The sequence below is a fragment of the Microtus oregoni genome, unplaced genomic scaffold, assembly GCF_018167655.1.
Source record: "Microtus oregoni isolate MIOR12 unplaced genomic scaffold, Mior012 000172F_ref0000184, whole genome shotgun sequence".
In the NCBI taxonomy this organism is placed as follows: Eukaryota; Metazoa; Chordata; class Mammalia; order Rodentia; family Cricetidae; genus Microtus; species Microtus oregoni.
This window is the reverse complement of record NW_024544828.1, coordinates 475988-548076: the sequence shown is the minus strand read 5'-3', so window position 1 is coordinate 548076 and position 72089 is coordinate 475988. Positions and strand designations below refer to the sequence as shown.

Here is a 72089-nt window from a genome sequence, read left to right as displayed (position 1 = left end):
GGAATTTAGTACTTTCTGAATGAATAAACCTAGAGAAATACGGACTCAAAACCCATGACTTATCCAAAGCGAGCTGAGACTGAGCATTCAGAGAACTGCCCTCTTGCTGAGCAGAACTATATACTCTTATGCCCATGGTCTCTGGCACTGTACATGAGACCACTGGGTTTCCCAGTCAAGCTAACAGTGGATATTTTTTTCGAGAGCATCATTAGATGCAGATACTGAAATAAGTGCCAGGGATAACTACAGAAATAAGGGGAAACCTGATAATATAAGAATCTGAGCTGCTCTGAGCAGATCACTGGATTAAGACTTAGAACATAGTTAAGGTCACTCCCACACACAGCTCACCAGTCATGTTCCCTATGACAAACTGTGCTTCTTCAGAACCTGAGCTCTCTCCTAAGACTCTCTGCTCAGTGAACCCAGACTAAGCTCATGATGAGTTTCCCCAACAGTGAACAGAAGGTTGAGTTTGTCTCTGCAGGTGCCTCCAGGGCAGTGCTGAGGTTGCCCCTGCATCCCCTTCTAGCCAAAGTAGTGTTATGCCTATCACTGGCAGACAATAGGGTCTTACTCTCTGATTCTCATAGCCAAAGAAGAGCAGCAGTGATACCCTGGATTATTTGGGGGACCACTGGGACCTTCCTGAACCAACAATTGATAGGGAGTTATCCCACACCCAGCTTCTGGGAGGAGCGTTTGTCCATTTGTAGTTAGAGAAGAGACATTTTCTTTAATGGTGTAGATGCTCAGAAGTTGCCCATGATCAAGTAACCCTAACAAAACTCATTGGTTTACCAAGTTACACTTGGCAGGATTAATTCTTTGGTCTATTGCTGGGTTCTTCTCTCTAGGGTGAAAGATGTTCTCTTCCTCAAGAAAAGCTCACACAAGTGCTTGGTAAGCCTAGTCAACACCACCAACCAAGAGATGATGAAATAAACTTAGACCACAAGCTTAGGGGTGGTTTGTTATATAGCCATAAACATCTGGAACACCGTGTCTTTTCAAATTGCATTTATTGTAAGGCCGCTTACACACACATGTGCCAGATACTGTCCTTCCTTAGCAAACGCTCACAAAAAGATGTTTAAAATATTTTAAAACTTGGAAGCTAGGGTTTGTTATTTCCTACTGAAATTGGAAAGATTTCAACTGTATATGAAATAATAAATCTGAGATTTTTACTATAAGGTTAGTTGATATGTCCATGACAATGGATCTATGGCTCTTAAATAGATCCATTTTAAATATTAAATTTTAGAATATTATCTTCCCAGATTGTTTTATAATAAACTTTCCCATAAATCACAGCACATGTTTAATGTGTGGGTACAAGTGTGTGCACATACATGTACATGTGGATATACATGTGTGTTGAGGCCAAAAGTTGATGTCGAGTATCTTCTTCAATTGCTTTCCTAATTATTTGGGGTAGGGGTGTATGTATGTAACACGTGTGTAATGTATGCATGCGTGTGTGTTCACACATGTGCATGTGTGCGTACAGAAGTCAGAGGAGGTCAGCAGGTATTCTGTTCAATAGCTCTATGTCTTATTCTCTTGAAACAGGGTCTCTCACTGTACCTGGAGCTGGGCTGGCAGCCAAAACGCCACAGTGTCTCTACCCTCCACTGCTCTGGGATTACAGGCATACACGCAGCCACACCCAGCCTTTCACATAGGTGTTAAGGATCTGAAATCTGGTCCCCATGTTTGCTAATGCTCTCACCCTCTGAGCCATCTTCCTAGCTTCCCTTTCACTTTGTGAGACAATCTCTCACTGAATCTGGAGCTAATCCGTTTTACTGGACGAGCTGGCCAGCAAGCCCCAGAAATCCTCCTATCTGCCTCACCAGTGCTGGGGTTCTAGGCACGTACCTCCACACTTGTTTTTTTATGTGGGGGTTGGGACTCAAACGCAGATCCCCCTGCTTCTAAGGCAAACACTTTACTGAGTCAACCACAGAAACATCTTGACAGCTATAATTCTGAATCAACACTCTGAAAATCACAGAAAACCGTAGGTCAGGCCACTTATTTATGATAAGTGACCACAACAAGCAAAAGGCATTCTGTCCAACCACAGCTCTAGTACTCAAAAGATGCCTTTTTTTCTTCCCCTTTGGATTTCAGATGCTGGTTATCCAGTCCAGTTGTGCCCCCGCACCAAGTCCAAAGAGAAGGGACCCAACCATACATTCATGGAAATCCACAGAACACATATATAACAAGTCTTGAGTTGCAGAAAAATTCGCTGATCTCATTGTTCTGCGATTTATTTTCTTTGTACGTCTTGGCTCCTTCAGGAGTCACTGACTTCCTTCTTGACTTTTTTCCCATATCAGAGGCTTATGTCACACTCTTAGAGAGAAGTCTAAAGTATCAAGTATATATTATATTCCAGCCACCACTCTAAAGGGATTAGACATATCATTACATCACATGTATGACAACTTTGTGATACAGGTGTTCATTATCCCTACCTTACAGTTGAAATAGTCATAGCCCCAAGTGCTGATATGGTCTCTTAAGGACCCACAGATGCTAAGACCAAATTAAAACCTATGTACACCTATTAGACAGCATACATGGAGTTACTGGGAGTCTCTGAGTTTACACACACCCCAAAATGATGTCACAGTAGTTGAAACACTGGGCAAAAGTCATAGATGAGTCAACAGAATAATATGAATAATATGCCCTAGGAAGTCATACTAAAAGGACATACACACACTTGAGGCTTGGATATTACCCAAAGTGCTAACATCTTCCAATGTCTTTTTCATATTGCTGGTCATTTGCTTAACTCTGTCATCTGAATAGCCCTAACGGCTTCTGTGTGTTATGGCATTCCGTACTGCCGCTCTAGTGTGTGAACGCTGGAACTAGCCATCCAAGGGGATGTGTGCAAAGGAGGAGTGATAGAGACCAAGGAGACACACATAAAAGTCAGCGGGTCCTCAGAGTGAGTATGGAGGTACAGATACGTACATACCTTTTTGTATGTGTTGGTGAGCATGTCAGGTGGGGTGAAGACTACTTCTCGTCTATGAACTATGCCTAAGCAGTCCTAAATTCTGCAAAACTCCTCTGCTTTAACCACTCTTCTCTGCCTTCTCCTGTGGGTTCAGCACTCTGGGAAAACTCAAGTGTAGAGGAGGTTTCATGGTGCTGTGTTCTGGGGTGTAGTAAAGCCTTGCTCTTATTCTTGTCCCTGGTCACACTTTCTACACCTACTGTCCATATGAAGTGTGTTCGTTTATGGTTAATGGTTCTTCTTTGGAAATGCAACTAAGAAATATCTTAGTTTATTCCCCTCACAAGCAGCATGGCCTTGTCAACACACACACACACACACACACACACACACACATACACACACAATGCTGATTGGCTGAAATGAGGGGATTTGACAGATAATCAGGAGTTTGAATGCAATTGTCCCCATAATCTCATAGGAAGTGGCACTATTGGGAGATGTGGCTTTATTGGAGAAAGTGCGTCACTGTGGAGGTGGGTTTTGTGGTCTCATATATGCTTAAGCCACACCCAGTGACTCAGACCACTTCCTGTTTCCTGCCAGTCAAGATGTTAGAACTCTTAGTTCCTTCTCCAGCACCATGTCTGCCTGCATGCCACTATGCTTCCCAGCATGACAATAATGGACTAAATCTCTGAACTGTAAGGGAGGCACCCCAATTAAATGTTGTCCTTTATAAGAGTGTCCGTGATCATGGTGTCCCTTCACAACAATAGAGACCCTAACAAAGACTTTAGGTTAACCTGGAAACAGCCCTGCTGATGAACTCAGAGGGTGAAGGCTCTCAGAAGCACTTGCCAGTGAAGGGCATTGTCTCTGGAGCTAGCTCAAGTGTCCATCTCCTCCCTCCACTGCCGCATGCTGCAGAATCTTGAGCAAATTCCTGCTTTCCTCGACTCAAACTGGACTTGCTAATAGTTCTCACCTGAGGTTTTGTGAGCCCAAAATGAAATCATGGGTTCAAAAAGCTTATCCAATGCCTGGTGCACAGCAAGACCTCAGTAAACACTAACTGCTTTTATTTATTTTGGAGTTTACATGGCTTAAAATATCCATTATTATGGAATATAAATTCCAAACACAGCTTGGGACTATGTACTTTAAAAACAGAAAGTATTATCCTGAATATCCCATTTAGCAGATGGGAAATCTGAGGCCCAGAGGAGTTAGGTTGGGTCCCTAAGGTTCCCAAGCTACTAAGCCTTGGTATCTGTGACTGTCTAGACACAATGTGGTTCAAGTCTTGAGCTCCCAAGTCAAGCCTTCATAGAAGCTTCACCCCAAACACAGAATTAGAGCTACTTCTTAAATATCTACTGACACTTCCCTCAGGCCTTTGGGGACCCCAATCCCTCTTGATCCCTAAACCTTTAGAATGGCCTTCAGCACACCAAAGGTTCCACTGTGAAAGGATATGGCATATGACTCACCCCATGGAGAGGACGCTGTCTCCTGCATAAGCTTCCACCCACAGCACCACACTAATGTGAAGGTACATCTATGCTCTTGGGGTGTTCGTGCCCTGGTATCTGAGTGGTAGGATACTACCCAGAACTGAGCACCGTTCAATCTTTCCCAACATCCCATTTCATGACGCTTGACAATGAACACAGTGGGCACATTTATACCACAGAAGTTGGTACATGCCAAAAAATCTAGCTCAATTTACAGTTCTTCTGGTGTTCTGGAGCTATGAATGGTATGGCAGGGCAGGCCGTATGGCAGGGAGGGAAAGGCACTTGCTGCCAACCCCGATGACGTCAGTTTCATCCTTGGAACCCACGTGGTAGAAAAAGAGAATCGACTCCCACAAGTTGTCTCTGACTACTACCTGCAGATGAAGATGCCTGTGAGACACACACACACACACACACACACACACACACACACACGTAGTAAAATCTTTTTAAAGAAAATGAATAGGATGACAATTGTGTAAATTATGCATAAGACTCTGGCACTTCCACAGCTGCTCTCAGGGACAAACACAATGAAACTGAGACAGTTTATTTTATTTCTCATGTAACAGAAAGTCACTCACCTCATTGGCAAATGGGTGATTTTTTTAACATCTTTATTGTTCTACTTCCATCTTAATTGTTCACAAAAGTATCCACCAACATTCATGTCAAAACTATGTTCCCACGGCAACCTGAGTGAGCCTAGACACAAGACACACACAAACTAGCATATGCATTGTTTTAGAATTAATTGCCAATTTGAAAATTATGACTGGAAGTTTCATTTTTTGGAGTACAGGCAAGGTTTTATAGGAAAAGAATGGAACAGCTCCCCCAGCAGGGAGATGTCCAAATGGATCGCCTATCATTTTGTCATTTGTGAACAATGTGCTGTATGTTCTTTATAAAAGGAAAATTTATACAGCCAAAACTAAGACTGCACGCATCCACAGACATCCTTCGGAAGTCTCTCCATCTGTTTCAAGAAGCTTCCCCAGCCGCCAGGTTTTTGGGCTAAGTGAGGTCACGGTGAGCTAGGGAAGTGCCTGGAAGCTCCAGGCCAGAGGAAAGGAAGGCTGGTGTTTACAATGAGGGCTGGCTCCAGAACAGCTTTTGTCTGTTCAGGGCCTTTATTTATTTTCAAATCAGCCTAAAGCCTTTGACCCCAGTTTGAAGTTAAAGGACAGGAAGAAAGGTCTTTTCTTTTTCTTTTTTTAAAAATTGTATTAAATTTTTTTTTCAGGAGCTCTATTTTGATCACGTTCTTTCCCTTCCCCCACCTCCCTACCCTTCCAATTTTATATTCTTTCCACATATACATATTGATTTTTTAAAAAATGAAAGGTCTTTTTCTTTCATGGGAATTGGCCACATCATCGCTGGAGAATTCAGGATACTCGGGACATCCCAGGACCCTGGATGGTTCTGTTGAAACTGAAAAGCAAATGATTCACACACGCACTTTCTTCTCCTGGAAGCTGCACATCCTTCAAGTCTACAGGATGCTTGCCATCCCACAAGTGCCTCTCTGTTTACGGTCATGCTGGCATCCTATAAGGGACGTCTTTATTTACTTCATTGTTTTATCCATGTGTAAATAAAACATACGCAATTCATTTATTTGTTCTTTTATGCAATAAGTAAACCCTGAGCACCCCCACCCCCACCCCCACCCCACGGGTCAGTACATATTCTAGCACTATGATTATAGTAGTGACATGGATTGACAATCTCTGATGCCATGGAACATAACTAAATGGAAAATATGAACATACTATGTTCACATTTAGCTAGATAAAAATCTCTGTCCATATCATCTCTGCACACTACAAACTGAAATCATTACCATCTTGACTCAAAAATGCTGTTATAAAATGGCTGTTAATGCAGCAGTAATGGGCTACACGTGTTAAAAATATATTAACTCACTTGGTTTTCACAGCAATCTCATCAACGCTGTTAACACCTCCACTTACCAATGATAAGCTTCATGACTGATGTGCAATGGAGCTGCTCAATGGCACCACTAGCCAGGGTAGACAGATGAACAAGATAGTTTAAGCTTGCAATTAAATGAGAGTCTAGTCTGCATGTTGGGTAATACCTACAATATGGTCCAGGTTTTGGTTAGTATTCTCCCTCTATCATTTTTCTACCTGTGGTGCTGTGGACAAGATCCCATCTTTTGTTTCTTTATATGTACCAGGTGGCCGACTATACTATGCAATTAATTCCTGGGAAGATGTTAAGAAGACTCAGTGTTACAGTAAGTACAAAAGATAGTACAGTGCCTGGGACATACAGGTTCAAATATAAGTTGTCCTGGAGATAATGATAGACTCCATCAGAGGGTCCTGGCCTGCCCAGAAGCCCACAGACTCCTGGAGGTCAGTATCTGCCATTGTCTTTCTTGCTCACTAGAATATGAGCCTAACACACAAGATATGGTGAATATTTGTTGGTTAGCTACTTGGTTGGCTGGCTGGCTGGCTGGCTGGCTGGCTGGCTGGCTGACTAGTTAGCTAGTTGACTAGCTGGTTAGTTGATTGGTTGGTTGATTGGTTGGCTGGCTGGCTGGCTGACTGGGTAGCTGACTGGCTGGCTTGCTAAGCAGCCTGAATATGGTCAACTAGAATCATATTTTATTCTAGGGCCTCCTGAAAAATTTGTTTCCCCCGGCTGTGTTCTCGGGTCATCAAATTTTTGACCCAGTGACAGAATCCCTGATCTGCTTTCCACCCAATGTTGCAAGCTGCTGAAAACTTTGAATCTGTCTTCCATCTGTGGTGATATCCACCACGCTGTCTCTTCCAGCTCCCTGTCAAAAGCATACAAGCATGGAACAGCTTAGTTCTATGATCCTAGCAGTAGAAGGACATGGGTTCAAATCTCATCTCAACCACTTTATTACTATGGGCTTACAAGCGCTAGTTCCATTCTCTAAGTCTCAGGGTAACTAAAAACAATAGTATCTTCATCAAAAATGTGGGGTTCCAGGAAGGGACCCTAACTAGGGTTCTGTATGACACAGAACATCCACTCCATGTCAACTGTCATTGTGCACACACTTTAGTCTCAAAATGCTGTCCATCAAAAGACATTCAAGAACAAAACCAGCCCTTTCTCACAAGAGACCCTGTGACCAAATGACAGGTCAATACATGTCAAACTAAAAAGTAATCTAATTAGCGTATTATGTATTTTTTTATTTCTATATGTGTGCCTGTGTGAGAGATACCGAGAGAAACACACACACACACACACACACACACACACACACACACAGAGAGAGAGAGAGAGAGAGAGAGAGAGAGAGAGAGAGAGAGAGAGAGAGAGATTTGGAGTGTTCTTGGAGACCAGTTCCCCTGGAGCTGAAGTTACAGGTGGTTGTGATTTGGAGATTTAAATACATTATACAGTCTTTGGGTACCCTGTATAGGAAGAGTTGGAAAAGACACTGCTGCCCCCTGCTGGACGTCTTGATTTCCACAGAAAATGGCCAGCAACTGTCTTCTATGGAAGCTCCACTGGAAGAGGATCTACTTGATGCTCTGGCCACGAGTCAGAGGCAACCTTAGGAACAGAATGTGCAGTTTCACCTTTAGAACTATTTTTAAATCACAGTGCCCTCCTCTGGCGCCTTCAGACAGCCTGAGAAACCAAATAGAGTGGCTGCAGCACGGAGTCTTAGTCATGTGTGTCATTCTTGGCCCTATCTCTGGCAATCTCAGTTGGACAGAGTCTCCAATCCAAAATCCCCACTCCCCTCTGCCTCCCTGGGGTGAAGACATGCCTCTGAGGTACACAAAACAATGCCAAGTTCTCAGAGCCTGGGTGCCCAGCAGCTTCCATCTGCTCACCCACTGAGTTCAAAAGATGGGCGAGGGCTGTAGGTACCATGGGATACACGCTGAGAAAGACGACAACTCACAAGGCAAGACTTCCGTGGCATAGGTACAGAAGCATATGCCGTGGCATAGGTACATAACACACCTATACACTGCGGGTGGGAAAGAACCAGATACGCCAGGAACCTCTTTAATCCTGCTTCCCTGTGACAGTCCCTGGAACGGAGGGCTCATACCAAGTCACCCACACATGATGCTGTACCCCAAGCTCCAGGCAGAGAATGAACTCTTTAGAGGTGTAACACAGCTTACTCTGGTCCCCCTGTAAAGCTGTCTTCAGTCTCAAGTATCCGCACACGACGGACCAGTGTCCCCAGCCACAGCTAGAGGGTCACGGCACTTCTTAACGTCAAAGTTTATAACAGAAAGAAAGAGGTGCATAATCCAACTGCAAAGTGGCTGGAAAAGCCCAGAAAGAGAACAAATTCAAAGCTTAACTTTAAAATAAATGAACCGATGGGTGGAGTCAATAGATTCCCTTTAAAAATAGTCCCATTTGTTTGTGTTCTAGATGGGGTTTCTTTGTTCCTTAGGTAATGAGCTGTCCCAAAGATAGATCTGCTTCAGCCATTTCCTTGTCGATGAAATGAAGAAGGCAAACAAATCTTTATCAGCTCATCTAAAGTTTACCCTCTGTGCCAGGTACTACATGTACTGGGGACTTTTACATGTACTGTCTGACACAGTTTGATGGCTCTTAGTTTAGAAACGTGGTTGCTGAAGGTCACACAGCCTGGAAGAAGCCGATTTGATGAGGTTGGTTAATACCACTCTAAACTCTACCCCCTCACTCCACCCTTGCTTCCCCGTAAACCAGTCTCACGCTGCTTCGGAAATCTGCTTTCTAAAGTACAGAACCTCCATGTCACTCTCAACGACCTCTACCCTTTCCGCAGCTTGCTCCTGTCCTCAGGGTGAAACCCAAACATCTTCAGAGCAACTCCCCACACCCTCTGAGGGACTTCTGCTTTTGTCTTTCCTCCCATTTCCCTCACTCTGCTCCAGTCTCCTAATGGACTCCTCTAGTGATGCTGCAGATTCTGATGCTGTAGATCCCGATTCTTCCACAATACGTCCCATGCCCCTTTCCTCTGTCTCGGAGCCTGGTCCCTGCTTCCCAGCTTCCCTGCTTCCCTGCTTCCCTGCCCTGAGAAACACGGGCTTAGATGGCACTGACTCTAGCCATGAGGATGGGAGTCCTTTTTGCTACTTCTTTTTCTCAGATAGTTCAGAAAGAACCTGATCCAAGCTAGGTTGTCTTCTACGCTTTTTCATTTGTCAATTTCTCTATCTTTTGCCCAGTGAAAGATCGGGCTTTGGCAAGAAACTTTTAGTAAGCCACAGGACTGGGTTTGAATTCAGTGCACTTTTTTGTTCATTTTATTTATTTGTTATTATTTGGGGAATTCGGTTGAAAAGCAATACAACTCTGGGTGTGCACGTGTGTGTGTGTGTGTGTGTGTGTGTGTGTGTGTGTGTGTGTGTGTGAACAACAGTCATCCTTTATAGAATTAATTTGTGAGAACAAAGGAAATGAAGGGGGGAGGAAGGAAGGGCCTACTAAAGACCCCAAACTAAGTAGGTATCAATAACTTGACAAACGGCTCTTCAAGTGATAAGCATGGGCTTAAGCGTATGTGTGGACACAATGACCCACTGTAAAGGGGATTCTGAGTGGCATCTAAGTCCTTGCTTCAGAAACCTTGGAGTATTGCTGTGTGTGTCACTACCTGTGTGGCTGGGAGAATGACATTTTGTCTCAGTTTATTCACCTGTAAAAGGAAGGATAAAGTCAGGGTAAACAGAGATCTGCTTTCCTCCCACAGACGACAAGATGACATCTCCAGACCTTCTCATGCAGGACAATGACAGCAGCCTGTGGGAAAGGAGCTGTCAGGGGAACTGATCTCAGAGGTCAGAACTTCAGAATCTCCCTGCAATTAACATCAAGTTGAGGTTTCTCATTCTCCCGTGTTCTGTTCCATTCTCCCTTCACCTTTTCACATTCCCTCCCCAAATAAACTGCTGAGAAATGAGTTACATTATATTCTCTTAGCAAAGCACCTATACATAATAGGTATATCCATGGACACACATACAAATATCTGTTTCATGATTCTTAGACATAAGAAAAGCTCAAGAATGGTAGTTGATTTCAGAATAATAGTACTATTGGACAGGGAAAAGGGGCTCTTCAGGAACAATTCGGCCTTTCTTGTAAGAGACGAGGGACCTGGAGTCAAGCAGCCCACAGAAGTTTCAGGAGGTGGTCTAGGCTAACAAGGAACTTAAGCCACGGCATATGCAGATCAAACCTGCTTCCTTCTTTTTTTTATTTTATTATTATGAAGGTTCTATGATGATATGCAAGATATTCGTCAGTATTGCTCTAGGATAGGGTCATTTCAGGTTCCCTATCCTCAGCTGCCCAAGGAACTAACTGGGGACCTCAGCTTGGGCACCTGGGAGCCCCTCTAGGGTCAAGTCTCTTGCCCACCCTAAAGTGGCTCCCTTAACTAAGAATTGTGGTTCCATAAACCTGCTTCCTTCTAATGCCTGTGAATAATAGGAAAAAAGAAAAGAAACAGAAACACAATTCTAGAAGAAACTACCCCTATTGCTTAAGATTTCACACACACATATTTAACAATTGTTCTAACGAGTAACTTGTACATAATATATAGTGATTGTAATTGCCTGGTACAATGTTTTGCTTGTTTAAAAAAATGGCCGGTGTCTTAGGGTTTTTGTTGCTGTGAAGGAACACCATGACCATGGTATGCAGGCAGACATGGTGGCTGCAATAGCTGAGAGTCCTACATCTTGCAGGCAACAGGAAGTCAACTGAGACACAGGGAAGTATCCTGAGCATAGGAAACCTCAAAGCCCTCCCCACAGTGACACACTTCCTCCAACAAGGCCAAAACCACTCCAACAAAATGGCGCCTCCTAATAGTGCCACTCTTATGAGATCATGGGAGTCAATTACATTCAAACCACCACAGCCTGATTCCTGTCTTGAGAAATATAGTTATCATTATATGTGACCTGGTTACAAGCAAATTTACTAGATTTACAGATAAATCAGAATGCACAGGGTTAAAAAAAAAAAAAACTTTAGCCAAAATTTAGGAGATTTAAAATCAGTATCCTGTCCTTCATGTACACATGCATCACACTAGAAACCATTGAGAAATAGCTCACGGGACAAAAAGCTTGATGTGGAGAATAGGACATGGCTGCTGGGGAGATGAATCTTAATAAGGCTTAAAATGTAACATCAAATCATATTAATCACAACAACACCCCTTTATAGTCTTCAGATCCCAGTCACCATCAAAGGCCTCAGCAGCTCTGAAACGGCTCCAGCTCTGACCAGAGGCTAACAACCCATCAGTGGGAAAGGGGAGAGATTGTAACTTGAGTCAGATGGGGAATGACTGCGGCACAGCTTCTAGGCCAAGATAGCCTTCTTCAAATATAAGATGTGTAACTGCTCCGGAACGCGTGTGCCCTGACCATCCCTCAGGAATGTTTTTGCAAGGACTCTGCATGGGGAGATTAGACCAGCTAGCCTCAACCACAGCATTCCTCCCAGCCTAGGGAGTTTTACAACTTGTAGCGGGAGCAAAACTGCATGTATTTCACACAGGAGTAGATCGAATCATTTCATTTCCTTTCTGGGGAAGAACACTCCAGAGTAGAGAACTGCTGACCGGGATTGAGTCTCTCAGGGGGGAAAAATGTGTTGATATATCTATAACCTTGGTGACCAGATGTCGTGGTTATTCAGTGCACCATCCCTTCCCACTCCTACCGCACAGACAACAGCATCTAGCCAACCCCCAAAGTCTAGAGACAAGTGGCATGTGGTCAGTCAGTCAAATCTAGGCTACTGTGTGCAGGTGGAGAGAGTGATGACCAGACCTCCTCACGTGTGTTATGCTGCCAAGAGCAGGTGTGAACCTCCTGCCTCCCGATCCCTGGAGCCGCTCTCACAAAACGCATGCTACGGGAACATGTAACTCACTGAACCAGAGTTATGAGAAGCAGGAACCAAGAGTTCAGGTCAGGGAATTAGCCTGCACACCGCCTGGAACACTCCCCACACCTCAGTACACACTTGAATGGCTGGGGGAGTTTGCGAGAGGTAGAGAACTGAGCCCCAGGGGTTTCCACTCAGAAGTCTCAGGTACACACTCAGAATTTACACTTCGGATATCAAGCAGTTGACATTGACACTGTGGTCAATAGAACATAGTTTGAGCTCACTGCCTAGTTCCGAATCACCAAAGAACTCAGCTACAATGGTGAGAAGTTCCAGAAATTATCTCAGTGATCCCTCCCCTTCTGACTTCTGTGTTTTTGCTGGCCACCCACTCCTCTTTTTGTGTAAGCTGATCTTCTCTGAGGAGCACCCCAAATGATTGCTATGCCATAGGGGGCTCTGCAGATGTTGTCTTATGATGGACACAATACACAAAGCTAATGGGTACCACCTCTCAATTTGATTATGGTCTCTTTTGCTTGGTCTCTCTCTTTGTCTTTCTGCCTTGCTCACTCTGATGATGGGAGTTATCAGGGATGGCCTGGTCTACATGGCACCAGCTGTGGCTAGCTTCTGGCCAACAGCCAGCAACCACCAAGCCAACTCCTGCCAACAACCTTGCGAACCAGTTAGAAGCAGTTTCTTCTCTAACTGAACCCAAGGTGACTCCTCCCTCAGCCAACACCTTGGCTGTGGTCTTGTAAGCCATCCTGAGCCTGAAAACCCAGCGAGGTCACACTTGGATCACTGCCCTTCAAGCACAAAGAGATGAATACTCAGTGTTGTTCCAAGCCACTTGGTGTGGTGTGTGGTTACAGATAATGCACAGAGGTGTTTTATAAAGGAACCACTCTGAAGTAATAAGGCATCTTGGTATTTGATCCATAATTCAAGCCGGTCGGTTCATCTCCCTCCTCCCCCATGATAAAGACGAAAAGCGTATATAAATGTAAATAGCCAATAATTAATGATATACAGTATTTACAATTAATGTATGGTATAATTCTCAAGCCTCAGCCGTGGGAGAGTTTCACTTGATTCTCTGGAAGGCTGTACAAGAGCCCTGCTTCCAGGTAGAATGGAGAATATGGGTCCCAGTTAGACCTCTGTGCCTTTCACCTGGTCCTCCTTGGGCTATGTCCCTTGAGCTACAACTATGCTGAATTTCTGTGCCTATAGTCCCCATGAGCATGGAGTACTGACTCCTTTGGTTCCTCCACTGGAACTGAAGAGTCTTTCCCTGAGAACACTGATGAGGGCACCAGGACGAGCCTACTCAACCTTTCCCCAGCACAGTGCCGGCCTTCCTCACTGTCTGCAGAGCTGGGTTGAGAGAAGGCATCTTTGAAGCTGTCTGTGTAGGAGTCACAGTGACCTGGGCGGAGATCCAGAAGTGAAGCATGGGGCCAAGATGCTCCTCCCAGAGCCCCTCTCCTTCCGGGCGTTGCTGCTCTTCTCCATAAAATGAGGGGAAAGCTTGAACCCTCCCAGTCCAGATCTAAGAACGTGGGTCAGGAAGGCAGCATCTCGCCATGGCAAAGTGGTCAGGAAGAAGATGGATCTCTTCAGAGGGCCAGGCTCCCGCCACTGAGCCACCGCGCCCTCTCTGAGGAGCACCCCAAGGGATTGCTGTGCCACAAGGGACTCTGGCAAATGTTGTCTAGTCTGTTCTTAATGGTGTTCTGAAGCTCCTCGTCACCCAGCAGGACCGCAGCTGCTAGCGCCAGCAGGAAGTATTCAGTAGCATCATGAGCATCCTAATCCCATGGGGCAAAGAAGAGACAGATATATTAGCAGCGCTTCCAGGGCAGCGTTAAAGTCTATGCTGAGAACAGTAATACTTTTCAATTACTGCTTCCCTACATCCCAGGGCCTCATGGAAGTTCTTTCCCCTGCTGTACTCTGGCTCCAATGGCACCATCAGTTATGGTACCCCTCCTCCTTGGGCACAGAAGTGGCATCTTCCCCATGTCATCCAATCATGACACAACATTGCACTGAACACAGTATTTGAACGGTGTTTGCGTGACCCAAACCCACAAAAGGACCCAACAAGGAACACTGTCCATGTCCTTTTGGAGATGGGATGTGGCAAGGAGTGAGGCCAAGAGACACAGAGAAGTAGGAACACACCGTGTCAAGAAGGAGATGAGAAGAATCCATGAAACTGAAGGCAAAACGGGGTCCAGAAGAACCCAAAACTAAGTCTATGCTTCAGCTTCCAGTTACAACTGCTTCCAGTCGTTCAAGGTTTTTCCCTTTGCAATGCCTGGAGTCCTCAGCTGATGCAACCAGGTGGCACATTCTCTGTCCCTGAGCCACTTGCCATGGCACTAAGTGGGCCTTCATTCGCCTGTCCCTCTCTACACAGTAGGATGAGAAACAGATGCTTCCTCAGGCAAAAAGAGATGCAAAGGATGCGAAAAGAGACACCTGGTTCTCGTTATCCTGTATAATTATTTCAGGCCAGAATCACAGTTTCACCAGTAAGGTCAGCAGAGCCGCCCCGAATCTCCCTTTGAGGTCAAAGTTAGACAAGACTCACAAGCCACTGAATTAGGAGATTAAGGGTTATGCTGGGGTGACAAGGACCTTTGGAAAGGGAAAAACACTTAAGGGTACAATTTTGGTGTCAGAGTTGTGACAGGGTTGCAGGCTACCAACTCACTTCCAGAAGGGAGGAACTGGGTGCTGTAGATTGAACTCCAGGAAGTGAATCAAGACAAAGAACTTTCTTAGGGTTTAGAGATCCTTATATCCAAGGTTCCATACATGACTATCTCAAACATACTTTAATCCATGTGTGTTTCTTATACAAGGTAATTTCCTACAAAATGTGGGGCACTGACTTAGAACATTTGATAGACTTCTCCAGTGGGACTTAACAGAAGAAAACCTCATGTCCCCAGTGAGACCACCCCTTCATTCATAGCCTCTGAATGAAGACTGATCATCTCAGTCCACTGGTCCTGTCACCTCTGTTCCAAAGTCCCCTTACTATCTTTCTCAGCAAAGAGCGGCTGAATGGGTAGCTCTCAAAAGTCCACCATGGAAGACCAGTTCTTACCTTCAATTGGTAGAAAGTGAGGCGGCCCAGGCGATAATACACCTTGGCATAGTACAGGGCCTCCCTGGGACTCTGCAGCCATCCTGGGCAGAGGGACAGAGTCCTCAGGTAGCAGTCTTCAGCCATCTCATACATGTTCAGAGAGAAGTACACAGTAGCCAGGCGGTGAAAAGCCACCAGCTCCTGCTTCTGATCTCCTGGGAATTACAAGAGTAAGGGGAAGTCCTGCAGTCAGCACTGGGCATTACTCACTCATTCAGTCCAGAAGACTTTCTGAGACCACTAGATATCACAGACGAGGAGCATCAGAAAGAGCACAGAGGAGGTCCCTGCCCTCGTGGGCTCAGTGTTTCAGAATGAGGAACTCCTTAAGTGATCCCACAAATAAATAGACCCATGGAACGTGCTACCAAGAGAGCCACAGAAATGCTGAGCTGTCCTATTTCTGGAAGAAAATGTTCTCTGTGCTGCTGATGATACTGTAATTCAGTACTGGGGGTGGGGGTTGCTTCTTAAAACCCGTGATGAGCTGTGATGAGAGGACAAGCTTAATTAAGCAATTAGGAATGGCTTCCAGTGAAGAACACTGGGTAGCAGACGTCCTTTCCACATGAAGTTTCTCCAGAAAACCCAGTGACCTCCCAGCTCCTCACCAACTCTCCGTTCCGAGGACTCTATAGAGTGCCATTCTCTTTCGGTCTAAGCTTTCATAGAAGTGGCTTTGTGTGCATCTGGGGCTTGAGGTGTTTGAAGTTTGTGTGAGTTCATGCTTTTAATAAATGACCATTTTAATACAAAGTCCTTTTATTAATACAGAGAACAAAAGCTCCTCTTCCAGTCCTGTCTTTGGAATGCTTGCAAGGTAGCTATTTGATGACATCTTTAAAAAAAAAAAACCTTTTAAAAAAATCTCAAACTTCAAAGAACCAAAAGTCAAAATTATAAAACACACACACACACAAAGAACCCACAATCCCAAAGAGAGAAAATTCTCTGTTCTGGGAGATGTATAATTTTACACACACACACACACACACACACACACACACACACACACACACACCTGTGTGAGATGAGGCCAGCCTCCTTAAGCTCCATTCCAGGAAGCAATAGAGACAGAGTACTCTGACTGAGCTGCCCAAGGTCCCTCAGGCCCTTCCTGAGGTCAGGGACAAAGCTCTGATAAGCTTTCGGGCAGTTGAAGAGGAGGAGAAGGGCAAGGGTCCTCTGGCTCAACAAACAGAACCCACCGCCCTCCTGCACCGGTTGACCTTGAAAATGGCTAGAAGTCCCTTCTAGAACCACGGAGGAGGTCTCCATCCACTCCAACATCGAATCAAGGCTTCTCTGATCCACACAGCTTTTCCTGAAGTACGCACACTCAAGACTGAGTTTGTTTTCAATCGTTTTAATTCACCCTTCGCTCCCTGCCAATGGCTTCCACTATTTCCCACTAGCTTTCCCCATAAGTGAAAGCTCTTTCAACTGTGTCCTGAGTTAGGCTGATGGGAACCTGACCTTCATTTGCGTTTCTGCTCAATGGGGAAAATGTGCTTTTGCCTAACTATCAATCAATTAAAATTTGGTGCAAAAGGTCTTTATGCGATAAAGATGTTACATGTGCTTAGACTAAAGTACCATTTACCTCATGGGGGAATGTTACCAAGTGTGATATAATAGTTAGCATTGGCAATTGACCTCAGAATTGACTTGCGCCCCTCACCCCATGCTGCCATATGTTTATAGACAACCATTGCTCTTCGTAACAGAATTGGATAGAGACTCATTTTGAAACCTCTGTTGATGAGGAACAAAATTTGTGGAAATTAAATCTTGCTCAATTACAGTTCTGATTGCTGAACCTGGGATTAGAGCCTACAGAGCCTGAGTCCGGAGCTGGTGCCTGCTGCCTCACTAGCAATGCCTGCATAGTGCTTGTTCCTCCCGCACAGGCACCTATGGGATAGGATCACCTACCTGTGAGGACACTCAGCCGGGCAGCCAGGGTGGCAAATTCCAAGGCTTTCTCATAGCCCTCGAGGCTGATCTGTAGCTCGGTCAGTTTGTTGAAGATCCGTAGCTCGGTTCTCACTGCCTTCATTCTCCTTGCTAAAGGAACGGCCCCAGCCTGAGAACCGAGACACAGCAATCTTAATCCACAGACACACCACACTCTACAGGCCTGGCTTCTCCTGGAGGAATTGGGGTGACCACTGGGCTCCCATTGCTGCCTTTTCTCAGCTATTCTGCTCTTGGTGTATTACCTAGGTATAACTGGAGGCCATCGGACCTTCTATAATAGGGGACAACTGAAAGCCGAAAGGAAGTCAGCTTCCTAATGATGAGGATAGGAGATAAAAAAAAAATTGGCTAGGCAGGGCCCCCAAAAGTGAACAGTTCCATTCTTGCCCTTAGCCAGAAGCAGGGCATGTCATCCTTGTCTCCCAGCCAGGAGGCAACTCTGGCTTGTCACTTCCTGAATGAGTATCTACCTGGGGGCCATCTTAGGGGTGAAGACTTGCAGGCACTAATCACTTCTGGTGAACAACTCTGCAATGGGATCTCTAGATTTTCATGGTGAAAATGGGTTATATCCACTCCCCGATTAGAGCCCAATCCTAAATGATTTCAAGGTCTCAGCTCTTAGGAGGGAATGGCCATTGAGAATGCCAAGGCTCTGCTGAGGCCCCACTAAAGAATGGAATCTACCTCTAGCCCTGGATGAAGACATGACATCCTAACCTGCTCCACAAACTAGGGTATTTCAAACAGAGTTAATCCATCTGAGCCGGTCAGTCCTCCTCACCCCCCTTAGTGAGCTAATGTACTTTCCCTCCACTGCCAAGCCTCTGCCAGGTAGTCTGTTCACTTTTCTGAGTCCTAATTCAGAAGAACATAATGTTTCTCTCTCTCTCTCTCTCTCTCTCTTAGCTATTGGGAAAACTTGGACTTACTTCTCCTGGGGCTCTGATCTTTCTCAATCTTTCACAATATCAGGCCCCTCCTCCTCCACCACCAGGCCCCTCCTCCACACCCGACTACTTCCACCCAGCATAACTTTCTCTCCTCTTTGCTTTCTCCTCCTGGTGCTGCCAGGATTTACAGCTTGCCTGCCTTGTTTTTCTGTTAAACTTTAATAAAGTTGTCTTTGAGCTTCTTTCTAGGTCCATTTTCACATTCTTTTATTAGCACAATTAATAACTCAAAAGAGGGAACTTCAGTTTCCCCAATAACATAAGGCACCCAGTATGGGACTCCCCAGAATGTCTAATAACTCTGAGGTCCCCTGGGGAGTCATTTATGGCCACTGATATATGGAATACCTAAAGGAACAGGTGTCTGAGGATCTTCAGTAAACAATGCTTTCCACTGTTTTCATAATGCTAGAAGTTTAAGCATGTCACTTCATATCTTTACGCCTTAGTTTTCTTTTTAATTTATTCATTTTTATTTTATGTGTATGAATGTGTGCCTGCATGTATGTATGTGCACCACATGCATGCAGTGCCTGAATGTGCCAGAAGAGGATATTATATTCCCTGGAATTGGAGCTGCAGGCACTTATGATCCCCCATGTCAGTGCTGGGAACCGAACACAGGTCCTCTACAAGAGTAGCAAGAACTCTTAAAAACTGAGTCATTTCTCCAGTCCAAAGACAGACAGATATATACACACACACACATATATGTATGTATGTATGTATGTATGTATGTCTTTTGAGACAGAATTTCTCAGTAGCCAGTCTAGTTCCAACTGACTCTGTAGACCAGGCTGGCCTTGAACTCACAGAGATCCGCCTGCCTCTGCCTCCCAAGTGCTGTGATATTAAAGGCATGTGTCACCACCACCTGGCCATAATCTTTTTATTACCCACAAAACCCATCTGAAAATAAGTATCTTGATGGTCAGTAATATGTTTCCTACTCTCCCACCTAGTCTCATTTTTCTATCTAATCATGTATGGTGAAAAAGCAAGCAGCTGAGCAAAGATTGCACACCCAAACAAGCAAAGTTTTAAGACCAAATATTTCCCAAACATCAGTCAGGTGACTAACAGCAATTCATGTATCTGCTAGACCTGGACATTTATTTAATTAGTATTGTTCACTCTCTTAATTTTCTTGTGTCCTCATTTGAAACAATAACTGTAAAATCATGATTTGATGAGCTGGAGTCGTGCATCCTAATTATTAAATACACTTTAATACATGCTTATTAGAAGCACAGTAGCATGTTTTTTAGTGTCTGTGGTGGTGTGAATGAGATGTCCCCCATAAGTCTCAGGTATTTGAATATTTGGTTTCCAGTTGATGGCTGTTTGAGGAGGACTAGGAGGTATGACCTTACTGGGGGTAGTATGGCCCTGAGAGTGGACTTTGCGGTTCCCAAAGAGTCACCATTTCGAGTTTGTTGTCTCTTGTAGTTTGAGATGTGAGCTCCCAGATGTCACTGCTCCTGTGCCTGCCTGTGGTCACATTTCTCTATTATGACGTTACTCATTCCTTTGGAACCACAAGACCAAAACAAACCCTCCTTTCTGTAAGTTACTTTGGTCATTTTTTTATGCAGCAATAGAAGAGGTAGTCAGAACAATGTCTACCGTTGCATCCCTTTAGATCATCTTCCATAATGCTACATTAGTAAGAGAACACGGATAATCTATGAATGCTACCACTGTAAAGTGCTGTACACACAAAAGACCTAATTGAGGTTCATACCTCAAGCCAAAGAGTAACTAAGTTGATGAGATCCTTCGCTAGGTTAAAGATGGGGTGAAGACGTGGGTGCTGGACAAGGAAGACAGAGAGGGTCCAGTGGAACTGCCCACATCTGCGCCAGGGTCTGCCTCAGCACAGGAAGGCCATGGCTTACCCGGTAATACTCCACAGCACGATGCCTATGGCGGGTCCCATTGAAGAACACATCACCTGCTTCTTCGTAAAGCTTTAGAGCAAGGGAGGGTTCCTCTGACCTCAAGGCTGTCTGGATGGCCGCCTAGTGGGACAGAAATGGCTGTCAAAGGCAGAGAAAAGGTCATAGAGTTCTGTGAGACAAGCAGGGGGAGCATCCAGATTACCTAGTCAGAATTCTAGAATACCTAGTCATCGTATGGACTTGGCCTTCACCCATGAGGCGGGCAAGAAGACTCCGATGCTCTGTCTGGAAGCTCCCCTATGTGGGAGGAGAACATTCTTCTGATGGGACTTAGGGAGATCTTAGTAGCACACAGATAAACAGTCTGTGCTTCCACAGCTAAATGTTTATTCTATTATGCTTCAGGAAAACCATTAAAAATGAGTCAAGCCAGTGATTTGAGACATTATGTAAAGTTAAGTGTTTTTAAAGGGTTGGTTTGAAGTTGAGTCCAAGAAAAATAAATAAATAATGGTTCAGAGGGTACATGGACTTAGCAATGGCACCCACTTAATGTATAAATGACTGAATTTGGAAATGTGGGGTCCACTCCGGCGAAGAAAGACAGCAAACCTTGGAACACATTCACAACTCCTCCAAGCTCGCATCCCTAGTCAGTAGCAGCAAATGCTCTGTGTTGGGTGCCCCTCCCCCAGCAGCCATGAGCTCTCCTCTCTCAACTTCCAGCCAGCTTAGAGAAAGTACAGCCGCCTCCCCAAGTGGCCAAGACAGGAGCACACCCCAACCCACCTGCAAGTACAACTCCACCACTTCGTCCTCCTGCATGAGGTAGTGCAGACGCCCAGCCCCCAGCCAGGCCTCAGCTGCCTTGTCTCTCTCCCCTAGGTCAACGAATATCCGCAGACTCTCCTTGATGCAGGTGAGGGACCTCCTGAGGGACCTGAGGACAGATGCGCGGACCTGTGAGCTTTGGAGAATCCAAGGGCTCTGAGGTCCCTCAGCCCAGGAGGACTTGGGCTTCTAGAAGAGAACAAGCTTACTGAAGACCACAGGAAAAGCAGGGCCTGGTGTGACCTTGAGACAGTGTATTACCTACCTGTGCCTCTGTTTCCCCATCTGTAAAAGGGGAACGTAATTGTCCTGCCTTTGAAGGTTAATGTTACGACTGAGAAACATAATACATCTAGAATGCTCAAACTAGTACCTATGAATTAGTAAGTTGACGAATATTTAAATAGTATGACCACGATTACTAACCCGCAACCTTTAGACTACGTTGCTGTGTGTTTTTCATGGGCACCCTAGAAGACACCAGATGTACCTATATGAAATTAATGCCTGAGTGTCCATCATGCTAATGTGCAGTGGGAAAGATGAAATCATGAAGCTTTTGATGTTTCAATAAGAGAAATCAAAATGGACAGAATTTCTCGAAGTTGGTATTTAATCCTGCTTTAATTATTTGGAAATTCCTTAATTAATTGCTACACTTGAATTATTTGGGGGCAAACATGTCACGTAGACTATGCAATTTCTCCTTGACAGCCATTAATGAAAAACTGGGATGTGGATGGCGTGGTAGTGCAGACCCAGAGTTAGAGAGCAACAGGGCACACTGGGCACCCTCTATGCCACAGATATTACCTCCAGCAACAAGGAATCACGTGGGAGCTTTTAAAACAAACACATGCACCATGGTATGTTAAAATGTCACACTGGCTGGAGCCCTGGGCAATCTCAGACAATCTTGGTTATAACCCAGGCACCAGAATTTTGTCATAGCCTGTGTGACTCTGCTGTACAGCTTGGCACAGCTCTGTACCAAGGCCAATCTGTTTAGGAGCACTGGTTCTCAACCTGTGGGTCCTGATCCCTCTATCTCCAAAACTATTTACATTACAATTCATAACAGCATCAAAATGACAGTAATGATGTAGCCAATGAAAATAATTTTATGGCTGGGGAGCACTACAACATGAGGAACTGTATCAAAGGGTCACAGCCTTAGGAAGGTTGGGAGCCGCCGCTCCAGAGGAAACAGCTCCGGAGATGGAAAATGACTTCACACGGCTGTGCAACACACCAGGAGCAGATCAAAAATCAGAGCTTCACCCACAGTTTTGAAAGTCTGAACTCCCTCCCCTGACCTTGGCCTCCACTGCATCAATATTACCTGAGAGCTTCAGAAAACCTCAGAGGCCCAGAGACACCTGGGCACAATAGTCACAATCCATAAATCCGAGTTCCTGAGACACACTCTGTTCACATGCACCAAAGTCCAGAACACACACACACACACACACATCTGTGAGCACGTACACAGGAAGTCACATCAAACACAGCTACCACCTATTGGACTTTTGATGCAGCTTGTCTCACGAAGGTTAATGTGTTTGAGGCTTGATCTTCGCCGTAGCAAAACTGAAAGGTAGTGGGGCCTAGGAGACACAATAGGACTTAATCCAAAGTAGTTGGGTCAGCCGTTACCTGGGGCCACTGCTCACAAGAGGGATTACAAGGCTTTCCTGGGACCTTGGTTAGTTCCACTGAGAGTGAGTTGTCCTGAAGAAACAGAACAGCTCTGGTTTCTTATCTCACCAAACATTCTTGCCTTTGTGAAGCCATCAGCCAAGAGGCCTTTGCCAGACCTGAAGTGAGGACGGCTCCAGGCCCTATTGCCTAGCCCAAGGTATTTTGTAATAGCAATGGAAAATGGATTAATACGCTGGCTGGCCGCAGACAACTCAACTGTCAGGCCCGTTCTCCAAGGAGGGATGCAAACACTGCCATGACTGGTGATCTCTGATCTGTTTTGGCAGGGAAGCAGCTTTGGGCCTTCTGAAAAGAATGCCCAGGCATTTGGCCAGTGTAAGAGCTAGGAAAGAGCTCTGGTTGTCCCTGCTGTCCTGCCCTTGACATAAGATGATTGGCATCCGGGATGAACATGAGATTCTCTCAAGAATTAGAGACCTTAAGCTTGGACAACGCTGAAATCTGAGAAACTGCATACAATGCTGTGTTGGCCACTGTCCTCCCTGATTGTGTAGGACACCCACAGCCTTTGTAAAGCCAGGGCAGCTCCGACCTCCTCTCTGCACACCTCAACAGGGCTAAAACACCCCAGGCCAGGCTCCGCCACTCTCCTCAATCTGACTGAAAGGAATGGTGAAGAAAGAACTCGTAAATCTTCTCTTGATCCTATTTCCTCTTGGGTTTTACTACCACTTACAGACCTCAAATGTCCTTGCAATGAAGTTTCTGTCTCCAGGTCCTCAGAGAACAAGATTTAGATTCTCAGAGGCTAAGGCAGAGTTAGCATTAGATTCCTTGCTAGGGAACAAAGCAATAAGCACCCTCTCTAAGAAACTCCCCAGGGTAGGGGTGGGAGGTGAAACTCGAGGCTCCTGAGCATAGCGACGTCCAGACTCCACTTGAGTGCGGGATTTTCACCAAGACACACATTCATCTTTTTAACAGTCTAAATTGAGAGGTGTGCCCAGCTGCCTTGGGGCTTTTATCACCTCTTACCAGCACCCCCTCCCCCGTGACGATAAATCCAACAGCTGTGCTGGGTCACACACAGGCTTGACCTGGAATGACCCAGCATCCTAGTTCCTCTTGCCACCACCTGAAGGTGCTAGATCTGGTTTGGCTTTTGAATAAAAACAGGGGAAAAAAAAAAAAAAAACCAAAACCTTGTGGGCTACTCATGTGACTCTGCCTGGCCAATGTTAATGGTTTTATTTTAACCATTTTTCCTGTCTCCAAGTTCACACTGGGTCTCGGGGCTTGTTTCTTCCTCCCTGTCAAAACAGGTAAACTGTGGCAAAGTGATACCAACACATCTGTATTTCTAGCAGGAACCTGCCTGACCTTCAACAGAACCTATCCTCCAGGGATCTAGTCTGACCCTTTCCTCTGGTAAGAGCCCTACTTCAGAGGGCTGGCCCACTGCCAGGTGGTGGGATGTGCATTTCCAATGCCCATTCTCTCAAACAGATCTTTGGATTTTCAAGGTGCTTAGCTGATATTACAAATAAACAATGCCCCCCCCCAAAAAAAGGGCATTCCCGCTGGGCGATGGCGGCACAGGACTTTAAACCCAGCACTCAGGTCGGCAGAGGCAGGCAGGTCTCTGTGAGTTCGAGGCCAGCCTGGTTTACAGAGTGAGTTCTAGGACAGCCAGAGTTACAAAGAGAAGTCCTGTTTCAAGAAAATATATATATATATGTATGTATGTATGTATGTATGTATGTATATTCCCAAGTATTCATTTCTAAAGCTTTACTTTAAACTCTCTGTTAATTATTAGTGGCTGTGGCAAAAAAAAAAAAAAAAAAAACCTATTACCTGGAATTTACTGGGCATTTAAGCATTCCCTGGACACTTTGCACACATAATCTCTTTAATCATCACAATAGCTCCAAGAGAGCAGCACAATTACTACCATACCCATCTCACAAAAGGGAAAGCAAGGGCTAGTGAAAGAGATTAAAGCACTCGTCACCAGATGTGAACATCTGGGTTCTATCCCTGGGACCCACACGGTAGGAGTAACCTGACTGTAAAAGTTGTCCTCTGATTTCCATATGGACACCATCACACACATCCTGTGGACCTCTCTCTCTCTCTCTCTCTCTCTCTCTCTCTCTCTCTCTCTCTGTGTGTGTGTGTGTGTGTGTCTGTCTGTCTGTCTGTCTGTCTCTGTCTCTCTCTGTGTCTCTGTCTCTGTCTCTCACTCTCACACACACACACACAAGCAAATAAGTAAAATAAGTAAATGTAATTAAAAATGGAAAAATAAGGCTCAGATAAGTAACTGTGGTCAGGCAATAAACCATGTTTAACCAGAATCTAATACTAAGAGTCTAACCACATATTCAAGCAACCCTTATTGGACTTCTGGCTTAGCTCTCAGTTGTGGGAAAGCTTCGATTATTTTTTGCCACTTAAAACAAGCAAACAAATAAACAATAAAACCCTGAAATTGTTAAGGATCCAAATAATTGCAAACAAAATGTCCTTATCTGCAAAGTGGGTGGCAGTGTACCACAGCCTTGGGATCAAGTGTGGGCATAGTAAATATGACTGTGTCTTCATCTAGGATTGCAGAACAGTTACAGATTAGTCATATTGGTTATAGTGGAAACCAGATGTTAGAGGTTTTTTTTTTTCTGCTGTTTCTGATGTTTGTTGTGTTGTTTTTATTTTAATTCCACAGAAGCAAGCAGAATAGAATAAAAGTAAAAGCTGGGAGAGCAGACCCGAAGCTGGTATCGTCTTCCCATGTAGAGACTCCTGGGTCTCCACAAGGGCCTGCTGCACATGAAGCTCTCCCTCTTTCTAGCTAGTGTTATGTGGAAGCACTGACCAGTTTCTCCCACTGCGTTAGTGACCGTTCGTTTTCTCTTCCCTTTACTCTTCTGTGAGCATAATAAGCTCGCTCGGGGGACTGTGATTCTTTTGTCTGATTTCCTGATCATTGTCTGAGCCATAGCAATTGATGAATAAATACTTGTTGAGTGGATCCAATAGAGCCACAAGGTCCTCCTGAGCCCTATCTGGCTCAGCTCTAGAGAAAGGGGTTGGTCTGTATGGTGGTTTGAATGAGAATGCCCCCCATCACCACACAAACACACACACACATAGATTCATATGTTTAAATACTTGGTCCTTGGTTGGTAAAATGGTTGGGCAAGATTGAGAGGTATGGCCTTGTTAGAGGAGTTGTGGCTTTGTTAGAGGGGTGTCTCTCTCTCACACACACACACATACACACACACACACCATTGCAATTCTGAGATGTGTACAGTCAGCTGTTCCTGCCACCACGCCTTCACCCCGCTGTCATAAGCTCTACCCTTCTAAAACTAAAGCCCTATTAAATGCTGTCTTCTATAAGTTGCCTTGGTCACAGCATCTTGCCACAGCGATTGAAAAGAAGCTAACACAGTCTGTATGCGTTGGATCAAGACCCAGAATGAGATCCACAAAGACTTCTCCCACCCCAAGATTCCAGTCTATTTGTCACCTGGAAAGCAGAAAGGACATTACTCTGTGAGTACTGTAGAGTGAGCCAAACTTCTCACCACTGACTTTAAACTAAGTGATTATAACCACCAAAAAGGTGGAAGAATAGAGTAACCACCTTAAATAAGAAAATCGGGAGTTTGAGATAAGCCCAGTGTAACCGGATGGCATGCTGAGTCTGGGCTACCGTGAGCAGGGACAGGGCCTGTGGATACTAAGCCACTCTCACCCCTGGAATCCCACAAGGTTTCAGTGCAGAGCTGTCTGCAAGGCATCCTTATCTAGGGTGAGGACTGTTAGCAGAGAAAACAGAGCACATCCAAAGTCCTTGGGTACACGCGCTAGTGACTAAGGGCAGCAGACTCTGCCCCGGGTGCCAAGCGCACCCTCCCGTCTGCTTTTGTGAGTAGCCTCCTTGGAATGCAGCCACACCCATTTGTTTACGTCCTGCCCAGAGCTGTTTTTGCACCACAGCTGCAGAGTGGAGGAGCACTGACAGAGAACATATGGCCCACAAAGCCCGAAAAATTTACTATCTGACTCTCTTTTTTTTTTAAGCTTGCTAATGTGGGATGTGGTAGCTCAAGCCCATAATCCTAGCACTTAGGAAGTGGAAGCAGGAGAATAAAGGTTCAAGGTCACTCTGCTCTAGGAGATTCTGTCTCAAAAATTAAAAGACAAACAAGTTGGCCAATACTGCCATAGACTCCATTGGCACCAACCCCGGGCTGAAGGCCTCAGGCAAGACACTAGGCCATTTTGGCTCCCTACGTCCACAGAACTTCCTGCCACATGTGGTTGCCCCGAAACAGACACACTGCTCAGAAACAGCACATGTTCAATGGAAGCTTTCTGCTAGTCCAGTATTTTCTTTATGGATGCTTACTGTAAGTTCCGAGGCCTGCTGAGTGGTGACCCCCCCACCAACCCCATCTGACTCTGCATCCTTTGTTAGTCAGGGGCTTGCATCTTCTCTGCCTGAGTCCCAGGGATCACCAATACCTGCCTAACTTACTCACAAGACCCTATCGATTTCTGGCTACTATTCCATCTACCTGAGAGGCCATTTGCTACCATTCTCCTCTTTTCAAACATCACACTCAGCCCTTGGCACTCTCCTCAGACTTTTTATCCTGATGACTTCTGTCACCCAGACCTCCCCATCCCTACTCCCAGATGACTTCTGTCACCCAGACCCCCCCATCCCTACTCCTAGATGACTTCAGTCACACAGACCCCCCCATCCCTACTCCTAGATGACTTCAGTCACACAGACCCCCCCATCCCTACTCCCAGATGACTTCTGTCATGCAGATTGACCCCCACTCCGGACTCCATCCCCCTTAGAAGTGATCTCTCCTCTGAACCTGCCTTTGCTTGCTTTACCTTCAACTTGTTGAGAATGGAAATCCTTTAAGAGGAGCTGAAGAAATCAATCCATGACAGTGGTTCTCAACCTGTGGGTTGCAACCTCTCTGGGGGTTGAAACGACCTTCTTACAGGGGTCGCCTAAGAGCATCCTGCATATCAGATATTTACATTGTGATTCACAACAGTAGCACAATTACAGTTATGAAGTAGCAGTGGAAGTAATTGTGTGATTGGGGTCACCGCAGCTTGAGGAAGTGTATCAAAGGGCTGCAGCATTAAAGAGGTTGAGGTCCTTGACATCAAGACACACTGAGTAAATTCTTCCTGGGAATCAACGCCAGGAAAAAATTTTGCTCTGACTGACACATTTGTTCGTATTCTTGTATGTGACAGTCAGAACCTCAGAAGGCTTTCCCGTTTCTGCTTCACCTACCAGGAAGTTTCAAGAGAAATTAAAATTGGCCACACCCAGGGGTGAGGAGACACCTGTTGTTCTGTCTTTGTTCTTTGTCCTTTTTCCTCTCTTTTACAAGCTCTCTATAGGACTGGGTGATCCATCCGTGCTAAATATGTGCAGCATTCCTGCGTGTCCTCCCAATGAAATGACTATTTTACAAATGGACAATAACCTTCCATTTGAAGTCGCTTCCTGGGACACCTGAAGTACTTCTGAATCTCTTAATGTCACTGGTTGTGTCTGGGGAAGGGAATGTGGTTGGTTAGTGAATTCAAATAGAATCCTCAAAAACATGAACTACTGAATATTTAAATTAAAAGTCCGTGGGGTTGGAGAGATGACTGGGTGGCTGAGATTGGCTGCTCTTCCGGAAGAGCAGAGGTCAGTTTCCAGCATCCACATGACAGCTTATCATCATCTGTAGCTCCAGTTCCAAAGGATCCCATGCCCTCTTCTGGTCTCAGCAGGCGCTAGTCACCTAAATTGTGTGCAGACATACATGCAGGGAAATAACCGTACACATAAAATAAAAACAAATAAAACTGTGCAGACTGAAAGAACCCTGAAATGAGCTTCTAGAGCAACAGAGCAAGGACCTCAGAAAATCCAGGCCTCGAGAAAAGCAATGAGAACGTGAGCAAAGAATTTTCAAATTAAGCCTTTCCCTGGAAAATTGGCTCAAATCTCAGCTTAATTTTATTGAGATGGGGTGCTTTCTCACCTAGCCTCGATCCTTCCTGCTCACCCCAGACCTGCGACAAACATCAAACCAAAGCCTCAAAGTCAGTTACTGGGAAACCCTGATGGAGGAGGGGTCAGGAAGAATTTGTATCCCCCAAGTTTTATCCCAGAGGACTGTCAGTTGCCCTGGGGATGGCCCCTGAAAGCCTATACTGCATCGCCTATTTTTACTAGACAATACTCAGAGCTTACTCATTTAAAAGAAAACAACAACAACAAAATGGAAGGATAATTAAACATTGCCTCTGGGTGATAAAAAGAAAATATTTGGGAAAAGTAGGAATCTAGAGCAGAGCATATAGATCAGTTGAAGATTCTCTTGGTATCCGTGAGGCCCTGGGTTCAGCCCTTGGCATCACTAAAAGGAACGACATACAAGGAACTTGGCAAAAGCACATAAAAGCAAAGGTGGAGGAATATAACCATGCCCACATGGGGCTTTGTGAAGCTCCAGCCTCTCCAGGAAGGAAGGCCAAGCGCATGTGCAGAGCTATGTGCGCTCAGAAGAAACTCCGGAGAGTGACACAGATTAATATAGTAATCACAGCCCTTGGGAACCCACTGAGAAAATAACTGGAAGGAAGGAAATGAAACAGTGTGCTATAAAATATTTACTTAACATGAGATAAGCAGTAATTTGGAAGAAATGAAAGTTGCAAAGGATATGAGACAAAACACAAGCAGCAAAATGATAAAACGGCATCTAAAAATGACCTGAGAGTGATTATTAACTGTGAATGGGTTAAACACTTCAGACATAGGTAGACACTGGCAGAATAGATATTTTAGATGACCATAGTGTATGCACACTTTCGACTCAACCCCTAACCAAGAAGCTGTCTTCAAATGACACCCACTGGCAAAAGGAAAATCACTTTTCTCCCATGAAGTCACAGTAGGTATATTAACCCTGCTGCAGGACAGGGTCTGTGCTCAGTAGTAGCTGGCCAGCACAAAACTAACTTATTGTTTTGTTTGTTTTTGTTTGTTTTGTTTTGTTTTAGGGTTTTTTTTGGGGGGGGGTTCTTGTTTGTTTGAACCCTGTTTCATTTTGCTTTGTTCTGGTATTTTTTGAGTTATTAGTCTCTTACTTGTCTGTTTTGATGTTCATTTGCATGGGAGATTTTTGCATTCATTTTTGTTTCTTGAGGACTCATATTTTTATTTTAAGAGAGAGAAAAAGAACATAAAATTGGTTAAGTAGGGAGAATGACAGGATCTGGGAGGAGCTAGGGGAGGGAAAATATGATCAAAATATATAGTATGAAAATTTTTTTCAATAAAACAACTGATTTTGCCTCAAAAACTGCTGCCTCAGCATTCCATAGTCATCCTTTCGAATAAAAAATTGAAGCATTGTATAATAGACCTTTTATCATAATCCTACATATATAACTAAGGTGTGTGTATGTGTGTGTGTGTAATATTTAATATTCCTAGAACTTAATACAGAGAATGGGATATGTAATCTTTCATATGCATGAACTATTTACTGATATTTTTTAAACTGTAACTAGTTATTTCTGGGGAACTTGGGGGCATAGAAACTTGCCAAAGAATTCTTGTTTTTCAGTGTATTATCTTCAGTGTTGGTAAATTATCATGTTTTTACTCTAAGCAATGATTTTATTTTAGGGAGAAAAACTCCTTATTTGGGGCCCAATCATTGTGTCCCGGCATCTATTCAATACTCGGTTCCTTGCTTGTGAATACCCCTTAAGGAATGCTCCAAGCTGTTCTACGCCTAATAGTGCATAGGACAGGATCCAAAAGAACATGTAGGATGAGCATCTGAACGTCCCTTGATGGCACTGACCACTAAACTTGTCACTAATCATGAGAAAGCTTGCCTCCTTACTCCAAGCCCCTTTTTTCTCCTTACCTAAGCCCTCAGCACCCCCACTCTCTCTTAACCATCGGAAGCAGGAAGCACACAACAGCAACAAGAGGGTGGTGAGTCCGTGGGCTAACCAACTCGGTTACCACTTAGCTGCCCGCACAAACACAGAGCAAGGGCCTAGTTCTAGGCTTGACACATTGTCTGCCTACAAGAATTCTGACCATACTTTGAGTAATTCAGACTCCCACCCACCCACCCACCCCTCAAAAAAAAACCTTAGGTCTCTGACTCTTTGCCCCCTATCTAAAAGGCCCACAGCTTTAAGAATCTGCCAAAAAAAAAAAAAAAAAAAAAAAAAAAAAAAAAAAAAAAGCAAGCTTCTTTGGAGGAACTAGGAACCTGGCAGCCCTTGCTATAGCTAGCTGGTCTCAGACTCAACTGGAAGATTCCTGATTCCAACTGATTCTATGAACACAGCAACCAAGACAGTGGCTTGTTAAGGGCGTGTTATTAAGTCACAGCAGCAGGACTTGGTTTCTAGACTTATAATTCCAGTAGCTGCTAGCTTCTTGTGATCCCTAGTTCGCATCTCCTCTATACCACCCGCGTCATCTAGGAACAGCAATCCTCTCTCCCTCCCTCCCTTCCTCTCTCTCTCTGTCACGTTCTCTCTCTCCACACACACACACACGCACACACGCACACACACACACACCTTTAGGATCTCAGTATTCTTGACAACTAAACCAGAGCTGAGAGCACAGAATGGCCGGGAGCTGGGAACAGGAATACTCTGAAGCCAAGAATACACGGTAACATGGACATCCTCGCTTGCTGTTAAAAACCTGACTTTCCTGAAGCCAAGTTCCAAGATGTATATGACTATACCATTTCAAAATTTCATTGAAACCCATCTTTTGGATCTGTCCAGAGGCATTCAGACTCCTAGGATGTTCAGAAATGGATGCAGAACAGGCTGGACAGGCCTTCCTTTGACACCCCCACCCCCACCACATGGTGTTTGTGTCAAAATTCTCTTCTTAGCACGTAAGGCAAAGGCAGTGGGGAGCTCAGAAGATGTCTGATTTTTGTGAGAGAGGGGGGAACAAAAAGAAATACAGCGAGCAGGGAGAAATACATAGAGAAAGAGATCTCACCGTGTGCTTAACCACTGTCTGATTGCCTACATACCCAGAGTTACCATGGTGCCTGTGCTGGCTAGTTTTATGTCAACTTGACACAAGCTAAAGTCATCTGAGAGGAGGGAGCCTCAGTTAACAAAATGCCTTTCTGTAGGCAAGCCTGTAGGACATTTCTGATTTAGTGATTTATCAAGGAAGGACGAGCCTATATGGGTAGTGCCACTTCTGGGCTGGTAAGAAAGCAGGCTGAGCAAGACAAAGGAAGCAAGCCAGTAAACACCACTCCTCCACCAGTCTCCGCATCAGCTCCTGACTCCAGGTCCCTGCCCTGTTTGAGCTCCTATCCTGACTCCTTCAGTGATGGACTACAGTGTGGAAGTGGAAGCCAAATAAACCCTTCCCTCCCCAACTTGCTTTTGGTTCTGTTTCATCTCAACAATAGAGACCCTAACTCTGGCTGTGCCTAAAATACAGAAGCTGGCCTTGAACGAGTTTCCCCTCAAATGCCTCTCTGTTCATCCCTAGAAAGCATCTCACTTCATTCTAGGAGCTGTTCAAAATGGGGAATGGAGTATCAGAACACGAATCTTTTACAGAGTGAAATGAAAGGTTTTAAGACCTCTGTGGGGTTTGACGAAATGTGTCAAGGCTTGGTAGAGATGGGACCGCTGACTGCCCATGAGTAAAGGAGAACCCTGGTGCCCTGGACTGGTGAAAGCAGGGAGCTCAAGCAAGCAGGCGCCAAGGCGCATGGATGGGACTGAGTATCAGGGATCTAAAGGATGCTTGGACATATTTGGGGCATATTTTTGCAAAACTAAAGGTTTCTCAGAAAGCACCAACCAAGAAGTTAATAGCAAAACAAAATGCTAATATCCAGTTTTCCCACGAAGCTAAGGGCCAAGGAACCCTTCCGCTACCTTGTGGTCATTCTGAGGCTCCATGCACGGTGAAAGTAGACGTGATTGCCTGAGTCCTGGGTAAATTTTAAAGATGAGGTCCCAATTAAGCATTTTTTTCACCATAAAATTTTACACATGCTTCATGGTATTGATCTATTTTGTATCCTTTCCAGAATCCCAGCTGTCTTCAAGTAGTGAAGATCCCCCTGAAGGGGCCAAGGTCCTCAGTATAATTGCCCTCTTTGAATTATGCAATCTCAGCCAGTCACAGGATAGTAAGAGTGACATAGTAATAATCACAAAGCCTGGCTGTATTTCGGGGACTTTAAAGCATTCATTTCTCACAGTGATACTGTAAGATAAATACCATTGTTATCCACCTCTGACTGAGGCCACATAACTCCCAGCAGCTAGGGCTGCATGGTAGCTGCAGGACCCACGGTTTTCCATCACAATTTCCCCGTAGCATGCACATTTGGACTTGGTTTCTTGATAGAAAGAATACCACTTCTCCCTAAGGCAGGGACTCACCTGGATGTATTTAGGTTCCGATAAAGCTGCCCCAGGGACTCCAGTAACCGCCCCTCCATCTCCCGGTCCCTGAGCTGCTGAGCCAGGGCCAGCCAGTGTTCGTGATATGTAATGCACGCATCAGGGTTTGGGGACACCGAGCTGTAGAAATGGCAGAGGGATTTGGTGACCTGAAGCTGACCTGAACATAAAGCAGGGACATGAATGAGACAAGGGCAAAGCATGTGCCAATGCTTTTCTCCCCGATGCTTCCAGCAATATGAGACATACTCACTGTTTAAGTGCCGATGCCTTAAGCCAAACATCAATGCCATTTCGTAACAAAGGCGGCTGTGGACCAGCTGCTGTCCAGACACCAGAGCTTGGCCCAACCAGAGTAACACTTGTATCAACTCCATATCTGTCTCTTTGCTGGCCTGGAGTTCAGAATACAGTCGGACAGCTTGCAGAAGATAACCCCTGGCTGACTGCTGCATGCAGGACTTCAGGGTCAAGTGGCCGAGATTGGCCATAGACACGGCCTGGTTCCGCACATTCCCCATCTCCCGAGCCCTGATCAAAGCTCGGAGGTAGCTCTTGGCTGCCCTGTTTGTTCGGCCTTCGTCTTGAAAAGCAAGTCCTAGGAGGTTATGGACCACGCCCCTTTGCGTCATGCATTCTGTCTCCCTCAAGCAACACAGTAGTGGTTCAAGGATCTCCAGAGCTCTCTTGGTCTGCCTGGCTAAGAGGTAGGCCCAGGCAAGACAGAGAGACGATTCAAAGGCTTCTTGCTCACCTAGTAGCTTCCCTAACGCCTGGGCCTGGCTCAGATAGTAGATGGAACCATCAGGAGATCTATACTGGAGGTACATTTTGGACAGGATGAGACATAAGGTCCTCTGGGTGCTCGGGTCAGTCTGCTCTTCACAGGCAGCCAGGGCCTGCCTGAGGGTTGGGCAGGCCAGTGCAGAAACTTCACCCCAGCTTGAGGAAGGAACACCAAGGATCTTAGTGGCATTCTGGAGAACAAAATAGGCCTGCCAAATGGAAACAGACATCCCCCGGGCACTCTGGGGACCACGTTTCTGAACAGAGGCCACTGCAAGATGTGGAAGGTATTTCTTGTCATACAGAAAACTCAACATGGTGACTGTAGCCTCCGAGGCAGGAGGGTGTCCAGAGAGCAGCTGCAGGCGCTCGGCAAATGGCAGAACTTCCTCATGCCGGCCAAGGCTCAAGAGCAATCGGATGGCCAGGAAGCAGGACCTGGCCTCCAGAGGGCCGCTCCCCACCACAATCCCTTGGCGCAGCACATAGGCCACCACATCAAGCTCGTTCTTGGCACTGAACTCACGGTCGGGCAGGCAGGCTAGCAGGGCACCCGCCTTTTCAAGCAAGGCTGGGCCTTTATGCCTCAACCTCTGCCTCAGATAGATGGCTGCCAAATTGATGTACAGAGCAGACACTAGGGAGAGGTCCTCAAATGCCCCGTCAAGGACCCGGATGGCCTCCTCAAAGTATACCCTGGCCTGGGAAAGTTTGATCTTCCTGATGCTTAGTCGGCCCAGGAGGAAGCAGAGCCGGGCATGGGCCCACGTCATCTGGCTCATCTTGGCCCACTTTCGTGAGGTCTCTAAGTAGGCTACTAGCTCATCCTCCTCAGAGAAGCTGTAAAAGGAGGAAGTAAGGAAAGAGAAGGAGAAATCATAGAGGCTCTTAAAGTGGTCGCTGTAGCCCTCGTGATCCAGAAAAGCCAAGATGGGGGCAAAGTGCTCTGCTTCATCCTCTTCCAAGCTTGTGCTCAGGTCCATGAACAGTTCCGGGTCATCAAGGTCATCAGGCTCTGGAAGGTGATAGCTGTCAGAGGAGGCTGAGAGGAGCTCTTCCTCGAGGCTGGAGTCCACGGAACTGCTGGAGCGTCTGGAGTTCGGGGTCTGCCGCTCCTCCCAGGTCCCACCAGACCTGGCCTCCTTGAGGCCCTCAAGCTGAGATGCTGTAAGGACAGGCAGAGTTGAGCATCCCTGAGTGTCTGCAACTAGGGCAGTCAGCTCCTGGCAAGAGAATAGATGAGCTGACCTGAGGACAAGAGGTTGGGCTCAGCACGGTCACTACTCACCGCTCAGATCATTCTGGAGATTCTGGGTGGATTCGAACTCACCTAGGTAGAGATGAAGGACAGGCCTAGTATTAGGTCAGAACACGTCACCATGCCGCTGACCCCTGAGGAGCTTTTGGGTTGAGGTAAGGATAAGAATGGGCAGTCTTTACCCCCTCAACACCAGCTTCAAAGTTCCCATCGTCCCGTTTAACTCACACACTCTACAGTGGGGGCAGGTCAGAGGAGAAAATGTGGAATCAAGAAGAAAATGTGAGCATGCAGAGGGGAGGGCGGGGGGTGTTAATCTGGGGAGATGCAAGGCTCAAATCTCTCAGTTACTTTATAGCAGAGCTGGAAAGAACCATCATCACCGGGCACCTCCAACAGGCTGTGCTACAGGGTACCATTCCGGCTCCCTTCCTGTTCTCCCTCCCCCACCTGCTTCTTTACTCCATCCTCCCATCATCTACCCATTTGACAGACAGGCATTCTGTGTGCATGAAAAAGTGCCAAGACTGGGGACCACGAAAACTCATGTTAAAGGAACAAAAATGCACCTAAGGCCCCCAGTTTTGTTCCCTTGAGTAACTTGACCGGATACACTCTATGGTTTTAAATGTTTTGACTTTGAGCTAGTTGCGGGTGAAGGTAGAGAATAAAGAAGGTCCAGAGCCAAGGAGGACAGTGGAAACCGCAAATACAGATTTGTGGCTCACACCAAAACACAAGGAGTTGGCCCAAGTCCCAGAACTGATGTGAGCACACAGGTGAAGGATTTCAAGGGGAAAGGAAAAAGTTGGGGGAGGGGGTGTGTTAATAGGCACATCAATATTTCCAGAAAGAAACACAGAAAGCAGAGAACCGAGAGAATCATAAAGGCAGGGTGGCTTATACTGGTTACCCAATGCTCCCAAAGTGGGAAAAATCTAGGTAAGAACCAAGAAGGTGCAGGGAGTAAAGGCAAGGGAAGCATGTTCTTGACTAAAAAGCCCCCCACTAATGGGGCCTGTGGTGGTCAAGGCCACACAGTTCTCAGAACAGCAACCACTAGAGGGAAGAGCCCACTTTTCCCTGAGAACGTAGCAGCAGTGTGGTTCCCACACCTTGAAGCAGTAAACTTTAGAGCAGCGGTCCTCATCAAGCCCAGCTTTTTCCTGCTCTCCTATGGGGAGAGCTTCTGGGCTCCTCATTGCAGATACTCCAACATGCAACTTAGAAAGGGTGAAAGGCCCCACCGCTGAAGCTGAGAGAGAGAGGAGTTTGACTTGGGAAGCTGTGTGCATGCCCTAGCCTCTCCAGTGCTGAAAGGCACATACCCATCTTCATGTGGCCGTTTCTCTCGGGGCCAGGACATTGAAAGTGCACGCTGTATCATCATGAGATGGGCGCAGACTCGGAGACTCACTCCTTGCCCAGGGCATCAGCCCTAAAACAGCTGGCATTGGCTAATAATCTGGTGCCCCTACTGGCTGCCTTGAAGCTGGGGTCTACACAAGCATAAGGCATAGCCCACAGCCAGCCAAGTTGACTCCTGGTCTTTATACAAGCAGTGACAGGCTTCCTGGGATCTGCTTTTGGATCTTCCGGTCAGTGGACCAGCAGTAAATGGATACCTTGGATCCAAGTCTGTCACCAACCACTACTGCCCTCCCTGCTCCCTGAGTAAGTACTCCTTGATGTTCAGAGCTCTGCTTCCCCCACCAGGAGGTGCTCAGAACTTCAGTTTCCTGGCTGAGCCCGGCAGATCTGCTACAGTGAGAATATTTGGGTTGTGTACTCCTCACAAAGGCTCCTATACATGAAGAGAGCCTCGAAACCCCTCTCTTCCTGGGAACTGAACTGCGAGTCCCTTGTGGAGAATCTCTGGCTAGTGCTAAGAAATGTCAACCGTCTAATTCAGCCAAGTGGAAGCAGACATGCTACTACCACTGAAACGTAGAAGAAGAAGAACCCTTCCTCAGCCTTATCAGCGAGCGTAACTGCACTCCTTCACACAAAGCAGTGGGCCTTTCCCATCATAAGGAAATTGTTATCGTTTATTTGTTCATTATTCATTCATTCAGCATTGCCAAAAACTATGCTAGGCAAGACTGATACATCCAACAACTCAGGGTCATCTTGTATCTGGGGCAGTGTGGTAAAATAGGTTGCCCTGGCTAGCAGTTGTCCTAGATCATGTACTAATATTCTTGGGCCTCAGTTTCCTAATCAGTAAAACAAGGGTCAAGATCATCTCTGAGATCTCTTTCCAGTTACTTGTGGGATTTCTGAATTAGTACCTAGCCAGCCCTGTGACCTTTAGCCATGACTCGGGAAGTGCTTGCTTTCCTTGGGATAAAGAGTCAATACAGCTGACCATCCAGGGTAAAGGCAAGTTGGTTTCGTGTGTCACAGTTGTGAGATAACACTATGTATGATAGCCAGAAAGCTCTGAAGTCCACAGGGAAACTCCGCTAATCAAATACAAACCAAATGAATAATGATTGCAGCCCCAAATTCCTAAACAGGGTTAGAAAGTAGAAAGCCTGAGCCTTCTCCGGGTCTGAGGAGCAACACTCACTAAGCAGATAGACAGAAGCGATGTCAGTGTGAGCAAGCGCACGTAAGAAGCCGGAACACTCAGCCTTCCTGTCACTTCCCGGGGCCCAGAGAGAACATCTTTCCTCCTCACTGAAAAAGGCAGAGTTCTTGCTCCTGGAGGAGGCAGAAAATAGACACAGGTTAGCGCTGGGCTTTCCCACCTCCCTCTCTCCACACAAGGGTGTAGTAAAGCTTAGCGAAGCGGGCTCATCCATGGTTGGCACCACCGCCTCACTGGTGGAAGCCGTGCTTCACTGCGGGTGAAGAAAGGGAAGTTGTACGGTGGTAAGTGGGTCGAGCAGAGGTTGAAATGCCCCTTCTATTAAAATTCCATCTCCCCTGAGAAAGAAAGTCCTGTCCCTCAAACTCTGATGGCATCAGTTTGAAATAGGAGTGACAGGAATTGAAACCTGAAAGGTTCTTTTCTCTGTTTATTTCCAGGAAGTCAGGCACAAATGGTACCTATCTAGAAGAACAGCAAAGAAAACTCTCCTGTGATCAGAAGGACCCCTACCCTGTTGTTAAGATTTGACTCCATGACGGAACAGCACTATGTGCCACTAGGAAAGAAAAGAGATTGCTAAGGGACAGGGAGGGTGGAGAAGAGGAATTACTGGGGGACAGAGGGAGTGGGGCTGGAAAAGCAATTATATCCTGAAGATCTCTTTGAGCGCAGCCTATGTGTGACCTACCTGTAAGGTCTCATTTGCTTCTTAGAGGTGATTTTGAAAACTACAAATGCCTGACAGGGCACGTCCCGTATTTAGCTAGTCATGCTGCAAGATCCTTCTCAAGCTGGTGCACGACCCCTGAAATCCCAGCACTCCTTGGGAGCCTGAGACAGAGGAATGCTTTGAATTCAAGGTCGTACTGAACTACGTGGTGAGTTCTAGACCAGCCAGCCTGGGCTACAGAGTGTGACTGAGACAGGAGAGTAGGGCGGAGAGCAAGGTCAGGAAAACCTTGGGCAAAAGCAGCAAAGTTATTATAAGAAAAAAAAAACTGGCAATGAGGAAAGCCAGACGCCCTCACCCACGTTCCTCACACCCCACACCCTCAGCCAAGGCCAGCTAGAACTGGTTGGAGCCACTGTTGCAGGTGCAGAGGCACACCACAGTGTCTGAAGGTGACCAGCCCGCAGCTCATTATAAACTTCATATTAGCAGAGAGTGTCCACCAAGAAGCCAACACTGCCCAAATGACTCCCCAAAATACATACGACTGGGGTGTAAAGAGCCCCATTCTTTGTGTCACACATCCTTTCAGAGGCTGCTCTGGCTGTCTTCCAACCTTGAGAGCATATCTTTCTCCTTCTGCTACCATCCACTGCACATGCCTGCTCAGTTTCCTGTATTAAACCTAAAAATCCCAGCAGATGCCTCTGAACCCTAATAGTCACAGAATCATTGTGCCCAAACAGAATACAAAACACAGAAAAAATTATATATATACACACTATTATATTTATACATATAGATAGATAGATAGATAGATAGATAGATAGATAGATAGAGTACCAAACAATTTAAGACCAAATTCTTCGAAACCCCCAAATGCACAGCAGCTAATATGTTTGAAGGATGTTTACCACACTGTCATTTAATCTCCACAGTTGCTCTTTAGGCAGGGACTAGTCTTACAGATAAAAACCTTACAGATTAAAAAAGAGTTAGAATTGGTGATTGAGGAGCGAAAGAGCCTCTCTAGTCAGGGCAGAGATCTAGAGGGACTGGGATGAGTGGCTGTGATCAGGACCTCGCTGTCTGTCCCCATAGCCCAGGCAAGAGCAGCTGGAAAGCAGACAACAGGCCAGCGGCTGCAGGACAGCTCAAGGTCGCTCCCTCCTCCCTGGCAGACTGCACTAGAGCCCTGCTCTGACACCTGGCTCACAGTTCTTCTTCCACAGGTGTGAGCCCCACTCATGGCCTGGTCTCCAGAGTCCTCTTATTAACCTTAATTTTCAGCCTCAGAAGAGCATACGACTAAAACCTTGGGTTGAGATATGAATATCTCCAAGGGGTCTAAAGCTATGGCTCAGCGGTTAAGAGTGCATACTCTCTCCATGCAATCTCAGTCCAGTCCCCAGCACCCACCTTGGGTGGCTCACAACCACCTATAACTCTAGTTCCAGGGGATCCAACACCCTCATCTAGCCTCCGTGAGTACCAGCATGCACATGGTGCACACATGTTCACGCAGGCTCACACATGTATGCATAAAAAAAATAAAGGCTGGGAATGGTGGCACACACCTTTAATCCCAGCATTTAGGAAATAGAGGCAGACAGATCTTTGTGAGTTCAAGGTTTACTTGGTCCACAAAGTGAGTTCCAGGACAGCCAAGGCTGTTACACAGAGAAACTCTGTCTCCAGAAACCATCACAAAAAAAAGAAAAAAAAAAGGAAAAGAAAATGTTTGCGGGGCTGGAGAGATAACTAACTCGTTAAGAGCACTGACACTGACTCATCTTCCTGAGGACCCAGGTTCAATTCCCAGCACCCACATGGCAGCTCATAACTATCTGTAACTCCAGTTCTAGGGGATCCAACACCGTCCCACAGACCACATGCAGAGAAAACACCAGTGCACATAAAATAATAAATCATTAAAAATAAAATAAATAAATTTTAAAATATATATTATATATGTGTCTATATTATATGTGTTTATATATTGTATGTGTTTATGTATGTGTGTGTATATATATAGTTTTTGTAGACACTGTAAATGTTACAACATATTCTGAATTTATCTGATCATTCGATATTCATAACAACTCTTTGTAAATTGTTTTTAATCCATGTTTGCTGATGAATATGACTCAGGAACATGTTCAGAACTGTACAGTTGGAGGGTGGTAAAGTCAAGACTAAAAGTGGTGTCTTGTCGATCAGCATCCATGTCCGTTGCCTCAGAGCTGATCTGCCAGCACCCTGACTTCCTGGACTTTAAAGAGAATCCAAGAGACAGATCAGTCTACATATTATGGATTTCTAAACACAAAAATGGGGCTAGTGAACATGGCAAAGCACCCAGTGGCATGGCATGTGTTCCTAGGTTACTCTACCCCGCACACATTCAAAACCTGGAAGACCCATGAAAAAGAAAACTAGTTTAACAACCCCTTAAAGCTTAAAAGAGAAAGGAGAAATCTCAGAGATGCAGGATATAAGGATGAGAGGAAATAGCAGGTGTCCCAGAGATTCTTGCAGTTTAGCTGAGTTATAATCACCCTCCCTCACTAGCCAGGGACAGGAAACTTGATCTTGACTCTGTGGATGAGGGAGTTGGACATAAGTTCTTTCCTAAAGCCCAGTCTAGAAACACAGCAGTTTCCTTACACAGGACTGCAAAATGTCTTAACACCTGCCATTCTGGTCACACCGTCCACCTCTGTGAGTCCTGCAGCCCCAGTGCCTACACCATTGGAGGGTGTGGCATCCTAGCGTATTAATGTGATGCAGGCACTGCAGAGACTGCAACGTTACAGGACCTGGACCATGAGCAGCTCAGATTTCAAGAGAAGCAAATGTAGAGACGTCTCCTAGCAAGGAGGTGTTCTTTGCTGCCGGATTCATGCAAGGCCCATGTTTCAAAAAAAAAAAAAAAAAAATGTTGAACACACTTCACGTAACAAAAGTGCAAACCAAGAAATGTAAATTATGAAAGAAAACCAGAAGAATCCCAAAGTTAATAAATACAGTTAAATTAGAAGCCACAGTCATTCAAAGTGTGATTTACAGTAAGCCTGGTTAAAACAAAGAAACAAGAAATGAAGAGGTGCGTCTATGAAGGCTGGATGGTTTTCGGAGCCACAGCCCTCGGAGGCAAAAGCCACTCGGTAAATGGAAAGCAGAGACGTGCACGTTAAGGGTGGCAAAGATGAGTTAGATGGCAGCTCAGTTGTAGCAGAAGAGAAAGTTAGAAAAACTGAAGAATCCCCCAGGATGTGGCCTCCAGTGACAAAAAGGTGATCAAAAAAAAAAAAAAACAACTGATTCAGCAAGATTGATGACTGACACGTCCAACATACCTCAGCCGGGATTCCAGGAGAGAGGCTAAAAGATTGAGAGGGGGTAATATTCAAAGAGAGAAGATCCCAGAATTGGAGAAAGACATGAGGAGTCTTCAAACTAAAGAAGCACACCAAATCCTGGGCAAAACAAATAAAAATAACACTTTTAACAAGGACTCCATTTCTTAGAGGTCTTTCCAAGTATCCACTTCTTGTTTGTTTGTTTATTCTTACTTATGGGTTCAACTATCCACAATTTAAGTATTCAATTTAATGGCATAAAGGAAAGATAAATGATGGTGGTACACGCCTTTAATCCCAGCACTCCAGAGACAAAGGCCAGCGGATCTCTGAATTCAAAGCCAGCCTGGTCTACAGAGTAAGTTCCAGGACAGTCAGGACTACACGGAGAAACTTTGTCTCGAAAAAGTAAAGCCAAGCCCTCCCCCAAGAAAAAAAAAAGAAAAGAAAAAAATATAAATGGCAAGAACACACACATATGAAATAAACCAAAGGAAGAAGAAAATAATTAAGTCAAATGTTATAATCAACAGTGCAGAAAACAAAGATAGCCAGCAAAAGAAAACATGGTTTTCTGAAAATACTAATAAAACAGACAAAGCCTCAACATGATGTGCTTGTATTTTTTTTCTTGATACTTTCGCACACATACATTCTTTGAAGATGCTATTCTATGCCTAGGCAAATTATCATTCAAGAGTATTTCATCCAAACAAGGGCTGAGGACTGGCGGTCTTGCAAGTTGTGGGATCAGATCGTGCCAGTAAATGCCAGAGAGTGAGTGTGAGCAGACAGCAGGGGTTAATCTGCTATCAACACCTGATAGGCACTGCTCTCACCTTGGCAAAACTGTAAAACGCCAAGTTCTGAGAGGAAAAAAGACTGCCTACCTGCCAAGAAACAGCCGTGACACTAACAGCATAATGTTGAGCAGCAAAAGTCGATGTCACGAGAAATAGAATTATAAACAGAAAAGCTATAAAGTGTAAAAGAGAACACAACAAAAGATGCAGTTTTTAACACTATGAAATTCTGAGTTCTCCCCTACTCTCTTTTTGCTGGTTCTGAAAAACTGGTTTATCAGTCTCGCTTACTTTTTCTAGTTTAGATGTTTGGGTGTGTTTCCTGTTGCTTGCACTTTGTTAAAATGGACTATACCACAATGGGAACATAATGCTTACTAAAAAGGGGGAGGAGGAGGAGGAGGAGGAGGAGGAGGAGGAGGAGGAGGAGGAGGAGGAGGAGAAGAAGAAGAAGAAGAAGAAGAAGAAGAAGAAGAAGAAGAAGAAGAAGAAGAAGAAGAAGAAGTTGTCAAAGTGCTTGCCATGTAAGGCACCTGTTCCCTTGTGGAGACCCCCCTCCCAATGCACTCTCACTAAGGTCCAGTCTGCAAAGACAAAGGTCAATGTGGAAGAAAATGTTCCTCCCCATTTCCAAGCAAAGTCGTGGTCCAGCACTGAGTTATCCTCGAATAGAAGATCCTCTGGTTTAAAAATGGCTGAAGAGACAGAGGCTCTGTTCAAGCCCAGGTGACCCTTGAGGAGCAGATCCTCAACTGGATTTGACAGTAAAAAGTTAAGTGCCTAATTTTGGCCACCTGTTACCTTAAACACTCAACAGGAAAGTACAACCAAATATTAAAATGATTGGTCGATTTCCTCCCTAAGGAACAACCCAAGGGACCACACTCACCAGACATTAGGCTTAGCTCCATATGAGATGTCATTTAGGCAATTATTTATCACTAATGATTTTTTAAAGACACGGTCTTGCTCTGTAGCCCTGGCTGTTCCGGAACCTCCTTTGTAGACCAAGCTGACCTAGAACTCACTGGGATCCCCCTGCTTCTGCCTCCACCTGTGCCTCTGCCTCTGTCCCCCAAGTGCTGAGGTTATAGTGTGTGCCACCACACCCCCACTTAGTGATTTTCTTCTTGAAAAAAAAAAAAAACTAGTTCCAGGATAGGCTCCAAAGCTACAAAGAAACTCTGTCTCAAAAATAAAAAAAATAAAAATCTACCCAGATATTTAGACTTTTGATCAATTTAACCAAAATGAGCCAGGCCCATTATTTTAACCTACAAATTATGGTGACTAAATTATTTCTTCTCTTCCTCCCTCCATCTTCAGCCATCTGGGATGGACCTCACACTGTGATTCTAGCCACTCCAGCACCTACTGAAGTGCCGGAAATCATCCTGAGTTCTTGCATCACTCTCAAGTCCAGACTTGGAAAAAAAGAAGAGGGAGAAGAAGAGGAGTTCAGTAGATGGATGAGACGGAAACTCTTCTGAGCCTCAAGACATTCTAATGCTCTTTGATTTGGACAGTTTATAAAGTAACCTGTGCTCTGGTTTCTCCTGGTTCCATGTCTAGGATTTGTAAAGCTCATGCCTCTTTCCTTTACTTCTCCCTCACATCTCTTCCCAGGCACCAACCAAAGGCTTCCTTTCCTCACACTTGATAGTTATCCAAAGGAAGCAGCTGATGCATTTTTTGGTATCTTTCAGATAAACCCACTGGATGGAGTACCCCACACGCTACACCTGACACCCACATCCAACTGGAAAAAGCCAAGTCAGTCATTGACACAATTCCATAATGGTAATTGGAGTTCCCTCTTCAGAGGGAAGTGGTAAGAACAGGAACTAGAAATTGGCCAATTTGCCTAAATAGGTTAAAAAAAAAAATCTCAAAGAAAAGTAGCCAGTTTCTTTCCTGGCTAAAATCAAATTTCCTTGGGTTCTTGGCAGTATTGTTCCTGCTAGAGACCAGAGATGCCAGAATTGTTTGGAGGTATTGACCCTTGATCTTGTTTTTAAGTGATTTTAGGGTTACTTATTCAGAGTAGGGAATTACAGTAGCAATAAAGGCCCATTAAGAAAAAAAGAAAAAAGAAAACTTCTGGAACTGGAGAGATGGTTCAGTGGTTAAGAGCACTGCCTGCTCTTCCAGAGGTCCTGAGTTCAACTCCCAGCAACTACATGGTGGCTTACAAGCATCTGTAATGAGATCTGATGCCCTTTTCTGGCCCGCAGGCATATATGCAGACAGCACACTGTATATCATTAGATAGATAGATAGATAGATAGATAGATAGATAGATAGATAGATAGATAGATAGATAGATCTTTTTAAAAAACAAAAAAGAAAAGAAAAGAAAAAACTTCTGAGTACTGCTGCAGAGATGGCTCAGCCATTTAAGAGCACTCGATACTTCTCCAGGTGGCCAGGTTTGATTCCCACCATCCATACAGTGGCTCAAACCATCTGTAACTCCAATTCTAGGGGCTCCAATGGCATCTTCTGACCCCCACAGTCCCAAGGGATGGACATGTTAAACAGACATACATGCAAGCAAAACACCCAACCGCATAAAATAAAATTATAAAAGTTAAAGATTAAAAAGAAAAATAAACTTCTGGTCAAAAGAATCCAGCCTTTGGTCTAGTGTTCCAGTTGGGCCAGGTCGATCACCTGGCCATGGGAGTAGTACCCCAAGGAAGGCAGGTTCTATTTACATCATGCTGAAGAGATAGGCAGAAGAATTTATCCTTTAATGAGATCCTGTCCTTTTTCCTTCTCAGAATCCCTGCCCCTTATGCAGGAGTACACCAGGTTCAGCCATGCAACTTCTTTAAGTCTGTCCACTTTTTTAATTTATCCAGAAAAGTTTAACTTCTTTTCTTCTGTCTGTCTCTTTTCTAAGTATGCTTTCCCTTAGGATTTTGGTTTCCTTACCCTTTCTCCAAAGTTCCCCTCCCTTCCTCCACGTGGCTGACTTCCATGCTGGCTGAACTATTACTGGCTTTATAACTTGCCTGCCCTGGGTTCTGCATTCTTTCAAATGCAAATAAGATTGTTCTTGAACTTGAATAAATATAAAATAAAATAGATGCTTGCTGCAAGTTTTATAGGCTCGTTTTCTAGCTGCCATTACCGTGAATCTAGGCGGCTGTCATTAAAATCCTGTCAAAAGAAACTGCATCCGTTTGCTTCCTTGGACAAGCATCCCTTGGCCCTGTGGTGAAAGCACCAGTCAAAGGCAATTTGGAAAACAACCCTGGGGAAACATGATTCTCAACACATGGACAACTGGCTATGCATACAGACATGTACGCAGACACATGCACACACCGACACCATAAAACTCCTATGCATTTATGTTCCCATCATTTATGGGACACTAGTAAGAGTGTGATGTAAGCAAACACTCGTCTTTTTCAGAAACCCTTCACAAATAAACGGACACAGTCCAAGAGCGACACCCTGTGGCATTGACAGGCACACTGCCCAGGGATAACACACAGGAACTTCAGCAGTGTGCTGATGTGAGGCCAGATTGCTAAACTGTCATACCTCTGATCATGACATCTAAACTTATGCCCCACCCTTCCTGTGGTCCAGGGACATCTGAAGTCAGTCCAAACAGTACTTCTAGGGATATAAGGGTGCAGGGTCCCCCTACGTCTCCCACTACTCCGATTCCTGAGTCTCATCCCCTACCTACCAAATTGCAGTTTCTGATGCAATGGATCCCACAATGACCAGGGCACTGCCACATCCTTTGATGTGGATGATGCTGTTCCTCGGTGAGAGAGGGTGACCTTATAGCTAAGCACCAAATCAACTTAGTGAGCTGAGTTGTCATCTGGGCAGTGTCTGAGTCACAGAATTCCAAATACAATGGGTAAAACTGAAAACCAACCTCTAGCATCCTATTAAAACTGAACCTCAAAGATTACCATGTGCAATGGTGACAGCAAAGCAATAACAAAGCCAACACATCAAACCATACCAGGTTTGCATGCTCTCTGTGCGTGATCTAATCTCCGCTCATGGAGACCCTATCAGGTAGAGCTAACATCACACACATTTTACAAATAGGAAAAGTGACGGCCGGAAAGATAACTCACTGTGTGCAAAGTCATGGAGCTGGTTAGTTCTTGGAGACATGAGGTTCACTAGCTACAGATATCTTTTAGCCAGTCTAACCCACAAATCTGAAAAACGGTAAGCTACTATACCTCCAAATCCTTCCTGTTGTCAGCCACAAAGGCCATTCCCTAGCCAGTCAGCCTCACCCACCAATGCCAGCATCTCCTGGGCAGCTCCTTTTTCAGGGGCCCCCTTCTGTAGTCTTTCTTCTTCCCTCCTTAGCTATGGAAATGGTTCTTTTATCACTAGGTCTCTGCTCTTTTCCTTCTTTCTCCCTCTCATCAGGACCTCCGTTACAAGATTCATACACTTCATGCTGGGATTCTAGGTACAGAGCTTTGGATTCAAGCCCTTTCCTGGGGTGTCCCCACGCTCCTCCCCCTGCAACAACATAAAGTGGTTATTTAGACCGGCATCTTTTACCTGGCTGCCAGCTAGCCCCACCTTCTATAAGTATCATGGCCCAAGCCCTTCTCAGAATATTTAGATGGAGTCTTTGGGGGCAAGACACAGATATCCATATGTCCAACTTTCTCAGATTCTTTAACTTCCTGGTGGTTGCTACTCAGCACCAGAGTCTCCTCCCGCTCGGCACACCTCCTCCAGGATTCCAGCCTTAGCCGTGTCCCCGGACTCCTGCCTCCTAGTCAGTGCCCTGTTGATATATACCTCACCCAAATCCAGGCAGTACCCATCATCTCTCAGCCTCTGCAGACATCCAGACACTCAGCATCCTCTATAAGGTCCAGGGAACACCTTCCACAGTCTCCCCACCTCCTGCCTCAGGGAAAGCCATGCCAGATCTTGGCTATACCAGTGTTCTCCGGGTAACCTGTCTCCAAGAGGATAACTTGCCTTTTGCCCATGATGCAAAGCTTAACTCAAAAGTCGCCTTTCTCATAATAGCGTTCTCTCTCTCTCTCTCTCTCTCTCTCTCTCTCTCTCTCTCCTATGACTTCTTTGTATTTTTCTTTTTTAATTTTAATTAAAATATAATAACATCATTTCCCCCTTCCCTTTCCTCCCTCCAACCCCTCCAGTATCCCCTGTCTCCTGCCCCTCCCATTTCCTCTGCCTAACTCCCTCTCCTGAGAGTTCTGTTGACAGCCCTGTCCACTTTATAAATCCCTACTGTCCTCCACCCCTCCCAAGATGGCAAGGAGTGCCTTCCCTGTCCAAGGGTTCAGATTTTGCACTTCTACATAGAAAAATGGCCTATCTCCTCTCCCTAGAAGTGGCAGATCACAGAGGGAGTTTCTGCCCTCTGTCTACTCTCTTGGTTGACTCTTTTTCGTGAGAGAGGAAATAATCCTGGTATAAATACTGAAAGCATTAACTAGTCCTTGGGTAGCCTTAGATAGTCCTTATATAGCTGTAGCTATCTATTTCTTATGCAGCAAGATATTCCTTATGTAGCCATAGGTGTTTTTAATGTAGTCTTAGATATTCCTTACAGAGCCATAGATGTTCCTTAGATATTTCTCGTGTAGCTGTAGTGACTCCTTATGTAACCTTAGATACTCCTAATGTAGCCATAAATGTTCTTTATGTGCTCACAGATACTTCTTACGTAGGCTTAAATATTTTTCATGTATATTCCTATTATTCTTAGGTTTGAGGACTACTGAGAACTCAAGAACAATGGCAATGGGTTTTTGCTCCTACTGCACGTACTGGCTTTGGGGGAGCTTAGGCAGTTTGGATGCTCACCTTACTAGATCTGGATGGAGGTGGGTGGTCCTTGGACTTCCCACAGGTCAGGGAACCCTGATTGCTCTTCGAGCTGATGAGGGAGGTGGATTTGATCGGGGGAGGGGGAGGGAAATGGGAGGCGGTGGCAGGGAGGAGGCAGAAATCCTTAATAAATAAATAAATTTAAAAAAATAAATAAGTAAAAAGAAAAAATATTAAAAAAATATTCTTCATGTAACCTTAGAGACTCCTCAGATAACCTTAAATATTCCTTATGTAGCCTTGGTTTTTCCTTTGATAGCCTTAGATAATCTCTGTGTAGCTTTAGATATTCCCCCACTGTGGACAACTGTGGCCACAGCGACTTGGTGTGTGGAGGTAGCTTTACCTTTCCCTGTGTGCTTGCCTGAGCCTGACTTTCTGCTTTCCAATTACCTTGGGAAGCCCACCCAAACAGACCAGGCGGTACTGCCCGTCTCTGCCTTTCCGAAGAGGAGGTGGGTTGGATCGACTGACCACCTGCTGCTAATTGACCAGAAGCATAGGTCTGCTCCTCAGAACCAGCCCTTCCAGAATCAAGACAGAGAGGAGGAGAAGGTACCTCTGGGTTCTCCTTGCCAGGGCTGACATCACTAGTTCAAATTTTAGCTGAACACCAAGTGTATGAACATCTCCAAAGAACCTGCCTCCCTGACCTACAAAGAATGTCATTGACCAAGCCAGTAATCTTCTGCTCTCTGTTTAGGTTCATCCTTCGACTGGACATGGTAAGTGATGGGATCCAGAACCTTGTACTGCACCCTTGGTGCAGAGCCTTTGGTCTTGAGGCTCTGCTTCTCCATTTGAACACAGCGAGGCCTTAAAGAACATCTATTGAAATGAACTGAGATGATTCTTTTTCTGATTGTGCCTCCTTCCTAGAACTTCCTGTGTCCACCTTGGATGTCAGAAGGAGACCCTCTGGTTCCACATCCAGGGTACCCCCTCCACCCTCTGCAAAGCTGCTTAGAGGAGAAGGGAGCACTGGGGAAGGCATCTGGGGCATCAAACATACTCACACTGGGGAGCAGGAATCTGGATCTATGCTCCTGGTGGGGACAAAGCCCACTTCTCCTGAGGTCACTGACTTCCCAATGAACCACTGCAGCCCGGGGATAACAAAGCCAAGGATCTCAATGCTTTCTCCCTGGAGGAAGCTCAGTTCATCCTTTTCCTCTTGTTTGTAATCCATCAGGGCCTTGCACCGTCCTCTTCCTGTAGAAAACAACATACAGGTCAACTAGAAAGATATATAGGAGTGAACCCTCCCCTGTCTATCAGTGTGATACAGGCTAGAGTATCCCAGCCTTAGGGAATTTTAGTAATTTAGTCAGATCACACACACACACACACACACACACACACACACACACACACCCCAAAATCAAACTGGTAGGAATGGCCAGGGTTAGTAGGTTTTGCATTTTGCCAAACTAGAACAATACAAAAAGAAACTACAATCCAAATGCTTTTCACTATAATTTTTTAAAAAGAAAAGGCACAAGTATAAGAAAGGCATTCTCAGAATACAGAATATGCATGCCTTTAAACTAGATAAGCTTATAGGAAACTGGAATGTTTCTTATATTACCCTCAACGGATTCTGCCACCATTGTACATATCATCACCATGCTTGGCACAAGACCCCAGAGCAGTGCTTTAAAAGCTTTACAGCAGAAGATGCCTACATCTCCTTCCAGCTGCTTCAGCCACTGTGACACCTGATGCTTCTCAATACTAGAGTCAAACGCAAAGTGCACCATGCCTGGTACCTATTGGACTCTCCAAAGATGCTACTGCACAGTCGTTGGCAGCACAGAGTGCTGCAGGGAAGCCAGAGGGATCTGGGACTATCCTTAAAGCTGTAGTGATTACCAAGTTTGATGAATGGCTCATCTAGGATCCAATAACAGTGTTTCTGTGAGTATGGAACTGTCCAGTTTACAAAGCACATTTCTATTCTCAGGTTTTCCTGGGGGCTGAATGCCAGGCAGAATACCCAGCAGAATTCCCTCTTCACAAATGAGAAAGCCAGAAGCAGCATTGAGTGATGGGTCTAAGGGGCTAACCTGCAGTCAGGCTTCCTGGCTACTGCCACCTCTCCTGCATATCTGCTTAGTTCTTGGGACAGCATTTGGTGGCTTGATTACACTACTTCTTTATTGAGAAGGTAGAAGCCCAGTGAAGGCAGGGATTGCCGGCGTGAGGTTGTATAAACCCCAACAGATTCCAAAGCCCCACAGTTCTGACTGTACACAGGTTATGTTTCTTCAAATGCTAATACCCTTGTTTATGGCCAATTACACACAGTTCTAATATTTTGATTCTGTGATTCCTCCTAGTTGTTTTAAGTGTCATAAGGGTTTGGAACTTGTAAAACTATTTTTTAAAACTAGAGATGCGTAATAGGAAATGTACTAGAATACAGGGAGTTTCAAGGATACAGTTTCAGCGGTGTATTTTAGACATTTTGTTATCTAGTTAGCACATAAACAGCAGCATGTGTGTGTAGACAGAGATTAGCTAACCTGTGGTGTGTGTGTACAGGTAGGTGTGTGCATAGTTCATTATCTATTTATCCAGTGTTTCCTGGGCACTCAGAGTCCCCCTAAATCACACTATGCTATGGAAAATCAGAAAATGTTTGGGTAAAGAGTTGGAAACTGGTGGCCTGCAGGTCACATTTGACTCAAAATTGTTTCATTTGGCCTATGCAAGCCTTTTTTTCTACCGATTTATCTTTAAAGCTCTCTCACCCACTCCATTCCCTAACATCTCTCCCCCGGCCCTCTCCACATATGTGTGTTCTGCTTGTTCACATAGTTAGGAATCTGTTTCCTCAGCCCTGGCCAGAACTTTCACTTCGCATGCAGACAGTAACCGGCTTCCCACATCCCATCAGTGAGACCAGGAGGCAGGACAACATCATTGCCCTGACAATGCTGTTTTCATCTCATACCAATATGACAGGAGCCTGTCCAGTCTCTCTTCCTGGGAAGATCACAGATTCCTGGGTAATTCTTTAGGAACCATCTGCCAGTGGAAACATGGAGTTTTAAGATGTTATAACAATGAACAGAATAGTCCCGTAGAAAAAATGATGGTGGTGTTATTGTTATTTAATCTTATTTTAATGGCAGCAACCTTATTTATTTTAATATTAATATTAATCTTATTTTAATAGAACGTATGTTACGCTGTGAAAAATGAAAGTTTGGGGTGTTTCCTAGCTCTGCAGTTCTCCTGTCAGTTAAATGACTTACACACAACCTTTAGTATCCTCACTGCCAGTTCTGCCAGGATCAAGTAGAATGTGTAAGATACGAAAAAATGGTATAGCTCTATAATCTCAAGTTTACCGTATCCTCCAGTGGGAAGAACATGCCTGAGGAGATAATCTAAAATGGAAGCTTCTGTGTCCAACACCAAGAGAATCAGAGGAGGGTTAGGGAGCAGAATTCATAATAACACCCTCAGCTGACACTGATTTAAGTGCCTTAGTCTGTGCATTGAAAAGCACTTCAAGAGGCTGGAGAGATGGCTCGGTGGCTAAGAGCACGCACTGCTCTTCTAGAGGACCTGGGTTCAATTCCCAGCACCCACATGGCAGCTCACAATTGTATGTAGCTTCAATTTCCGGGGATCTGGAACCATCTCAGACATGCCCGCAGGCAAGACACCAATGCACATAAAATAAAAATAAATTTAAAAACAGAAAAGCATTTCAATGGAGGTCATACATTTCATCCTATATACTATGTTCATCTAAAACTTAGAGTTTTTTCCACTTGCATCAAATAATACAATTAAAAAAAAACAGGATATTAAAAAGTCACCCCAATTGTGTCCTCTTCCAGGCACCAGGAATACTGTAGCTAAAAGGATATCTATTCTATTCTGCTCAAGCTTTGGTCTGCTCCAGGACCCTCCCCCAGGGAGTGGGCAGCTACTCACTGATGGAAAGGGACAGACAGGGGCTCCAGGGCTGACACAGGCACCAGGCCCCTCTGACCCGTCACTAAAGACACGCTTTCCCACTCAGATTCGCCTTCAGGGAGCACGGAGATTAGCTCATTCTTGCACAACGTCAAATATTCCCCTTCCTTCTCATCTGGCTGAGCCACGGAGCAGGTGGCTCTGCAGAAGAAGTGGCCTGCAGAGAATGAGAAAAACCTTCCAAGGAGTAGCTGGAAATGGGGGAACCTCCTATAAGGTGCCACTTAGAAGCAGAGCCCAGACAACTTTCTTCCCCTGAGTAAAGTCCACTGTCCAGGAGGAGGCACAGGGTCTTGAGCTGTAATCCCGAGGAGTAAAAACACCCCTGACAGGAAGTTCCCTTAAAATCGATACTAACAGATCTGAGCAATGTGGGAGAATACGGCTTACTTGGGCTTTACCTCAAAAAAGAGAGATGAAATAAACCCCCCATCCTGGAAATATGTGTGCATTTACTAAACTCTGTCTTTGCAACCCTGTGCTTTGTTCAGAGACAGTAAGAGGAAGGAGATCAGTTTAGATGGATGTGACAGCTGCATGAACTTTGCATTGGTACAACACAGATTCCATCAAAGGGGTTTGCAATGGGATTGGAAAGAGAATCGCTTTTGTAAAACTATCATGAACCAATCTGGCTTTCGATATGTAATAAGGGATCAGACTTGACCAACTGCCAGTCTGACAGCGTCTGCCCTTGTGAAAAGGTCAGATAGGGTGCCTCAGCTGGCTTCTCGGCATTCTGCTATTGAATTTCATGAAATAGTTTGGGATTTCCAAGATTTATAAATTGACTTTACAATCAAATTACATCATGTGTTTATAGAACCGTCTCTCAATTCTGGAGATCATTAGAATTACATGGGAAACTTTATTTTTAAGATGCCAATCAATGCCAGGGTCCCCACCTCCAAGAACTCTACCAGCTTGGGTAGAGCCTGGCAGCTCACTCTCCAAACCTCCAATCAGCCTGAATATGAATCAGTGAGACCAACTAACACAACTGTTTTGTGACGCCGGGACCAGGCTGAGAAGGATGTTTGAAGTTTTGTTACAACAGATAGGTTGGCTAATATATGTTTTCATCTTTCAAAGATTTTTTTTTACCTCTTTTGGTATCTTAATTATCTGAGGGACTCCAATAACAAACATCTCAATGAGGCTCCCAGCCCAAATCCTATGCCAGACTCACCTTCCTGCAGCAAGAGGCCCAGGTATATGTTCTCCAAGTGACTGTCATCTACAGACACTTGGATCTCTGTGTCATCCACCAGCCTGCAGTTGAGCCAGTACTTGTGGTCAAAGAAGAGCTGTTCCAGACATGTGGACACGTAGCCTAGAGGTCAAACCCACACAGCTGAACAAGAGGAGTTCTTCCCTGAGCGACCGCCAAAGACAAAGCAGGTTCCATCCTGCCTCAGACCCAGACCCATCATTTAAGAGGAGCAGAGTGCTAAACAGACACCTTTCTAGAATGAACTGATTCTTCTCAACATCTGCTAGGAAATATAAGTTGAGTTTAAGTCGTGTTTACCATTCTAAGCATTTCATGGTCTCTATAAGTGCATATTTATTTTTTTAAATCTTTCTACATTTATTAATTTTCTGTCTGTCTGTCTATCTGTGTATGTGTGTGTGTGTGTGTTTGTGTGTGTGTGTGTGTGTGTGTATGTGAGTGTGTGTGCGCGCACGCTGCGGGAGGGTGGGGGATAAGCAAATACACTCGTATACCACAGTGCATGAGTGGAGGCCAAAGAACAGCTTGCAGAATCAGTTTTTCTCCACCGTGTGGGTTTCTGGGTAGAACTCAGGTTATCTGATATGTGTCTTCACCACTGAGCCATTTCATTGGCCCTCAGTTATTTTTTCTAAATCAACAATGGAAGTCCTCCAGTTTGCTGTGCCAACTCCGAGGGTTCCTAGACTCCCCTTCAAGTTCTAACCTGAAGCTCAAATTTCTGTACTCTGATGCTTCGGAGGCTGTGACAGCCCACGGAGTCAGAATCCCGTTCCACCATCTTCTCTGATTCTGCCCTCCCATACAGCCTAGGATGCTCTGCCTTCTTACAAGCAGAAACGGCTGGGGATGTGGGACAGTGGTTAGAGTACTCACCTAGCATGAGCAAAGCTCTGGGTTTGAGTCTCAGAATTGAAAAAAGAGAGAGAAAGGAGGGGGAGAAAGAGAACTCAAAACTATATAAATTGTAAAAAGAAATTATTATTATGTCAATATTCTTCTAAACATGAATTACTCATATTGAAATTTTGCTTCTTTTGAGTCTTCTTCACTATTCCTATAGTACAATAACCTGCCATTCTCCACCTTCATTGTCTACTATGAAAGTCTTCTTAAACTTGGAAGTTCACAACCTAGGAGTGTGATAAAAATGCAGAGACTAGTTAGCAGGTCTGAGTTAGAGCCTGGACTTCTGAGTCTGTAACACCACACACTCCAGGGATTGAACAAACTGATCCACAAAGTCTCAATGCCGACCATTTGTAATGGTCACAGGCCCTCCATCCCAGAGAGCAGGAAAATCACCATGAATATAAGACAAGGTTCTCCCTCCAGCTGAGGGTCACTTTAACCCTTAGCCCAGCTCAGCATTGCCCTCTAGGTACAACTGCAGGGAACCCAGTGTTCTCTGTAAGGCAGCAAATGTTCGACAATTAGGTGACTTGGCTTTGAAGCCATCAGTTCCTGCCAGATGTCTTTTGTCCTGGGACAGAGGATGAAACACTGCCCACTACAGTGGCAATGTCACTGTGTCCTGACATCTCTAACTTTCTAGAAAACTCTAAAGACTGGGGCCACTTCCCATTAGGGTCTCCGATCTCTTTCTTTGACTCTTACAAACACACAGGACAAAGTGTCTTCAAGCTTTAGTATTTTGAGCAGCTTCCCACTCTTCCTCAGGAATACTCGTCTTTCTTTTTAAGGAACTCAACATCTATCTCACTGCTTCCAACTCAATAGCTCATCAAATGGGTTGCCCAGTTATGCAATTCTTAAAAAAAGCTCTACCTGGACATAGGAAAATAAGTTTCTTCGCATGACATTTTAGAGTAACAGTTAATATTTATTTTAGAATTAGCTTTAGAGATTTTATGATATTTCAAAAGGCCAACCATCCATCTCAGGGCTGCATCTCTTTTAACTCTCAGAGACCAACCAGTCCCCTGATGTCAGGCTCAAGAGCTGGCTAGATTGAGAAGCATGTTCTCCTCTACCCACCCAGAGCATACCTAAGTTCAGGTAGGTGGAAAACTTCCAGATTTCTTCCACGGTCTTGAAGGTGATGAGAAACTGGTCCTTCTGGGACTGGACGCTCACCAGCCTTGCAGAGAGGTCCTAAGCAAGAACAACAAGTCAGCCTGTGGTAAGAATCCTTTAAGGAGGTCACGTGAGGACTCAGCATTAATCACCAGCAGATGAGCGGCTACTAAGCAGGATGCTGTAAACCATCTCTCACGGCAAGGACTGGTCTACATTATGTTTACTGCTGATGAATGCCATTCTTTCAAATCTTTCACATTTGGATGATTTTACAATCTTATTGCCCTAAACAGCCCTGGGATAACTACCTCAATAGATAAATCTTTATGCACATCCTTGCTTGTACACGATTTTAAGAAGCACAGTTGCCGGTGGAGAATACATGCATCGTCTATTCAAAAACTGCAGCCACCCAACAACCTCCAAAAATATTTGCCAATTTGTTTGCATAAGAAGAACAAGAAAAGGCCTGGGACCTCCTTGCTGTCTAAAATGTAACAAAGTAGGCTTGAACCCGTGGCACTTGCTTCCCCTCTGACCATCCCACTCCAGGGTCAAAAACTGCTAGACCAGGTCCTTAGGGAGTCTGCAGGGAAGAGAATCCAAAAGAAGAGCCCCAAGCCCAGTGGGAATCTGCAACCTGTCAACACCAGAGACTCAGAGGCCACAGGTCCTAAGTGGGTATAGACCTCGAGGACAAGCAGAGCTGCTGGGAAAAAAAAAAAAAAAAAACCTTATAGTGAATTTGCTCAATGTCAGACCTTTGTAAGGCCAATCTTCACAACACTTCATTCAGCTACCACAATAAGTACCTGAAAAGAGTGCAATAGTGGTATTTAATCCACTCTAAAACAGGTTTTTGTAACATCTAACCGCTTCTTAAATAAAGACAAGGAAGTGCGTCACCCCGCCTAACGGACCAGATGCACTTTCTTTCAGATGTACACGCAATAAGTATAAACGTTATGATTAATAGTATCATGAAGCTAATAGCATCACTCCAGTTTTGTAAACAAAAAAGATGAGGACACAGAGAGGTGAGGTAAATTCCCTAGGGTCATACTCAGCTCAAATACGATATAATCTAAGGGATAGCTCTTGCCATCAAACCCTGCTCCTGCCCACAGCAAAGGTGGTTTGAATCAAAGGGAAATTCATTAAAGCCCATTTAAATCAAAGAGAAATTCATTAAAGCCATTGGCAGCAGGTGTCTTCACTTCCTGAATTCCAGGGGTTAAAATAGGATAAAATAAAATTTAGAAGCCCAGGGCAGGAGAAATGGCTCAGGAGGTAAAACCACTTGTTGCTCAAGCATAAGGACATGAGTTTAGGTGACATCACCCATGTAAGAAAAGCCAGGTGTCATCCCCACACCTGTAACCCCAGTACTGAGAGGTTGGTTGGGGCAGAGACTGGAGGAATGCTGAGGCTTGCTGGCCATCAGCCTGGTGTGAGTGAAACTCCATCTCAAAGGAAGAGAGAGAAAAGTGACAGAGCAGGACACCTAATGTCCCCCTCCAGCCTCCTTGAATGCGCAAGCACGGTGACCTGCATGGTGCATGCGCATCCTCACACATATGCGTATATGCACATGTGCATACACACACATACGCATGCACGCACATGCGCATGCACCATGATCACACACAGGAAAACACGTTTCCTTTTAACTTTTAGCTATTAATTATGGAACAGGTACCATGACCATGTACCTGCTTTCTCTACAGGCATAACCTTGCTTTCTCCTAAAAAACTGCCACTGTCACTCTTACATGACAACCACAGTGCTTTTCTTCTTTCAATTTGTAACAGATTAAGGAGGAAATAAAAATAATAAGACATATTAGTTTATCATGTAAAGCAATGCTTTCTTTCCCCACCACTGACAGAAACAAGTTCTCTTTATTTCTGATTCTCATTTTTTGATCAGACCTTTTGTAATATCAAATATAACTTAACTATTAAACATTTATCTACTATGAAAATCCATTTATTTCATTGTTTCTCTCATCCCAACATTTATAGTTATGGTTTTTTCATTGGCAATATTATTACTTTAAAAATATGTGCTTGGCCAGGCAATGGTGGCACACGCCTTTAATCCCAGCACTCAGGCGGCAGAAGCAGACAGATCTCTGTGAGTTTGAAGCCAGTCTGGTCTACAGAGCTAGTTCCAGGACAACGAGGACTATTACACAGAGAAACTTGTCTTGGGGTAAGGTGGGAGAGAAAGAAAGAAAAGAAAAAAATAAAATATGTGCTTGCCAGGTGATGGTGGCACACACCTCAGGTGGATCTCTGTGAGTTCAAGGCCAGTCTGGTCTACAGAGTGAGATCCTGGACAGCCAGGGCTACTCAGAGAAACTCTGGCTTTGGAAGAAAAAAAAGAAATAAGTTCAACCTTTACCAGGACCCAAGGAAAAGGAGAAAATGAATAGTTACTTGTGGCACAGAGATTGAATGTGGAGGGATGGGGATAGAATCTTCTGGAAACAAAGATAAGTGAATTGTGCATTTTAAATCACAATGGGAAAATACATGAATGTTATACCCTAGTAACAAAACAAAATTCAAATGTAGCACGTTATGGGGGAGGTATACTTCTGAGGTGGTTGCTATAAACATCCCCATTCTGCATTAGTGCAAGTAACTTGACCAAATTCAGGGGCCAGGAGGAGGGTTCCTCTGGTTTAGGCCACTCATTACTGTTCGGCAGCCAGCTGTTTTGGGGGGACGTACTTTGTCCGTGCTATTAGGAACCCAAGATCCGAGAGCCAGCCACCCAGCTCACCTTAAACAGTGCACAGACTTCATGGTCTTCATTCTCCAGGGCCCAGAGTCGCCTCCGTGCAGCCTCCTGCAAGGGCGCATTGACACAGCTCCTGGAGCGGCTCTTCACACAGAATGAGAGCACCAGGTCTGCAAGAGAACAGAGAGAGATGCAAGGCTGCACACACATTGGACGATAGTGGAGAGGCAAGGCTGCACACACCGTGAACGAGAGGAAAGGAGAGAATGTTTCGCCTACGAGCCCCCAATTGCTATCCTCCGCTGATGAGAGATCAGAGTAAGCTAAAGGATTCTCCATGGTCCCTTTTCAAGTGTCCTCCCTGGGTCAGCAGGGCTCTGGAGAGGTGCACAGTGGTCACTTCTGCTCAGGTGCTGACACAGAACCAGCCAGGGTGGACATTTCTTCCAGCAGATGATGTGTGCATGTCCCAAACAAAGACTACATTATCCAAACTAAAGGGAATGCATTTATGCACAAATTTATTTTCATTAAACATATTTCTTTTTTCATTTATTTTTATTTTGTGTGTATTTGCCTGCATATGTCTACATGAAGCTGTCAGATCTTGGAGTTACAAACAGTTTTAAGCTGCCATATAGGTGCTGGGAATTGAACCCGGGTCCTCTAAAAGAGCAGTCAGTGCTCTTAACCACTGAGCCATCTCTCTAGTCCCTACACACAAATGCATAATAGGTAATAAACATTATCTTATGAGTTGTTTGTGCACATTTTCCCAACCTGGTTTTCATGCTCCAGGACTAACGTTTCTTATGACAACCAGGGAGACACTGAGAGTCAATCTTTGATTTCTTCAGAGTTCACAGTCATTTAACAAACACTCCTTGAAGCCTCCTGGAAGTCTGTTTAGATGCACTCATACAGCAAAGAACAAGGTTAGCTCCTGCTCCCATGAGTGATGCTTGGACAGAATTGGCCTGCCAGGGATTTCTTCTCATAGAGAAAAGAACTACGGAGGGAGGAAAATGCAATGGAATCAAGAAACAGTTATATGCATTTGAATACGTGAAGAGGCCACACAGGATGCTACAAAGGACAATTTGCTACACAAATTGTCCTTTCAGAAACGGTTTCTTCAGATATGAAGTACCAAGTTTGTTAATAATATGCTAAAAGGAGAAATAGAAGCATTGGGCTGGATTCACAGAAACCGGCTCCTTATTCCAATTTGGCTTAAGCCAGGTTATAGAGATGGCCCTTATCCTGCAGGTGGAGTCCACAGGGCACACGTGAATGCACACGTGAAAAAGGCCCATTTGCAACCCAGAGGTGCTGAAAGTATTGTCTGCGGCTGCAGGTCAGCTCCCGCACACATTCAAATGACCTACATCTAGGTAAGAGGCCATTTCTTTCACTCAGGTCCTCTCTGATCCGTGTTCCCTCCAGTTTACCCAAGTCTTTCTCCCTATCCATCCATTCTCCCCAGCCTCCATCTGGCCGTCTTTCTTCATGCTAACCCCCCAAGATAGCACAAACAAGAAGCCAAGGGAGGATTCTCAGAACTTCAGGTTCAGGGATTAGCTCTGCTCTCAAGCCCGTGCCACCCTGAGCAGTTAACCACCTCTATATGCTTGATAGTCCTGTTAGGAAAAAAAAAATGGTTTCGGTAAAACCTATGACTGGGCTTTGAAAGGGACCTTTCCAACAAGCCATGCATGTACCTCTTTTCTTAGTTCCTGGTCCATATTAAATGTCCAATACATGTGAAGCTTTTGGACCATCCCTCAGTCCCAATACCCCAGTAATTCTGCTCACCAATGTCCTCATCTGCTGATACTATTAAACTTGACAATAGCTGATACTGCTGGCTTCTGTTCTGCTAAACTCCATCTCTCCTGCCTTCCAAAACCTAATGCAAACTCCCTCTTAGGATCTCTTCCAAAATCACTGCTGCTCACTGGTGGTACCCTCAGTGTGACTCTTCTTATGATGTGTGAACCCATGTGTACAAAATGGAGAGACCCTGATTTGAATAAAGCATCCCTTAAGATCTTAGTTGCTACTGAGAGCAGAACCTCTGGGCAGGTGGGATCCTGTCATACCCCAAATCACCACACGGGGCAGTCAGTCCAGTTCACTCCAGTGCAGACTGCAGCAGGCTGTGTCCTATTTCAATCTTTCTGGAAGCCAGGCCAAGAATGTACTGATTCTGTCTGGGATTGGCCTGCATAAAGCGAGATTAGAAGCTAGCACCAAGTCTCCCACTTCCACTCCATGACCTACCTTCCTGCAAGCTCAGCCTAGAGATTCGGTTTCATCTAATGATAGTCGTTGGAAAATTATCAACTTTCACACACTAGTAAGACAATATGCTGGCTCCCGTGTGGTTCTGGAGCAGCCAAAGGCAAAGTCAAAGGGTTTTCTGGGACGGCCCAAGCTTACAGATGTCAAGCAGGTGAATGACCCAAGAGCAAGGTTTTTCTCCTTACTGCTGAGATGGCCCAGTGGATAAGGCGCTTGTAAGCCGGATGGCCTGAGTGTGATCCCGAGACACACATAGTGGAAGGAAGAGAACCAACTCCCGAGTCCTGATGTGTGTGCCCACACACATACAAACACACACATAAATAAACATGATTTAAAACATTTAATTAAAAACTAGCATTTAGACACAATTTCCAAAGGCGAATAGACAGAACCTGGTTTGATAATCATACAATATCGATTTACACCATTTACATACTCAGAGATACCAAAATGTAACTCTCCCACAAATCTTCCGTCACAAGAGAAGGTATATTTTTGGAAAAGTGTGGACCGTGATGGTTACAAACAGGACAGAAGTGATGGCAACTTCGTTGGCAACTCGACTACATCTGTCGGTAACTAAACCCTAAGCAGCTGGGGACACCTGTGAGGAATTTTTCTTAATTGAACCATCTGACGTGGGAAGATTCACCTTGAATTTGGATCTTTTGAGGTGGGAAACTCCACCTTAAATCAGAGCCACACCTCTGGCAGCATCCTGTATAAAGGACACGGACGAAGGAAACTTTAGCTCTCTGCATGCTTGCCCTCGCTCTCACCAGCAAGTCTGTCCCTTCGCTGGCATGAGAGCCTACTTCTTCAGGATTCCAGTGTATACTGCGGACCAGCTGAGGCTTTCAGACTCATAGACTGAACAATTACTTGATTCTTGGACATTGTGTTAGCATAGTCATTGTTGGACTAGCTGGACCATGGCCTATAAGACCCTCTAGTGAATCCCCTTTCTATATCCTATCAGTTCTGGTCCTTTGGAGAACCCCAACGACAAGAGTTCAAGCCTCTTCCTTGTCACATAGTAAATGACAGTTGAGTCGCTGTCCCTTCTGAGATTCTGCTTCCCACCTTCCCATTTGAAAGGTAGGGACTTGGGTATCACCAAAAAGAGGAGATTGTGTGAAAAGAGGACCATGTAACAGACCTCCTGACCAGGATCTGCTCTCAAAATGGTCCCCTCTATTCAGATACTTCTAAGCCCAGCGTGGTGGCACACGCCTTTAATCACAACACTAGGAAGGTAGAGGCAGATGGATATCAGTGAGTTCGAGGCCAGCCTGATCTATAAAGCAAGTTTCAGGACAACCAGAGATAACGAGACCCTGTCTCAAATACTAAATAAAAAAGAAAAAGAAAAAATGGTCCCCGCTACTGCTCACCAGAAGCTGTGCTACAGAAACCATACGTCCTCTATGCCCGTCATCCGGTTTCTGCTGTAAGATTCATCTCAATGCTATCATTTTCTAATGAGAATTCTCTCTTTGTGAGTTTCACCGGAGCCTGACATAAGAGGACCTTATGAGATATTAATGAAAATGGATATCTTCTGTCACATTGATTTCCAAATCATTTTCTGCTTCTAAAATATTCATTCAGATACTTCTACTCAGCCAATCTTATTCTATACACTCAGGTCTTCATTTGACTATTTATTTGTTTCGGAAATATTTGCTCAGAGCCTCGAATATGAAGAGACTGTGAGCGTTATATAGAACAAAAACGGGTCCTCCACATACTCATTCCTCAACCTGTGTCTCTGACATACATTTTCTAAACATTTATGTACTGCATACATACAAATGCACATGTTGAATGCACTTTTTTTTCAGTTTAATCCTGTCCCTATATCACCTTATAAATCTAATAAATAAGCTGTTTCTCTAACCCAGAAATTATATATGGAGTTCCTGACACATGCTGGATTCTAAACAGCTTTAACTAACAGTCTGGGAGGTTTGTGTGTGTGACAGGATGATAAAGACACACTCACAAAGATACACATGGAGGTAAGAAGAAACGAGGGCAACAGGAATGGGGGTCTACAGAGGGAGAGATGAGGAAGCTTCTGAAATACCCAAAGGTATTTTTTTTAATTGAACTTATCATTGTGATTCCAATACCTTGAGTCATGTTCTGTGGCAGGAAACATTTTCCCTTGTTTTCAAGCGAGGCTGCGTCCTCACTTGATCCAGGTGGATCCTTGGAAGGAACTTCTTTATCTGCAGAGAATAAAGCAAAAGATCAGCTGTAAGAGTATACGCAAGTCCTAAGTATGGACTGGAGGGTCCTACCATGTACCAGTGGTAAAACCAAGACTAGGGCCTTAAGAAAACTATTGTCACCATTGCCTTATAATTACGTTGTAGCCAGCTGTTATCAAAGACCCGCCATGTATGCTATCTCAATCCTGCAGCAGTCTGGGTGCACCCATTTCATTAAATATTCCCACCCAGAGGTCAAACCCAGTTCCAGGGTGCAGTCCACTGACAGTGCTCCAGGTGTGTGGAGCCTAGGCAGATCATTCTGGCTCTAACTGCAGCAAGGCCTAGGTCAATGCGTAGGCATGGGAGGACTGGAGCCAAGTGAGAAAGAATGGTGCCGTTAGAGAGATGGCTGAGGAACCGGATGTAGCTCCCCATGCGGTCCACCTAGCTGTCCACAAGACAGGGTCCTGTCTAAAATCTCTCTTCCCATCCCTTAAAATAGTTCCTGTTCCTGTGGCCACTGAAATGGAGCAAAGGGTGTAGGCTGAAGCTGTCAGAAGAGTGCCTGCCTTACATGAACAAGGTTCGGGGCTCCATCATAAGCAGCCCTACTCCCGCCATAACAGAGCTCAAAGAAGGAAGACTGATAGATTGGTAAGATGGCTCAGTAGACAAAGTCCATCAAGTCTGATAACCTGATTTCAATCCCCAGGAAAGAACTGATCCTGAAACTTATCTTCTGACCTCAGAGAGAGAAAGACAGACAGAGAGAGAGAGAGAGAGAGAGAGAGAGAGAGAGAGAGAGAGGTGTTAAAGGGGGAATGCAGATTGAAACACAGGGTGGAGACGACCAGGGTGAAGCTGGAGGAGTGGAGGAGTGGTATTTTAATTGTTTAAGGTTGAAAAGGGAGCAGAGAGTGCAGCTAAGAAGCACAAGGAAGTAGAAAGGGCAGAGAAATTCGCTCATTGCTAGAGACGCAAAGGTGTGTCCAGCCACCACCTCTGGGCCACATACAGCCCAGGGTCCTTCTTTTGTGCTATAGTACCATGAATCACACTCAGAGCTTGGACAGCACCGAGAATACATAGCCTATGACGGGTCTTTCTTCAGTGGAAAACCCAAAAAGTTGGAGAGCCCTCCAGGACTGGCCTCTTTCACAGTATTTTCCAGATACAGAGGAGCTCAAGTCTTCAACACATTAATTTTGACAGATGGACTTTGTCCTCTCAGCCACAAAAATTCTCAAGAACTAAACCACTGGACCAGAACCATGCAGCATAAGCTCCTCCCAGGGTAGAAAGGTGGACAATCTTGTTTCTACTTCTACTACTCTTTCCAAGTCATTTACTCTTCACAGTTGCCTGTAAAATTTAGGTCAGAGATGTCCAAGCCCACTGTGTCTTGCCATCTGGACCTGCAGTTTAATGGCACGGCCCAAGCATGCAACAAGGCTCAAGCAGTCACAATCACCTCAGTTAGTGCCAAACTCTAGCCCTCATACTGCCGTCAAACGGGTTGGTCCCTTTCCACTGTGGGCCTCTATGGTGACACCTTGACCCCGGGGTCTCTCTACCTTTCTTCATGGTGGGAGCAGTTAGCACCGTTGATGGGCAGTAGGAACAAAATGGATTTCCGCTTGAGTAGGCAGAAGGAAGTGCCAGGTCTCTGTGCAGAAAACCCTGCGAACTGCTCAGGGCTGAAAGCTAGCGTTTGTAGGCAATCTGGCAGAAATGAGATGAGGCCATCAGAATCATTCGACAGTTCTGCCCCCAGGAGTCAGAAGTAACTGAGGGGTGGGGCACTAGCTGGAAATCATGAGACCTCTCCATGGACTGGGCAGACGACTTTGGACAAGGCATTTGACCTGTCCATTTCTGGGGTCTTTAATTTCTCCAGTTATGAAAGAAGGGGTTGACCAGATCAGAACTTCTGAACCCTGGCTATTTATTTGGGTCATCCAGGCTAGGTTTAATATTTCATACATACATACATACATACATATGCGCATTACGTGTGTATATGTTGTAATGTATGTGTATATTAAATCTATATGTTAAACATACATAAATATATTGATGCTTAGGCTTCATCAATATGGATTCTTACTTTTGTGATCTACAGGGCAGCTACAGGGGTCACGGGTACTTTTGTTTTAAATTCCCATATGATCACATCAGTTTAAGGCAGAGTTCAGGCACAAATCAGTTCTTCTTTGTTGTGGGATAATACTCTTGTACACTGTAAAGATTTGTCTCATATTAGTTTAATAAAACACTGATTGGCTAGTAGCCAAGCAGAAAATATAAGCAGGCCAACCAGACTAGAAGAATTCTGGGAAGAAGAAAAGGCAAAGGGTGAGTTGCCAGTCAGACACAGAGGAAGCAAGGTGAAAATTCCTTACTGAGTAAAGGTACCAAGCCACATGGCGGAGCATAAATAAAAATTATAGGTCAATTTAGGTTGTAAGAGCTAGTTAATAATAATCCTGAACTAATAGGCCAAATACTTTATAATTAATATAAGCCTCTGAGTGTTTATTTGGGACTGAATGGCTATGAAACAGGGCAGGACAGAAACTTCCATCTATACTTTTTATATGCAGTGGGCACCTAATTGGATTGTTCCTGGGTATTCTGCTCAGAGCTGAACCCTAAGGTTTTGCGTTTCTAGCGTTTCTAAATGGTGTTCCCATCACTGGCCCAAGAAGCATGTACCATGTGGTGGCTGCTCTTTTATCTTATGACAAACTTAACCACAAAGTAAACCCACAAACATCTTCTCCCCCCCCCCCTTTAGAATGAACTTTTAGTTTTAACTGCTTAATGCCATTTGGAAGTCAAAATGTTTTATTTACCCCAAAATTCTTGTCTTTATTTTGAAAACTGGAAGATTTATCACCCAGGGCTTTCATTCTCAAACAATCAACAGAGGTGAGTGGCCACTGTCCCAGGGAAGTACAAGCTGTTCAGTCACCACAGCCCAGCCTACCCGGTCACTCTTTGTGTCCTTGCACAGAAAAAGATCTGACGGCAGCCCCCTGTGAAGTGAGCCTTCCTTCAGGAAGGAAAGTCAAAGGCAATGCCCCTGATGTGGAACACAGATTTCATGGCCTGAAAAGGAGATGTGAGGTTTGGAACGTGAGCCCCAGTGTTTGCTCGCCAGCCCCAGAGGTAGGGAGGATGGGACATTTTAAAAGATGTCTCTAAAAATGATCTTGCAGAAACTACGGCTGACTATCTGTATAATTTAAGCTGTTAATGGTTTTCTAAGCAGGATTGGAAAAGAGCTATTCTTCTCCCCACATCAATAATAATAATAATGCATAGACTATAATGCATTAAATTCAAGAATTTGTGCTAATCAAAAGGTGTAAGTGAAAGAGTGCTGCACAGCTGGCAGAGTAAAAGAAAACATTAGCACTGCAGACAGTCATCAAAGAACTTGAACCTAGAGTATACAAGAAAGTACATGAGAAACCTTCAAGGGGTCACTGGAGAGATGGTTTCTCAGTTGAACATACTCGTTTTATTCCTAGCACCCACACAGTGGGTCACAACCATTTGTAACTCCAGTTCCGGGGGACCCAATTCCTTCTTCTGACCTCCCCAGGCACCAAGCGTGCGTGTAGTACACATACACACATGCAAGCAAAATACATAAAATAAAATGAACATCTTTAAAGCTCTTTTAATCTGTAAGAAACAAGCATGCAGGGTAGCGATGAGCTTCGTATGCGTATATGGTAGCAAAAGTCAACCTGCACGTGCTGGGCAGGTGAGTGGCCAAGCTTGGTAAATGGAGCAGGGTCAGGAGAGAGGAGCACTTTGTGGCAGGCAGAGGTGGAACGGATGGGGAGCTATGGGACATTCTCAGCAGTGCAGGGGCTCAATCAAAGTGATCGCTTTGCTAGGAGAAGCCCAGGAGGGACACAGAAGGAACCGGAAGGTTCAGGCCAGCTGGAAGGCCATTAGAAAGTCAGGGGAGGGAGTGGGAGACTGGACTGTAATTTTATCAGTGAGAAGTAAGAGAGCGGAGTGAACAACACTGTGCCTTAAAGTAAGAGAGAGAGAAGGACCCCTGACCTGCCAAAAGACTGACGCTAAATATGAGGGGGAAAGAAACATCACAAAAAAAATGAATGTTGGGCAGTTTAGGCATAGAAATGAGTGGTGAGTTTACCAAAGTTACACAATAACTTAACAGAGGTCATCCAAATCCCTGGGGACAGACTTGGTTATTTCTACTATAGTAGCTGACCTTGGAATTCTAAGGTCAAAAGGTCTCTGATAAGGAGAGCATCCCAACACAGACACTTGCTGGAAGTGAAGCCCCGCCCCCTTCTCCTAGCTTCTCTGCTCCAACCCTCTCTCCAAAACTTCAAGAAAATCGACCTTGAAGGCTCACTTGCATGTTCTTTATTACTTCACCCATGTTTTTTCGTTTGACCCAGAAGACACGCCATCAGCAGTTTTGGTGAGCTAAGCCCACATCTCCTTGCTGGAAGAAAACACAGACTCTTAACTATAGTTACATCCATCTATATGGATGTATCTCAGAGTGCAAAGTAGCAGCGGGGTCGGCAAGCAATCTGCATAACAATAGCATTTTGTTGATGTTGAAAACTGTAAACTGTTCTTTGCAGTGACGGAGTGTGTGTGGAGATGGAAGAGGGGAAAAAAAACCCACAGAATTCACAAAAGTGATTGGTTTTGCTGAGTGAGTTGTGGGAGTCAGATTGGAAGGAGCCATCCAGGGGATCCTAACTGTGGATGCAACTTTTTTATTTATTCAAAAGGAGAAAGAAAAGAAGCAGTCCTGATGGCACAAAATGATAAAGTGGATGGAACTCATTATTCCAACACTGTGTGTCATCACTGTGTTCAAATTCAGAGCGGTGTCCTGTTGATTGCTGTGTGCGCTCCCCTCCTCGTGTAATTCTATCAGTGAGTTGGTCTTAATAGAAAGGCTGAAAAGAGAGCGATGGTGTCTACAAAAAAAATTCTCCTCTCCATCTTCTATGTAAGAATTTCTGCCAAATCTCTACAAAGGGGTGTTGGGGATACGGGACAAGAGTTAGGCGTTTCTGCCATGACTTCCTTTGTGATCTGAAGTGGGCACTTGTTGGTGATTAAGAACAAGAGACCCAAAAGGGAGGAGTCAGAGGCCTGGCAACTGGCCAGGACCCTCCCTCTCACCACATGCTAGTGGAAGAATTCTGTAGAAAGCAGAAGACTCAACCAGAGGAGCTGCAGGAAGGGTCTACAGAGCCTTCTTCTGCAGAGGAACAGAGCTTGCGGAGGCAGCCCAAGCCAGCTTCCATTACTGCTACACCATGGCAAACCTGGGCAGCCACCCAGGGTCCTACATCATCTCAAACCTTCTCCCTTGCCTCCCCTATACACAAGGACACATGGTTTGGTCTTCATTGTTAACTCCCACGTATACAGACCCAATAGCAACAGCCACCAAAGAAACTAGAACACAGACCTCTCTCCGGTAGAGAATAGTAAATTAGAGAAGAGGTGTGGCCCTTATTAGCTAACAGCAGAAGAGCCAGCCAACACAGAGAGTCACATCTATGAGACACACTGTCCAATCTAATCCCTCCCACCACTCAATGCAGCCCACAGTCAGATAACTGCTACCCGAAGGTCCCAGAGACTTCCCTAAGGTCGTGAAAAAGTTGTTGTCCAGAGAAGGGTCTCAGACTCTGTGACATTTCCCTAGGATACACCGGGAGGCTCGGATGGAAATATTTACACCATCTGGCCTCAGATGCATCCCTAGCGACTTCCCTCAGGAAAAGGCTGGTGGGTGGAGAACAATACAGGAAGAATGACTGGAAGGCTGCGGCAGAATAAATAGTAAGCTGGCTCCTGGAGAAACAGTAAATCCAGGGGCTGCCAGGGGCTGTGCTGGGAAAAAAAAAAAAAAGCAAAAGGGCGAAACTGAGGGACGACAATGTCATCAAACTTCAAGGATGCCTTCGGAGCCGAGCAGTGGTGGCGCACGCCTTTAATCCCAGCACTTGGGAGGCAAGGGCAGGCGGATCTCTGTGAGTTCGAGACCAGCCTGGTCTACAAGAGCTAGTTCCAGGACAGGCTCCAAAACCACAGAGAAACCCTGTCTCGAAAAAACCAAAAAAAAAAAAAAAAAAAAAAAAAAAAAAAAAAAAAAAAAGGATGCCTTCGGTATCAGTCCGAGTTTCGCACCACTGAACTCGTCCCAAATGGAACCCCATCAAACAGCAGCCGAGTTCCTCCCACTGAAGCTAGGGTCAGTGTCAGGGGCCTCAGACTTTCTAGAGGATCCCATGGACCCCAGAGAATGTGATATTTGAGGGCCACAGAAATAGTAACAAGGCCTGACATCTATTAGGCGTGAATAACCGTGTGCTGGACTGTTTTCTATTTTGAATGTATAGACTTGAACCCCCAGAAATTTGGAGAAACAAAATATGTCACTGCCTTTTGTGGTATTTGGAGTTTGTCTATGTATAGTTTTGGGTGGGGTTCATGGTGTCCCTTGTCTAGGAAGAAGTCCTTGCTATAAGTGTCAAAATGTGTAGGCCAGGACTTATGGCTTACTTGGGGTTTGCTTTAAAAATCTCAAGTCTTTTTTGGAGCCAAAGTCACAGACCATAGAAGAAAGCAATAATTCAGAGGAAAAGCCCTTAGCTAGCAGAACCTCCCAGCTATGCTCACCAGAACCATGGTGACCAGAACCTTGGTGGTGCTCACTAGAACCTTGGTGCTCACCAGAACCATGGTGGTGCTCACTAGAACCTTGGTGCTCACCAGAACCATAGTGGTGCTCACCAGAACCATGGTGGTGCTCACCAGAACCATGGTAGCTCTCCAGAAAGAAACGTGACCCTAATAAAGGTGCAGACCGATGCTATAGAGCAGTGTCCCTCCATCTCCCAAGTGAGTCCTCCCCCAGCCCAACCCCGCCCTTTTCCCCTAGAGCCACAATCGATCCGGATGGACATCCTACAGTGTGACCACAGGGCTTCCTTCAGCTGCTGAGCTATGCAAAGCTGCAGGAGTTCCTCAGCAGTATGACCAACTGCCCTGGTTCGCCGTGGAGATCTGGGTTATAGAGCTGACCACATCCCAAGAATGCCCTCAGTCTCAAGCAAACCAGGAAGACTGGTCACCTTGTGTCCAGATTGCTGGACAGCTTCTTAGCATAACTTTCCATGACCTCGACTCCATAGGCTGGGCCACCGTCGTAGGTAAGAGAAAGGAAACAGCCCTGCTTCCTCTGCAGCAGAAGCCCTGATGAAAATAGCGCTGAGTGACCCCAAACAAATTTATGATCGTTCATAGGCCACAGAGGAACTCACTGTGGAGCCTTCTTCCTGTCCTAGGGAATCTTGGGAAGAAAGGAAGGAAGGGCTTAGTCACACACTAGGAGTGGCTGCCAAGAGCAGCCCTCACTCCCTGTTCACAAAGCGCAGACCCGGCACAGGACCTACTTCTCAGGTAAAGCAGAATTTCCCAGACTTCATTGCCTTTTTGCACCCAGAATGGGAAACACCAAACTAGAAGGGGATGAGAGGCAGGCAGCCAGAAAGTACAGCCATCTCCCAATCTTTGGAAGGAGAGTTTCTCCAAAACACCAACTTCCCTGGACCAGCACTCTCGCTTAAGACCCAGGCCAGATCCCCTTAGGAAACTCACCTGGGCCCCAGGGCAGACTCCGCTCCCCAGGGATACAGAAGCAGCCACCCATGTGTGCACCATCCTCCCTGGGCCAAGGCCCCTGGGAACGCCAGTCAGAAGAAACTTGGGAGCCTCCCATCGGAGGCCCTCCTCCCGCCTCCTCCCTGGCACGCGAGGGACCAAGGCTGCTCAATGCACAATACAGCCTTTGATATCCGGCCTGCAGTGGGGAGGCCAGGGAAGGTGGGAGGGGCCACTCAGCCTGCAGGCCAGATAGTCCTTGCTGTCAGGCCTTGGCCTGGGGAGCAGCTCCTCCCTGCCTTTCGACAGATTGCTTCACGCCTATCAGGCTGTGGCACATTCCTCGCATTCTAGGATCCAGACACAGTTCGGGTCTTGTGAGGGTGGCCAGGGCAGAGGAGGGCAAAGAGCATCCTGGGAATCAAGGGTGTCGTTCTTGCTCGCTCCCAGATGGTCTAGGCCCACAGACTCCCCTGCCAGCTCTTAGAAAACCTCTCTGCAAATGCTTCCTTGGCTTTTTGATAAAGTCAGGCCAGTGAGTGACAGTCTGTAGTATCAGTGAGCCACTTACTGGCTGGTGAACAGGGTTGAGCACCCCACCTTCCAGCTGTGGCCTCCCAAAGTCCTGGTGGGAGAGAATCCAGGAAATCATCCAGTGTTACCAAGAATTTTATGGTTGAAGAACTGGACTACCCAAACCATTTTAAGGTGTCAGACATTCATGAAGAACTGGTCGTGCTGGACCAAGCTCTTTTCTGTTTCAGATGGGCAGTGGAGTCGGGGAATGCACCTCACACAACAGGGCTGAGCCTCAGAAATCTCCCGTGAGATCACTCACAGGAGGCAGAGAGAACAGGCTGCATACCTTTGAGACTGCTCAGATGCTTGACTGCTCAAACTAGCCAGTCACAGGATCACTGGGCACTGACCTCCCTACCCAGAGCAAAGGTCTGCAGGAACGCCCAAGGACAAGACAGTACTGGCAGAGAGAGGCAGGGTCCTGGCAGCAGGCTTGTGTCTCGGGCTCTCTGGAGGCAGAACTTTCAGGCTTCGCTGGGCTTTTAGGAAGGGC

The 72089-nt window shown here is 45.3% G+C and overlaps 1 protein-coding gene across 1 annotated transcript; it reads right to left on the bottom strand.

Annotated features, from left to right (window-relative positions):
• Window positions 1-13364: 13364 nt before the first annotated feature.
• LOC121445291 (SH3 domain and tetratricopeptide repeat-containing protein 2) lies at window positions 13365-71073 on the bottom strand. The gene is made up of 17 exons (XM_041647346.1): window positions 71015-71073; window positions 63245-63343; window positions 58845-58972; window positions 56023-56128; window positions 53969-54112; window positions 52738-52936; window positions 51743-51816; window positions 49803-49998; window positions 38060-38193; window positions 35518-35559; window positions 33697-35394; window positions 33423-33603; window positions 21198-21348; window positions 20406-20528; window positions 17510-17660; window positions 15533-15729; window positions 13365-14222 (listed from the first exon to the last, which is right to left on the bottom strand). Exons 1-17 carry the CDS (start codon window positions 71064-71066, stop codon window positions 14031-14033), a joined length of 3867 nt encoding a protein of 1288 aa, XP_041503280.1. The 5' UTR covers window positions 71067-71073; the 3' UTR covers window positions 13365-14030.
• Between the last annotated feature and the right edge of the window lie 1016 nt (window positions 71074-72089).

Bases quoted from the DNA above. Each gene is read 5' to 3' on its own strand.
- LOC121445291 (XM_041647346.1), bottom strand. From the start codon at position 71,066: ATGGGTGGCTGCTTCTGTATCCCTGGGGAGCGGAGTCTGCCCTGGGGC. The intron at 15,730-17,509 runs GTAGGTGATCCT...TGTAATTCCCAG, and splicing joins CCGGCTGAGTGTCCTCACAG to GAGATCAGAAGCAGGAGCTG. The intron at 14,223-15,532 runs GTAAGAACTGGT...CCATGGGATTAG, and splicing joins TCACTTTCTACCAATTGAAG to GATGCTCATGATGCTACTGA.